At 36.3% G+C, this 72,089-nt stretch overlaps 1 protein-coding gene, 1 long non-coding RNA gene and 1 pseudogene across 2 annotated transcripts; all 3 read left to right on the top strand.

Moving 5' to 3' along the window:
- Nucleotides 1-4,146: 4,146 nt before the first annotated feature.
- LOC129892886 (uncharacterized) lies at nucleotides 4,147-4,713 on the top strand. Its single transcript, XM_055968412.1, has one exon. It carries the CDS (start codon nucleotides 4,147-4,149, stop codon nucleotides 4,711-4,713), a length of 567 nt encoding a protein of 188 aa, XP_055824387.1.
- Nucleotides 4,714-28,655: 23,942 nt separating this feature from the next.
- LOC129891239 (uncharacterized) lies at nucleotides 28,656-30,778 on the top strand. The gene is made up of 4 exons (XR_008767132.1): nucleotides 28,656-28,893; nucleotides 29,822-30,071; nucleotides 30,167-30,297; nucleotides 30,468-30,778. It is a non-coding gene; the product is annotated as an uncharacterized LOC129891239 (long non-coding RNA).
- A 1,326-nt stretch (nucleotides 30,779-32,104) lies between these two features.
- LOC129891237 (uncharacterized) lies at nucleotides 32,105-37,570 on the top strand (annotated as a pseudogene).
- Nucleotides 37,571-72,089: the final 34,519 nt, after the last annotated feature.

Raw genomic sequence — 72,089 nt, 5'->3', positions numbered from 1 at the left:
CTAAAACTCACAGGAGCGCTTTGGTGAAAGTTCTAAGTGAATCTTATATTCCGGTCGAGATCACAAGTGAGAGTTTTTCATCCATGGTAGGGAAAGTTTTGGAAGCTAACAAAGTCTCTTTTCATGAATATGAATTACCACTTGAAGTTTTGGGGCATAACAAGCATTGAACATTACTGTCAGGTATAGGGATAATATTATTTCTAGAGTTTTGATTGATAATGGTTTAGCCGTTAACATATGTCCTTTCATTACCCTGCGAGCTTTGGGAATTGATATTGGGAAAATTCGTGAAAGTCATGTAAGGGTTAGAGGTTTTGATGGGACACAAAGAGGAGTCATTGGCGAAATTGATTTGCCATTGCCAATTGGACCCAAGGAGTTCATAGTGGAATTTCAAGTATTGGACATATCTGTTAGTTACAATTTATTGCTTGGGAGGCCATGGATCTATATGAATGGTGCGGTTCCTTCTACCCTGCACCAAACTTTAAAATTTATTTAGAATCATCATGAAATTATTGGTCATGAAGAAGGTAGTAATTCAATGTATCCTGACAACTCAATCCCTATTGTTGAAAGTATGGAAGAACTGGATGGGTCTATATTCCACACTAAAGAGATTATGAGTGTCAATCAAGTTGAAAGTGTAAGATTGCCACGTGTGCTTATGATGGTGGCTTGGGAAATATTGAAGAATAGTTTTATGCCCCGTCGAGGTCTTGGAGTGAACTTCGATGGAATAGTGGAACCAATTTAGTTGCCTGGCCAGAAATACACTTTTGGTTTAGGATATGAGCCTACTCCTGAAGAAGTCTCGTTGGTGAATCTCAAAAGGAAAAGTGACATTCCCTTGCCACAGCCCATCCCACTCTTGAATCAGTCATTTTCCAAGTCATGTGTTACAAAAGAATCAGAGGAAGCCGATGAAGACAACCTCGTGGAAGGACTCAAAAACTTATTTATTGAAGAAGTGGAATGCAATATGATTTTGGAGAATTATGCCGAGATCCCGACTATATGGGATGCTAAGCCTGGAGATGCTTTAAACAATTAGACTTGTAACCCATCCCCATTTCTCCAGGAATCTTGGTAGATGATTGTATTAGAATTAATAAAATAACATGATTCAAAATTGAGGCTTGAATCATGTTTATGAACTTGATATGTTTTTCCTTCACCCTAAGCTTAAATGCCATATCTAAACTATGTTTCCAGCTTTAAATTTCAAAATTTTGTCCTTAATTATTAATTTATTTTATTTTTTCCTCTTTTTTAGCAAGCAAACTAATAAATCTGCCAATACTGAGAATGTGACATGTAATGAACAAGCGAACAAATTCCAAGTACCGAACAATTTTTTGCAGAATATGAAGAAGATGTGCAGCCTGAAGAGTTGACTAAAGATTTTGAAATTTTGAGAATAAGGGAAAGCCAAATTTGGATGAAACTGAGATGGTAAATTTAGGAGATTCAGAACTAGTGAAACAAACAAGAATTAACATCGATTTGACTCCGTCTCAAAGAAATGAACTTATTGATCTTTTGAGACAATATATGGATCTATTCTCATTATCTTGTGATGATATGCTGGGTCCAAGCATAAAGATTGTTTCACATAAGTTGCTTACTGAACCATCTTGCCCCCCTGTCAAGCAAAACACAAAAAGATCAAGCCTAATCTGAGTTTCACAGTTAAGGAAGAAGTTTCCAAGCAATTTGATGTCAACATCATCCGAGTCAGAAAGTATCCTATATGTTTGGATAACATAGTGCAGTGCCAAAGAAAGATGGAAAAATTAGAGTATGTGTAGATTATCGAGATCTCAACAAAGCCAGCCCGAAAGATGATTTCCCTCTTCCAAACATTCACATACTTATTGATAATTGTGCAAAGCATGAGTTGAAATCATTTGTTGAATGCTTTGCAGGCTACCACCAGATTCTAATAGATGAAGAAGACGCTAAAAAGACGACATTCATCATATCTTGGGGAGTATATTGTTATTGGATAATGCCTTTAGAACTCAAGAATGCAGGGGCAACATACATGAGAGCTATAACTACCATTTTTCATGACATAATCTATAAGGAGATTAAAATCTATGTGAACGATGTCATTATCAAGTCACAAAAGAGCTCAGATCACATCACAGCTTTGAAGAAGTTCTTTGATAAGTTTAGGTGATATAATCTGAAATTAAATCCTACAATATATGAATTTGGTGTCCCTGCTGGAAAATTGTTGGGTTTCATTGTGAGTAGGAAGGGCATAAAATTGGATCCTTCAAAGATAAAAGGTATCCAAGACTTGCCTCCTCCAGAAAGTTGAAAGGATATAATGAGTTTTCTTGGTCGTCTGAATTACATTAGTCGATTCATTCCATAATCGAAGGTAATTTTTGAGCCAATCTTCAAGTTGTTGAAGAAAGATGTTGTTATCAAATGGATGGAAGATTGTCAACAAGCTTTTGACAAAATCAAAGAGTATTTGTCTAGTTCATCTGTCTTGGTACCTCTAGAACTGGGAAGACCATTGCTACTATATTTGTCGGTATCGAACAATGTATTTGGGACAACATGATAAAACTGGGAAGAAAGAACAGGCTATATACTACTTGAGTAAGAAATTCGCACCTTATGAAGCATTGTATACTTTATTGGAACACACTTGTTGTACCTTAACTTGAGTTGCATAAAAGTTAAGGCATTACTTATGCGCGTATACTACTTTTCTCATCTCAAGGACGGATCCACTCGAGTATATATTTCAGAAGCCTATGCCTATTGGGAAGCTGTCAAAATAGCAATATTTTCTAAGTGAATTAGATATTATTTATGTCACTCAAAAGGCCAATAAAGGACAAACGCTTGTTGATCATCGTGTTGAAAACCCTGTGGATGAAGAGTACAAACCTCTTAAAACTTACTTCCCTGATTAAGAGGTATTATTTATTGGGGAGGATATTTCAGAAGAATATCCTGGGTGGAGAATGTTCTTTGATGGTGCAGCGAATTCTAAAGGAGTCGATGCTAGGGCATTGCTAGTCTCAGAATCGGATCAACATTATCCAGTCTCAACAAAATTCAAGTTCCTATGCACTAACAATATAGAGGAATATGAGGTGTATTTTTGGACTCAGAATGGTTGTTGATATGAATATACAAGAATTGCTAGTTATAGGTGACTCGGACTTATTGATTCATCAGGTACAAGGTGAATGGAGCACCAAGAATATGAAGATACTCCCATATTTGCAATGTGTAAAGGAAATATGCAAGAAATTTTTCAAGATAGAATTCAGGCATATTCCTAAAGGTCAAAATGAGTTTGCAGATGCTTTGGCAAGCATGTCTTCTATGATTCAACATCCAGACTAGAATTACATAGATCCAATCAAGATCAATATGCAAGATCAACCGGCCTATTATTTCTATGTAGATGAAGAATTGGATGGAGAACCTTGGTACCATAAAAATTGTGAGGTATCTCAAAGAAGGAGATTATCCAGACGGTATAAGCAATATTCAAAAGAGAACACCACGGAGGCTTGCAAATCACTTTTTCCTAAGTGGAGAAATCCTTTATAGGAGGACTCTAGATTTAGGATTATTAAGATGTGTTGACTCCTAAGAGGAGAGCAAGTTGATTGAAGAATTGCATGGGGTACATGTGGGCCACACATGAATGGTTTTACTTTGGCAAAGAAGATTCTGCAGGCTGGATATTTCTGGATGACCATGGAAACAGACTGCATCTGTTTTGTGAGAAAATGTCATCAATGTCAGATTCATGGGGATTTGATCTGGGTTCCACCAAATAAACTCAATGTGACGAGTTCTCCTTGGTCGTTCACAGACTGGGGCATGGATATCATCAGTCCTATTGAGCCAGCCACATCAAATAGACATAGGTTCATTTTGTTAGCTATTGATTACTTCACAAAATAGGTAGAAGCACCTTCATACAAGTGTGTGACACAGAAGGTGGTGATAGATTTTGTTCGCAATAACATCATTGGTAGATTTGGCATCCCTAATTCAATTATAATAGATATTGGAGCTAATCTCAATAGCGGTTTGATGCATGAGATATGTGAGAAGTTTAAAATTATTCACCGCAATTCCACTCCTTATCGACCTTAGATGAATGAAGCAGTTGATGCTGCTAACAAGAATATCAAAAGAATATTGCGGAAGATGATTGATCATTACAAGCATTGGCATGAGAATTTGTCGTTTGCCCTCCTCGACTATCGCACCACCATTAGTACATCGACTGGGGCAACACCTTATCTTTTGGTTTATGGAACAGAAGCAGTATTACCAATGGAAGTTGAGATACCATCCCTGAGGATTATCCAAGAAGCTGAATTGAGTGATGTCAAATGGACACAAAGTCGATATGAACAGTTGATGCTCATTGATGAAAACAGAATGAATGCAGTTTGTCACAAACAACTTTATCAACATAGGAAAGCCAAAGCTTTCAACAAGAAGGTAAGACTTAGACAGTTCGACCCGGGACAATTGGTTTTGAAGTGGATATTCCCACACCAAGATGAAGCTAAAGGGAAGTTTGCGCCTAACTGGCATGGGCCTTATGTGGTTCACCGAGTATTTCCCGGAGGAGCATTGATTCTAGCAGAAATGGACGAAAAGATATGGCTGAAAGTCATCAATTCGGATGCGGTTAAGAAATACTATGTCTAGGAGCTTTTATATTATTTTTGTGTAATATTTTGGTATGTATTTATGAACTACGCTTGGTCGGATTCCCTTGGTGAGATACGTAGGTGGCCTATATCGACTTCGGTCACATTATGGGAAAATTTTCAATTCACCCCTTTTATTTTGGATGTAACAAACTATGTATGGTCTGATTTATGTTGGATACATAGGCAACCTATGGAGGGTTCGACTCCTTTGTTTCAAATTCTCAAGAAATGTATGCATGAATTACGTGTGATGGGGTGAAAGGCAACCTATATATGTTTTGATCTCATCGTAAGGGAATGTCAGTATCTTTGTTTCATCAAAATTGGGATAGATTTGAGGGACATCATTACAAGAAGACATCAAGAGAATTGAAGAGTATATGGCCAATCGAATAATCGGGCAAAAGAAAGACTTCATAAAAAGGGACGTTTGTTTTGTTTCACGACATGTCACAATCTAAAGTTTTGCAGAAATTATTTACTACTATATATATATGTATAATTTATCTTATTATTTTTAAATATGATTCTTTCAATCAAATAATTTTTTGTTATTTATTAGCCAAGAATTAGAATGGACGGTAGTCGCAAGTCCAAACAAAGTTGAAAAAAAAGAAGTATGAAGAGCTAGAGCTTCAAAGTAAACGCAAATAAACCTCCCCTAAAACTCATAATTTTTCTTTCAATGTAGGTTTGTCAGAATTATCAGCCAGCAAAGAAGCCAATAATATTTACGGACTCGAAAGGACGATGCGCCGAATGGTTTGAATTACTTATAAATTTATGTTTTTGGAAACCTATAAGTAAAGCTTCACAAAAGTTTCAAATATATTGATGCACAAATATTTTCAATTTCACTACCTATGATATTAAATTGCTCCGCAAAAATATTCTTAAATGCACTGCACAAATGCTTTCACATATTTTCAAATGCGCTGCACAAATGCTCTAAAATATTTGCAAATGCATTGCACAAATGCTTCCAAATGTTTTTAAATGCAATGCACATATATTTTCCAATATATTCAAATGCACTGTACAAATGCTTCCAAACATTATCAAATGCACTGCACAAATGCTTTCAGATATTTAAAATGTGTTCCACATGGCTTTCAATTTCTTTCTAACGCGTTGCACAAATGATTTAAATACATTACACAATTGTCTTTAGATAATTGCATGAAACACTTGCAAAAATGCAATATTTTCAAAGAAGTTATTTTCATGAATCATTGACTTGAGAAGCCTCATTTTCATAAATCGCAGACTTAAAAGCCACATTTTTTATTAATCATTTGGCTAAAAGCCTCATCTTCACAAATCATTTGAGTTTAGGCCTCATTTCATTAACCATCGCTACAAGGCACCATTCTCATGAATCATCGGCCTTAAAACTCCATTTTCATAAGCTTTGTTAAAGATTTTATTAAATCATTACGGCTTGCAAGGCCGCATTTTCATATATTCACACCCTATAGGTGTCATCTCCATGAGTTTATTGTACATCGCTTTATATTTAATTCTTATTTATTAATTATCTTATCAAATTTAAGTTTTGCAGAAGCCTTTAGCACAACGTAGAACTATTTCTAAGCAGTGAACTGGATATTTGTTAGAGAGTCAAACTCACCAACAATGGTCATTAATCTACTCTCGAACTCTACTCAACCTATGTCCCACAATTCGGGGTATATAGAAATTTCCACATCAAGTTTTCGGCCAAATCACAAACCTTTTAACACTTCATAATTATTTTCAAATATTTTTTTTTGATCTATTTGCAAGTCTTAAAATACAGTCTCGTCATAACTCGATACTGGATATTTTTTTGGGCTAGGCTTTACTTTGTTCCTCCCAATATTCTTGCCCTTTATCGAGTCCGGATTTCAATTTCACTTTTATCCCTTTTCACTCTCTACCATCTTAAAGATCCAATTTATTTTACTTCATTTTTTATAACTCTTCACTTGTTCAATCTTTTTTCCTTGGCCGCCTCTGTCATCATTTTTCTCATTCACTAATACCGACATAATTTTATGAATGATGGTATTTTCAACTCACTCCACCTTATTTTGGCATAACTTCAGAGATGCACTTGGCTTGATTCTCGAGCAACTCGAGACATGTTGGCAACTCAGAAACAAAGTTCAGCAATAATCTTTTCACAATTTTCTTATCCCCAAATTTTCATAAACTTTATTTCAACGTTGATTGTTGGGACAAAATTGGCTATTGCATCAACTTCTTTGCTCAAAAATACTTCCATCGTCTCCATTCAAAGAGAGACAACTGTTGACACCCAATTTTGGCCCTCCACGACATAATTTTAAAAATCGAGTTTCTTTAATTTTAAATAATTAGCTTGTGAAAAAACCAAAATGAAATTTTTATTATTATTTTTAGGTAATTTTGGTATATATATATTTAATAATTCTTGAACAATAATATATATTTTACTTATATAATTATTACTTTTTATCATTATTCGAAATCGTCTCAAAAAGAATTTATTTTAAACTAAATATTTTGTTAATTAGTTTGACTTAATTAATAGATTCATATTTCAAGTTAATTAGTTTAAACTTAAGTTAATTATTGTACTTTGTCAAAATTAAGATGTTTGTTAATTAATTAATGTTTATTCATCTTATTTTAATTTTAGTCTTCTTCTATTTTAAATAAATTGAAATAATTAGCTTTTATAAAACTAGAAATATTTTCAAGTTATTTTCAAATAATTATTTTTTTCTTTATTGTTTTAAGATAATGTATATAGTTTTGTATAATTATTACCTTTTAGGAATATTCAAAATTAATCTCAAAAAATAGATTTTTATTTTATTAATCATTTCGTAAATCAATAACTTTTATTTTTCAAATAATTAGTTTATAATTAGGTTAATTATTTTATTTTTGTTAAGAATTAAGAATCTCGTTAATTAATTGATATTAATTCGTCTTATTTGATATTTTAACCGAATTTACTAATTAATTATTTTTTTGGCTAATTTTTAACTCATTTTGGCTATAATTGAAATCACTTGGCCATTTCTTGATTGCAAATTCTAACCATCTTTATTTATTTTTTTTCCCAATTCCCACATCCCATTCTTACATCTATATACTACACATAAACTAATCTACACCTTACTATCCTACAACTCACGTGCCAATGCTACACAACCCAACAATTTCCCAATAATATATATACACTACACTAGCCTACCTAATTCCCCTACCCATTTGTAAAATAACTAAATAATTCACTGCATTTTCAATTCTTGCCCTAAACAACACCTACAACAATATTTAAGCCCTCAATTCCCACACTCCCACTTGACCACATATCCACAATCCCACTATAATATGTTTAAACCCAATTTCGTATATGTAATTCCTAGCAACATTTCAGCAACACATCTCCCTTTTTCCTTTACAACAACATCACATAATACTATATTAATATACACATCCCCATCAACAACCCCCTAAACAACACCTATACATTATTATATTCCCTACCCCATATTACTAACTTTTAGCCCATACAATCTTCCCACCACCCACGTGGCAATTAACCCATCACAATTGCAATACTGCTACTAAATATAATATACTCCCTAACCAAAACCTATGCATTTAAACTCCCTTACAATAGCATCTCCACTTAATTCCCATAATCCATTTGTTCCCTTCACGTGTGCAACACACCAACAAACCCCAAAATTTTTCCTGAACCAGCCCATAAAGCCAATAAAAAATAATAATAACAATAATATTAATAATAATTTTAAAAGCCCATTTTGTATTATTTTATTCATCCGCTCATTCCGTATTATTTTATTCATCCGTTCATTCCATATTATTTTATTCATCCGCCCATTCCGTATTATTTTATTCATCCGCTCATTCCATATTATTTAATTCATCCGCCCATTCCGTATTATTTTATTCATCCGTCCATTCCGTATTATTTTATGCTTCTGCCCATTCCGCATTATTTTATTCATCCGCTCATTTCGTATTATTTTATTTATCCACTCATTTCCTATTATTTTATTCATCCGCATATTTCTATTTTTTTATAATTACTACAATATATATGGCTTCCATGACTAAAAAAGGAGGAGAGGAGGAGAGCCAAGACAAAATTTTGCACAGAACAAAAAAATCTTACACTCGGATTCGGATATTTCTTGCAAAGAATTTTCAATTTTTTCTCTCTATTGCACTTAACTTTACTGGAACAGAGAGGGTAGATTCATGATCGAATCTCTCCCGTTCGATGCCCTACAATAGTTAATATTCACCCCATTTTCCTCTATTTTCATTGTCATTATGATAAAGTGTTATCTCTGTTCACTTTAGCTATAATAAAGTGGTGTTTTAAAAATTTGTATGATTTTCGTTTGAGATCCGTATAGATCTAAAGCCATGTTCCTTTCATGTTTTAGCCATCATGAACTTAATAATTGATGATTTAGTCTTAGGATTAGATATTGATTTTCGAAAGTTTCCTAGGCGAATCGAGGTATATTTGGCCTGAGATGGAATGACATATTAATGACACTTTGTTTGGAGGCACTCCCTATGACACATGGTTGGTCGCTGATTCTAATTCAGTCTTATTCCTTGGATACAGATATCAGAGATGTTTGGTTCCTTAGCTACAGTTAATTGGTTAAAGTCCGTGGTTTAGCTTACTTCTGATCGGTTCCTTAACTACAGATACCCGATTCCAGTCTGTGGTCCAGCTTACTTGTGTTTAGGCTTTCTAGCTACAGTTACCCAATTACAGTCTGTGGTCTAGCTTACTCATGCTCGGCCTTTGGCTATAGGTACTCGGTTAAATTCCGAGGTCTAGCCCACTCATATCGACTCATTAGCTACAGTTACCCGATTCCAGTCCATGGTCCAGCTTGCATGTGGTTAAATTCCTGATTTCCTGAGGAATCTTCGGTTAAGTCTTTGTCTACTCTCAGTTGGAGGTTGAGGTGTTAGTGTTGGAAATGGTTTGGTTCAAGTCCGGGAAATGGTGGTATCTTTGTAATCCTTTTAGGTTCAGTTTATTATCCTTCCACTATTCTTGCATCTGTCGGGCTTATGGGAGCCCGTGCAGGTGGTTGCTCTCTTTTGTACATAAGCGTACCCATCGGATTTATAGGGGCCCAGCGGAGTTAGTTAGATTCTTTCTCTTTATTTGCTTGTACACTCGTGTACATCCCTACATTTACTTCTTAGATTATCTTTGATTGTGCTTTTTTACTCGCATTTCAGTTTACTTTTTCTTATCTTGCTCATTCGGCCTATGATGCCTACTAGGTACCTGTTGTTTTGGTACTCATACTTCACTTTGCATTTATTCTCATGATGCAGGTCTGAATACTAGCTACCGATGTTGATTCAAGCCTGCTGTAGTCATGATTGGAGGCGAGGGTGAGCACATAGCGACCTGGATTTACCCATTTACTTCCGTATATACATTTTTCCTATTTTTTGCTTTTTGAGACAACTTTATTTTAGTGATCCACTTTTTGGACTTGTAATCTTTTACTAGTAGCTCTGTATAGGTGACTTCCAGGTTCTGGGAGGGATTCATTTTGATTTGTATATATTTAGATGCTTCCTCTGTTCATGTATGCTTCTGTTATTTCATTTACTGTCTTTAGATAGAGTTGTCGGTCTTCTACCTTGACATCCCATTACTTATAGTTCTGGGATATGGGTTAGCTTACCTACTGATGGGTTATAGTAGGCGCCATCATGACCTGAGAAATCGGATCGTGACAAATAACATTGTTTAAATCAGTGTTGGATTCTATGCCAACTTATGTGATGTCATTGTTCCTGATTCCTGGGAAGGTGATAAAGGTATTGAATGTCTTGATGAGGAACTTTTTCTGGCAAGAAAACAAAATTGAGAAGGGGTTCAGTCTAGTGAAATTGGTGGTAGTCCAACAGAGTAAGAAGAATAGGGGATCGGGAGTCAGAAACCTTAAATTATAAAACAAGTGTGTTATTCAAATAGCCATGGCGATATGTTCATGAATATCAAGCCTTTTGGAAAGAGGTAGTTCATAATAAATATGGATAAGAAGACCACTGGTGTACAAATGAAGTGATCTCTACCTATAGAGTTGGGGTGTGAAGAACTATCAAAAATTATTGGATAGAGCTAAAATGCAACACTAAGATTCTTGTGGGGAGGGCAGATAAAACAAAGTTTTGGACAGACAAATGGTGTGATCTAGGTATTCTAAAGAACCTATTCCCTGGACTCTTTCCATAACCTGTAACCTTGATTATAGAATAGAGGAGATGTGGACTACACATTGGTAGAACCTAGTCTCCAAAAGACTTCTTAATGACAAGGAAACTAGCGAGGTGGTGTAGCTCTTGAAATTGATAGGTGAGTTCCCTATAACTAATTTGGATCCTGTTAGAATATATGATAATGTATTCTGATTTTGTATAGTTGTTATATTTGGTAGGTGTATATTTAGCAATATAATTAGCCCTTAATTAGAGCTAGTCAGTTTGGATCCTTAGTCTAACTTTAGGCTTGTAATCTTGTATATAAGCTAATTATGCTTAAGAAATAAGACAGGCAGAATACTTCTTTCATGGTATCAGAGTTCTAAGTTTTAAACCTCACTCTTCCTCAACCTCTCTTCGTCTTCTTCCTGTTGCATTTTTTTTCTCTTTTCTCTTTTCCACGACTGAGTCCAAATTATCCTTTCACCCTGCTCTTGTTGTTTCTAACATCAAGAATCTTGTTCCCATCACCCTTGAAATGGAGAATGTTCAATATGCAACGTGGGTGGAACTCTTCAAAATTCACGCACGATCTCATAAAGTCATAGACCATATTATTCCTCTGGAAAAAGGCAAGAAGAAGCCTCCTAAGACAGAGGAAGATATAGAACTGTGGGTTACCCTCGATGCCATGGTACTCCAATGGATCTATGCCACTATATCTCAAGATTTGCTACATACAATTCTTGAACCCGACACCACGGCGACGGAGGCTTGGAATAGGCTGCGTGATATATTTCAAGATAACAAACACTCCTGTGTCGTCACACTTGAGTACGATTTCACTCACACTGAAATGGAGTAATTTCCCAATGAGTCTGCATACTATCAACATCTCAAGTCCTTTTCAGATCAAATCAAGAATGTCGGCTCTCTGCTGGTAAATGACCGACTGGTTCTCCAATTGGTGTCCGGCCTCATCGAGCCATATAATGGTGTGGACACACTCATCCGTCAAAGTGATCCTTTGCCCCAATTTTATCAAGCTCACTCGATGCTTGTTCTTGAAGAGGCTAGGCTCAAAAAGACGACTTAAAACACATCTTTTTCTATGGTTGCTCATGATTCGGACAATTCTCATGACTCTGTTGATCAATCGCCCTCACGATGCCATAATGCAGGTGGTAAACGGCCTCAAAGTTGTGGACATTCTGGTAAGAATAGAAATTCCAGTGGGGGCAGAGGGAAAGGTAATTTCAGCGGTGGCTCAGGTGGTGGGGGAAAGGGCGGTGGCAACAACAACTGCAATGGTGACCAGCAGCAACCCCTCCTAATCAATGGACCTCTGGGCAGCAGTGGATACAGTGGCCATGGATGTAGTGGGCTATACCCCCATGTCCACTTCATATGGGATAATGGGCCAGGCCCAACATGAATTTCCAACAGCAGCGCCAACAGCCACAACTCGGTATTCTTGGGCCCTGTCCTCAGTAAGCTTACTCGGCTATAGCTCCTCCTCCAACAAATATCGAGGCTGCAATGCACACCCTTGGTATTACTCCTCTGGATACAAACTGGTACATGGACACCGGCGCCACTTCTCATATGATATCCAGACAAGGTAATCTCACATTTTATTTTAATTTGAGCAATAATCGTGGTATAACTGTTGGTAATGATCAATCTATTCCAATTCGTGGGTATGGTCATACTAAATTAGAGTCTCCCTATCCTCCCTTGTCTCTTAAAAATGTCCTTCATGCCCCCCATCTTATCAAAAACCTCATGTCAGTTAGGAAATTCACAACTGATAATTTTGTTTCAATTGACTTTGATCCATTTGGGTTTTCTGTGAAGGATTTACAGATGGGGATGCATCTAATGAGATGTGAGATTCGGGGCAAGCTCTATCCCATCACCAAGCCACATGTCTCTTCCTATTCTACCTTTACTTCAAATTCTACTACTATTATGCCATTTGATATTGTTCATACTGATCTTTAGACATCACCTGTTTTGAGTTCTACTGGTCATCGATATTATATATTATTGTTGAATGATTTTTCTAAATTTTTATGGACCTTTCCATTATCTAAAAAATCCAATACTTATTCCACCATATTAAATTTTAGAACATTCATCCAAACTCAATTTGAACGGGAAATTAAGACCATACAATGTGATAATGGTCGGGAATTTGATAATGGGATTTTTTGGGATTTTTGTAAAAAGCATGGTATTTCTTTTTGGTTGTCTTATCCTCATACTTCTCCTCAAAATGGAAAGGCTGAAAGGAAAATTCGTATGATTAACAATGTTGTTCGTACTTTACTTGCCCATGCTTATTTACCTCCCTCTTTTTGGCACCATGCATTACAAATGGCAACTTACCTTCTCAATATTCTTCCTCATAAGCAATTGAATTATTAATCTCCCCTTCAGCTTCTATATCAAAAGAACCCATCTTATTCTCATCTTTGGCTTTTTGGGTGTTTATGTTTTCCTCTATTCCCTTCTACTACCATATACAAACTTCAACCCTATTCTACACCATGTGTTTTTTGGGGTTACCCTTCTAATCATCGTGGGTACAAGTGTTTTGATCTTTCCTCTCGAAAAGTCATCATTAGTCGTCATGTTATCTTTGATGAGACACAGTTTCCATTTACAAAATTACACACTCCACAAAGAGACTCCTACGGCTTCTTAGATGATGGCCTTACACCTTACTTGGTCCATCATTTCCTTTCCTCTTCTAGCCCAAACAATACTCTTCTTGCCCATGATACTACACCCACTACTACTGGCCCCACACATCCCAACCTTGCTAGCCCAGATAGCCACATAGACGGAACCAACTCGCCACAAGCCACTGGTCCTTGTGCTTTAGGCGCAACGCCTTCTCCGCCATCATTTCCTAATCATCATACCCTTCTTCCAAGCCTACATAGTAGACCTGTTACTCATAGCATGCATGGTATTTTTAAACCAAAGAAACATCACAATCTCCATACTTCAGTATCAAAATCCCCATTGCCCCATAACCCCGTGTCTGCTCTTCGTGACCCCAATTGGAAAATGGCTATGACTGATGAATTTGATACTTTTATTAAAAATAAGACGTGGGAATTGGTACCCCTTCCACCCAATGTTAATGTTATTCGGTCTATGTGGATTTTTGCTTATAAAGAAAATTTTATGGTTCTTTTGAGAGACATAAAGCCCGTCTTATAGGTAATGGCAAAACTCAACAGGTGGGCATTGATTGTGGTGTGACATTTAGCCCGGTAGTCAAACCGGCTACTATTCATACCGTCTTCAGCTTGGCTCTCTCCAAATCATGGCATATTCACCAACTTAATGTCAAAAATGCATTCCTACATGGTGCATTTAAAGAGACCATTTACATGCATCAACCTATGGGATTTCGGGATCCTGATCATCTTACTCATGTGTGCTTACTGAAGAAATCTCTATATGGCCTCAAATAAGCTCCGCGAGCGTGGTATAAGAGGTTTGCTGACTATGTCTCCACTCTTGGGTTTTGTCATAGTATTTCTGATCACTCTCTCTTCATTTATCAATAATGTACTCACATGGCTTATATATTATTATATGTGGATGACATTATTTTAGCTGCTTCTTCTGATGATCTTCGACAGTCCATAATTTCCCTTCTTAGCTCGGAATTTGCTATGAAGGACTAGGGCCTTTTGAGTTATTTCTTGGGTATTGCAGTCACTCCTCATACAGGTGGCCTATTCTTATCATAAAAGAAGTATGCATCAGAAATCATTAACAAAGCTAGCATAGCTTCTTGTAGGCCATCTCCTACTCTGGTTGATACTAAACCGAAGCTGAGTGCTTCTCGCATATCTTATGCAGATCCTACTCTCATTGGAGCCTTGCAGGAGCTCTTCAATATTTCACCTTCACACGGCCCGCCATCACAAATATGGTGCAATAAGTATGTTTATTCATGCATGACCCGACAGAAGAACACATGCTTTCTCTCAAGCGCATTATGTGTTATATTCAGGGTACCCTGGATTATGGTCTTTATTTATATTCATCCTCTACATCCACTCTCATTTCCTATACAGATGTGGATTGGGGTGGATGTCTGAATACCCGCGGATCGACATTAGGATATTGTATGTTTCTAGGTGATAACTTGATCTCGTGGTCCACTAAATGGCAACCTACTTTATCCCAATCTAGTGTCGAGCCGGAATATCGAGGGGTTTCTAATGTGGTTTCTGAGTCGTGTTGGTTACGTAATCTTCTTTTGGAACTTCATTGTCCTATTAAGAAGGCTACATTGGTGTATTGTGATAATATTAGTGCTATATATCTTGCTGGTAATCCTGTTCAACATCAACGCACTAAACATATCAGGATGGATATTCACTTTGTTCATGAAAAGGTTGCTCGAGGCCATGTTCGTATTTTACATGTACCATCTCGTTATTAGATTGCTGATATCTTTACCAAATGTCTTCCTTTGATTCTATTTGAAGATTTTCGGGACAGTCTTAGTATTCGGGAGCCTCCCGCTACGACTGCGGGGGGGTGTTAGAATATATGATAATATATTCTGATTTTGTATAGTTATTATATTTGGTAGGTGTATATTTAGCGATATAATTAGCCCTTAATTAGAGCTAATCAGTTTGGATCCTTAGTCTAACTTTAGGCTTGTAATCTTGTATATAAGCTAATTATGCTTAAGGAATAAGACAGGCAGAATACTTCTTTCAAATCCAGATAGATTGACATGGGCTCATCAAAAGTATGGGAAGTTCTATGTTAATAGGCTATACAAATGGGGAATGGTGGGAAGAGTAAGCACGCCTCTACGCTCTTGGAAAACAATCTAGAAGAATGTGGCTCCAACCAAGGTGAAATGTTTTGCACTGTTAGTAGCTAGAAGAGCTTGTTTGACTCATGAGGCAATGCAAAAGAGGTGCATCAATTTTGCATCAAGGTGTCTCTTGTGTAAAGAAATCCTTGAGACCAACAAATATTTATCTCTATACTGTAAAGTGACAGTACAGATTTTGGGTCCTTTTCACCAGTATACCCAATATTAGCTAGACCATGGAAGAATATACAACAGATCTACTAAGTTGGTCGATTAGAAGTGGAGGTAGCAAAATTCAAAAAAGATAATGGAGATGAGTTCTAACATGTATTTGGTGCACCATATGAAAAGAAAAATTATCAAAGAATATTTTAAGGGAAAGAATGTACTGTAGAAAATATTAAATAGAAAGTAATTACTTCGGTAGGCTTTTGGTGTAAAGAACAAGATATAGATAAAGAGATCCAACTAGTGGATTTCATAGGAGCATTGTAAGTATCTCAATTTTTTCTTCTTCTTTTTTCTTTCCTAGTAACAACTTTTTGGAGGTAACCAGCAAAACCCTTAATGTCGAGTAATACAAAATGTTACCACTATCAAAATAATAATCTTGTTTAGCTAAGATTTGTCTGAGAGAAAGGTAAAATAAGAAATATTCTTCATTTAGGATACTACTTTGTACTCCCCCTCTAAAAGCGTTTTGTGGCTCGTATGTCGGTCGATAGTGAATCAACATTCACAAGAAAATGCTTCTAACATATCAAATATTTGTTGGAATGGTGTGATAGGGAATAAGACAAAAGTTATTTAATATACCTCGAAATCTTAAATGATAGAATATATGTGAACTCTTTGTGGAATTAATCGAGATGCACACAAGTTGACCCAAAAACCACGATTATAAAAAATAAGAATGTATGAATTCTTCTGGCAGAATGTTATCATGAGAAATATGTCTGCATATTAGAAGGATACTTCACTATTCATTTTCTCATTCTTATGTGTAGCCTCTACGCCTATCGATATAAGTTGACATCACTATTGTACACTATTTGGGGTCATTTGGTGTAAGGGATAAATATAAATAGTATTGGGATAAAAAGATAGTCCTGGAATAAAATTTTGGTATCTTGCTTGGTTGGCAAATTTGGGATAACTTATCCCACTATTTATACCATCGTGATGGGATAAGTTATCGTATATGCATGGTGGGATAAGTTATCCCAATCCCAAGATAACTTATCTTAGAATAATTAATCCTGAGATAACTTGTTCCCAACCAAATCGACCCCTATGTTGCATCCTAGTTGTCTATCACCTCTTGGGATGTAAACAATACTTGTAAGGTCAATTTGGTTAAGTTTGACATATCTACAAGTTGGACATATCTATCGGTGGGCTCTAAATATCTAGATTGAAAATCTTGTGACAAGTTTTGTATATCATGATCTATGTTATAATGTACTTGATCCTTATTAAATAATAGTTTTACTGTCTAGTAACTAAATGTGTTATCCAGCTGCTTGAACTTCTTATTAGAATTCTTACCTACAATGCGCTCAAATTTATACTCATCACTAATAGAAGCATATATGCTATTGTGACAGTTTAATCCTATCTCAAGGGCCCCTCTGGATGGAAGAACAGGTTTTCTTGGTGAACTAGTGCTTTTTGTACCTTCTGATGCAGACTATATGTTGAGGTTTCAAGGTTATGTTGCTTTAGTCTAAGCATAGGATTTATGAGCATAATATAGTTGCTCAAAAAGCTTATTTCATATGTCTAAGTTTAGCTGAAAATATTGTCCAAAGATAGAAAGAATACTCTTTGGTTGAAATATAGTACTGTATCTTTTTTTATGATTTTGCTAGAAATTAGATCCTAATTATAACGAGACAACCTCTATTAGTTTTTCTTCTATTCCGTTGAGTTCAGAACATCATTTTGGAGTGATTTGCATTTTTGGTTTGCGTCATTTGGACTTCGAATGAATTCTGAGGGCTTGTTCGAATTTTTGGGATACTTAGCTCTTTTTTTGGTTTTTGGCTTCTGGCGCCACGGCTTTAGCGATCCTTGGTCGCTTTAGTGATGGTCACTAAAGCGATGGCCGCTTTAGCTACCAAGGGTTGGCTTTTGCGATGAACATTGGGGGGAGGCTTCGCGAAAGCAATTGGCTCATCGCTTTAGCGATAGGCACCTCCTAGGCAGGGGTCTCTTTTGCGACTAAATGATGGCTAAAGCGATGTCCACGTTAGCGACCATTTGACAACTTTAGCAAAAAATGTTGGGATTAAAATCCTTTTTCTTCCTCATTATTTAAAGAAAGAAACCAAGGTGAAATTGCTCATTTCGTGACCAATTCAAGTGATTCAAAGGTAAATTTCTTCCTTTCCATTTTCTAAACACGTTTTTAGCTTCATATATGTATTTTACTTCTGTTTTAGCCCTCAAAATCCTTGATTTCTAACCTTTAAACTGAGCTAAATTGACCATTTGAGGTCAAAATTGAACTCCATCTTCGCCCATCTTCTAGGCATGTGATCCTCAATCTGGAGAAAAACATAATGACGGTGTCCTTTTCATAATTTTGTAACATTGATTTGATGGTCGATTTTTTTGACCCAATTGATGTTCAAATTTTATTTTAGTAATATAGGTATCATTGGACCCGTTTTGAGTTGCTCATTGTGTTCTTGATAGCGTAGCAACAGTCCGAGGCTCTCCAAAAAGGAAAAGCAACAAAGTAGGGTTCTTGTGCGGTTTTCAGTCTTGAGGTAGGTTATGTTCTCTTCTTTTAGACTTGACTCGCATAGTTTTTATATGTATGAGTAGTATGATCCTTATGAAGGTTTTAGGTGATATCTTTAGGCTTGCAAGCCATATCTGTGTGTTTTAGCTTAGACTTTAACCGTTAAGCCTTGCTTAGATTGATCCTTGGACTGTTTGACGAGTTTAGCTCCTTAGTATGCTTCTAGGTGACATGAAACTTAGTTCTACACGTCTTTAGTGCTTTGGGGTTTCTTGGTGCCTTCGTGTTATTTTTGGCTTTTATTGTTTCATTGAGTGTGTTGTTGGGCCCAAGGCCTTAGACTTAGACATGCTGGAGTTTCAGGATAGTACTACTGCTCTGTGATGGGTGTCTACCCGATGTTTATGTGGTGTGACTTTTTGTGTGACCTATTGATATTGATTGGATGGCGTTCATATGAATTAATTATACATTGGGTTGGATATTTTTTTCTTTACATTTAAGGAACTTGTTTTTGAAGAAAAATATGCGATTTTAGAGTTATATCTTAAAAAATGGAATTTATTCAGATAATTAGGAAAATTCTTGAAATTTGCATGACATGAATGGCAAGGGCGCACTGGGCTGCATGGTTTTCCTTGTTTTTAGTTTACTATTGATAAGTTTGAGGTACCATTCTGTGCGGCCCGTTGACTTAGTTATGTACTACATTTTTATTATTTTATTTATTGATAAGTCTGAGGCATCTTTATGGGTGGCCCATCGACACATTTCTCGGTTATTAGAGGTTGAAAGCCACAGTGCTGATACCTAAAGCGGTAAACCAGATACCTATTTATTGTTGATGAGTTTGAGGTTCCATTTCGGGTGGCTCGAGGATTCTTCTGGGCTTCTACTTTATACATTTGACCATTACATTGCATCATCTTTCCTTGTTATGTGATTATGTTTTCTGTTTACTTGGATGTTATTTGATTGTGTTTTCTATTTACTTGGATGCTCTTTTCTTGGTAATGTGTGAATTTCTCTATGCTCGATATTTGTGTTTGTTGTATTGTTAGATTGTATTTGTAGTGCTATCCTACTCTTTTATATATATGTATGGTCTTACTGAGCTCGATTGGTCTATGATGCCTACTGAGTACCATATATTTTGGTATTCATACTACACTTATACATCTTTTTCTAATGTAGCTTCCAGTATGAGCCACCCTCCGTGAGCGTTGGATCTCCCTTGGCCATCACAAACCTTGATCATGGTGGGCTCATGCGTCTAGAGACTTCTTGTTTTCCCTTTTTTGTGCTGACTTGTATTTTGTATTTTGATTAGTCAGTTCTCTCTTGTATTTGTAACCTTTCTATACTTAGTAGCCTGTATAGGTGACACCAGGTTTGGGGATTTGGTCCTGTGTCAGTTTGTTTTCTTGGTGACTTTCGAGCCACTTTTGTATATTTTGTATTGAACTATAGATTTATGATATGGCCCATTTCTTATATGATATTTATATCTTTCGCTTACTGTTGTTATTATTATTATATTTGAATTATTGTCTTTCGCCAATTGTCTTTTGGGTTTTTGGCTTGCCTACTTCAGGGGTGTAGTAGGTGTCATCATGGCTTGATTTTAGATCGTGATAGAGTGGTATCAAAGCTTTAGGTTTATCGGTCTCACCAGTATAGAAGCAAGTGCCTAGTAGAGTCTCGCGGATCGGTACAATGACATTTGTATCCCATCTTTGAGAGGCTATAGGGCATTTTTAGGAATACTTCACTTGTTTTGTTCTTTATCATGCGTCCTTGACTTTAGCAGTTTCTAAGTGTTTCTTTGATTCATTCTTTCTCAAATTCCTAGTATGAGATTTTCTGCGAATGGATGAGAGCCTCCTGCACCAGGGGATAAGCCACAGCTAGGGGCCGAGGCCGAGGTCAACCTAGAGGTTGAGGTAGAGCCTGAGCTATAGCACCAGCTCGTGATCAAGAGTAGGCACTATCACCAACGCTGGAAATAGAAGTTGAGCACGTTTAGCATCAGTCGGATGGTGTGGAGTCAGCCCAGTCTCTACTAGGATTTGGCTATGCTAGTGCTTCAGGATACACTGGCCAAGATCCTTAGTTTAATGGAGGGTATGTCTCAGGCAGGGACTTTACTTAGTACTTTAGCTAGACTCTAGGTCCGAGACGAGGCTCAGACTCCAGCCTAGGCAAGTGCACAAAGTGTTCAGACTCTAGAAGCATAGCCTGCTGTTGTGGCTCCTCATTTAGTGGTTCAGCCAGTTCCGACAATTGCCCAGCCTATGGGAGCTAGGCTGATTATGACTTTTGAGGAGCAGAAAATATTAGGATGGTTCATCAGATTGGGTCCTCTCAAGTTCATAGATACAGCAAGCGAGGATGCCCACAATCTTTTGATTAGTTACTAGGAGAGGTTGCATAACCTCAGGTTAATAGAGTCTCACGGGGTTGATTATACTACTTTTCAGCTAGAAGGGTCAATAAAGCAATGGTGGAGATGTTATCTCCAGCATAGGCCAGTCAGGTCCCCTCATATGATAGCTTAGTTCTTCGAGGCTTTCTTGGAGAAATATGTACCTCTCAACTTAAGTGAGCGGCTGCAGGATGAGTTCACAAACTTGACTTAGGGATCACTGTTAGTTGCAGAGTATGAGGCACAATTCCATAAGTTGGCTAGATGTGCGGCTATGCTTATACCGACGGAGCATGAGAGGGTACGTGGATTTGTCAAAGGGCTCTCATTCACACTTCAGATGGCTACATAGTAGATGGTGGCATCGGGCTTTTCTTTACTGCAGATAGTTGATCATGCATTCACCATTGAGGGGATCTGTCGTGAGGTCTATAAAGGTAGTGATAAGAGGCGTCATCGTCAAGGTGGTTTTAATAGGTCACAGTCCCATGGTAGGGTAGTCCTGGGCAGAGGTTACCTACAATAGTTTTATTTTGCTAAGCCAGTTCAGTCAGTTTTTCAACTTAAAGATGGTGGCAGTTTTGTGGGTACTAGTTGTTAGATGATTCAAGCTCTGATTCAGTCTTCGCGGGGTGCACATTCTGGGTCTTCAGGCTGTGGTGGCTAGTTAGGTTTAGTTGAACCATCTCAGAGGGGTACTTTCAGTGGGTTATTTTATAAATATGGCGTAATAGGCCACTTTGCGAGGGAGTCCCTAAGATCGGTCACCGTTGGTGACAGGGCCAGCAAGTTCAGGCCCCTAGGGCTACGGTTCAGTCTATTAGAAGTGGTGCTCAGAGTGGCAGGTATGATCCCAAGGATGCTCAAGGTGGTCCTCAATGGGGCAAGCTGGGAGGTCGAGGTGGACACCATATGTATGCTTTTCTAGGGAGGTCAGTGTCGGAGGCTTCAGATATCGTTATCACAGATATGATCTCCTTCTCTCATCAGCCTACATATGCTTTATTTGATTTAGGATCTACCTACTCATATGTTTCTTCCTATTATACTACTTGTCTAGATGTGTGTGCGAGCCTTTGCCTAAGCCTATATGTGTAGCTACCTCCGTAGGTGATTCTTTAGTAGTGGATCGAGTGTATCGATCATGTATGGTGACTATCTTGGGGTATGATACTAGGGAAGACTTGATTTTACTGGATATGGTAGACTTCAATTTGATTCTAGGGATGAATTGGTTATCTCCTCATCATGTGGTCTTTGATTGTTTTTCAAAGACTGTTACTTTATGCATGCTTGACATTCCTCCAATTATGTGGACGGGTACTGTTAGCCATATGCCTAAGGGTGTGATCTCTCTTTTGAGGGCGCATCGGTTGGTAGGAAAAGGGTGTCTAGCATATCTTGCTTATGTCCGTGATACTAGTCCAACACTCCTACTCTTGATTCAGTTCCGGTGGTTAGAGAGTATCCTATTGTGTTTCCAACTAATCTACTTGGTCTTCCTTCTGATCGTGATATTGATTTCGTCTTCATGTTGAGTCGGGTATGCAACCAGTTTCTATTCCACCCTATCAGACGGCTCCAGTCGAGTTAAGAGAGCATAAGGAGCAGCTCCAGGACCTTTAGAATAAGGGATTCATTAGACCTAGTATGTCTTCTTGGGGTGCTCCTATCCTGTTCGTGAAGAAGGATGGAGCAGCAGTGTTCTCTAAAATAGACTTGAGATCGGGCTACCACTAATTGAGGATTAGAGTGGAGGACATCCCTAAGACTGTCTTTAGGACACGATACAGCTAGGGGTGGGCATAAATATTGAAAAATAGAATATCAGACCAAATAGAATTTTATTGGTTTTTCTGTTTTGGTATTTCAATTTTCGATTCAGTTTTCGGTACATATTTTTTGTAACTTCAGTTTTTGATAACACAATTTTTGTATTTCAATTTAACAAAAAATTACGCACTATTGTACATTGTACAATATACATACTAATATACTATATTACGCACTACTATACATTGTACAATATACATACTATATTAAGTCGAGACTATTAGTCATTAGATATTTTAAGTATTAAATATCAACATGGAGGATCACTTAATTAACTTATGGGGACCAACTAATTAATAATGCATAATAAAATATAGTCAATGTTAAATAATTATAATTTTTAAGAGTGTTTTTTCATGATACGAGCTACCTATATATAATGCAGAGCCATAGTACATGTAAAAAATGATATAATATAAAATGTAAAAAAGCCCATTAAGGAGGGCCATAACACCAAAACTGAATTTAATAAATCGAACTAAATCGAATTGGTTCAATTCGGTGTTTAGTACAACAAATACATAAATCAAAAATCAAAATCAAAAAGTTGAACCGAACCGAATTACCGAATGCCAGCCCTAGATACAACCACTATGATTTCTTAGTCATGTCTTTTCGGTCGACTAATGCCCTAGCAGCGTTCATGGACTTGATGAACCATCTGTTCAAGCCCTACTAGAATCCTTCGTAATAGTGCTATTTATCTGAGGCACTTAACGTCAAATTAGCCTGGATACTAATCACAATATTATCAAGATGAATTGTATAATATAAAAATTGCGCTCATAACTCAATTATTTTGCACAAATAATTTTGCGAACATCAAACTTTAGGTTTGCAAACGACCTATATTCAACTTTCATACTTTTCAGAGTTTAAAGTATTCAATCCAACATTTGTTAATCATATCAACTTATTATGAGAATAAGTAAGATAACTAATTCTTACGGAATCTTCCAGTTCTTCATACGCACATTTTCGAAATGGATAAATCATTCATGCCAACTAATAAAAATATTTGTACTAGTAAATTTTAAGCTTATCATGATATGTGCTTCTTGCTTAGTAAATTTTTGATTTACCATGAATAAATTTTTGATTACTACTTCAAAAGTAAATTTTAGATTTATCTCTTCTCAGTTACTCTTCCTTTTCTAGAGGTGAGTCGTGATCCCATCACAATAAAGTGTACATTCATATTGATAAGCTTTAGGGAATACTATTTATAACACTTTGGAAGTGGGAAGGTTTGTTAGGAAGGAAAAATTTCAGAAAAACTTCTGGTGTTTGCTCCCATGAAGCCACCTACGGACCGTACAAGGTCCTACGGTCCATAAAAGACCATCATAGGTAGGGATCCATAAGTTGAAATAAAATGATAAGTTTTAGAATATTTTTTTACGGACCAATAGAACGGTCCGTAGATGGGACCTACAGTCCGTAGGAAGGGTCGTAGGATGAGATTTAGAGAAGAGGTATTTGAGGATTTGCAGGATGGAATGGCCTACGAGATGGTTTGTAGAGTGAAGTTTAGATGGTTGGTATTGAGGGTATACAGAATGAGCAGGTAGACCGTAGAAGTATCTAGGGCCTATAGGGTGGGGTCGTAGAAGGAACTTCAGAGACCTTGATTTTTGACTCCGTTTTCCATGAGCCTTTTTGATGACCTGCAGAGTGACCTCCGACCCTTAGGTAGGGCCTATAGATCACCACCGACAATTTAATTTCAGAGTTATCTTGGTCATTTTTTATTCTTTTAATACCTAAGTTATGTTGTTTTGGACTATTTTCTAAGACCTATAACTACTCAAACCCCAAAATTTTCTCATTTCTTCTCATTCACTCTTAAACCCTAAAAGCTTTTAAGGAAATTCTACCTAAAAGTCATCTTCTTAAAGTCAAGCTAGAGTTCAAGGATTTCTCTTTTATTTCAAGTTAGAATTCTATTGAGGTATGTGGGAGTTTCATTCGTGGAGTCCCAAAGTATTTTCAATTCCTCTATATGATTTCTTCCTAACCCTAGATTTTCACGACTACGTATTGGGTTCAATCAATTATGATTTATTTCACTTTTATTGATTTTATTTTGCATGATTCAATCTTAATTACATATTTTTGATGAATTTTTCATGAACCCATGCATTTTGCCTATTTTGTGATTATGAACTACGTTTGAGAATTATGCATGCATCATGAATTTAAAGAACTATGATTTTAAGGATGCTTTTAGATAAATAATCAATGATGTTTTTATGAAAATAAGGTTTCTTCAAAAGGTGAAGCATTCTTATCATGAAGGATTTTCATGATTTTCTATGAATAAGTCTATCATGATTTAGATGCTTAGATAAGTATCTTCTATGAATATATTATGAAAAAATTGTGATTTGTTAAATGAGCTTTTCTTATGATTTTCAAGTATGTTATGACGAATTTGATTTTACAAGATTATTACCATTTTCAAAGATTATGTTGTGGTTATCACTATTGTTGTTGAGAGTATTACCCAACACCGAGTTGGACTAGTATCGATTATCCAGATCCCAGAACTACGTGCCCCGTAGAATTTGCCTTAATTGTTCCTAGCTAGGATCCACAAATAACTCATGTTCATGGTCCTTACCTTGGTAAGTATGACACAATCTCTTCTCGGTATGGGAGGGATGACACCGGATTTCATGTTATAGCTCACATCGTTTATATCGATTACACTATCTCTCACTTATTTTGTGTTAAGCATATGATTTTCTTACAAATATTGCATTGATCAGGTATTATCTTTCTAACGATGGTTTTAAAAGATTATGGCATGTTTTAGTTTGGTCATTGCATTATCATGTCTTATGTCATACATTGCACATTCTCCATACTAAGTACATTCCATAGTATTGACCGCATATTTCTTTTACCTATATTATCTTATAATATAGGTCACGATGCTTCCCATTCGGCTCACGGTTAGTATTGGATTCTACCTACGTTGTACTGCTTGGTGAGTCCTCATGGTTTGAGGGCATGACCACTTTATGAGTTTCATATGTTTTTTTTTTCATTTTTCAGACTTCATTTAGTTTCAGTTTATTTCGCGAGCTAAGACTTGTCCTATGCCACACATATGATAGTAGAGGCTATGTCAGACTAGTATGATTTCCGTATTTTCAGATGTTATACTCAGATTTCTTCCTTATGTTGAGTTTGTTAAATTGAGGTTTATCTTCCGCTTTCAGTTTACTTTGATTTATCTTGTTATCTCAAGTCATGTTTATGCTAAGAGGCTAGTTTATGGTCTTTCGGGATCCTAGGGTGTAGCTTGGTTCGTGATACTATCACATTCACTCCAGGGAATAGATATGAGTTTGTAGTATTTATCAAAAGTTTTTATTCTCCATAAATGGAACACAATTATTTGAGCATATCAAATTATGACAGCTTAATACCCCATTCCATGTTCTTATGCATTATTCAACCACTTATCTTCTTCCAGACGTATTATGCGTTGCTACCACAATAACATTAGAGAATGAATGTGTATCTGTGGAATTTATCAAAAGTTCTCATTTTTTATGAATGAAACATAATCATCTGAGCATATCAAATTATGATAGCTTAGTACCTTATTCCACATTAATATGTCAGGAGCACATCGAGTCATACATATAACTGTAGAATTTTTTTCTCTAACATATGTTTAATTGTAATCACAAATCTATAAAAATATTATCACTTTCGATAGTTAACAAATTTGATCACAATAAAGCAAATAAAATATAATCAATTTTGATGTCATTATATCCTTTCAAACTTGGACATAAATTTTAAGCAAATTAAATACACTTTCTTATATTAAAATTATGCTATAAATCCAAAAAAGATAAATAAAGTAAAAATCTTGTCTGATGATAAACATGTACATATGTGATGCTCATAAAAAATCAAATTTCATATTTAGACAAGTGTAAATCATGAATTAAAGAGCATGACTAAGATGTAACACTTTTAAGCATTTTTGTGCAAAGCTTCTATACTAACAACATCAAAGTGGCATTAATAATAATATCTTAGTATCTTACCATCTCAATTAGTTTAGATCATCGTGCTAATAATGTGTTATGAAACTATAAAATAGAGAGAAGACTTCTTAATACTCTTTTTTTTTATCAAACGGACATTACCCAAGGATCTTATCCCTCGTGGCGGTCAGGGGTTGAGCCACACCCCTCTAGCCTTAACATAAAATAAAAAGGAAAATTCAAGGAGGGGGGACATAAATCGTACCTGCGATCCTATGGTAGTTTATAAGTCATCCAACCTACTAAGGTCGGCCAGCTCATTCCCTATACTAGCAAATGAAACCTAGAAATTATGCACCTAAAAGAGAGGACTCATCTTGATACAAAGACACTAGGAAAGCATAAATGAGGGAGACTCTCTCTTTACAAGTTAAAAACAAGAAAGGAAAAGCCTATACCTAAACTAGTGGACTATCAAGTCAACACCCAAAAATGCTCGAGTGCACGAGCGGTAGAACGTAGATTAAGGGTTTGTTTGGAAAAGCCCTTGATAATTGAATTTAGCGTAATTGAATGTAATTACATTGTCTGATATGTTTGGTTGGTTATGTAATTACTTGATTAGCAAATAATTGAGTATAATTGACAAGGGGTGATTACACTCTCCAATTCTCATAGGGAGACTGTGAATTGCTAGTAATTATATAGTGTAATTATAAGTTGATTACTTTTTTTTGTTTAAATTTATTTTTTATTTTTACTATTCTAATTTTTTATTATTCTAATATTTTCTAAAAACATATATATTTTTAATTTTATTATATATATATATATATATCATTTCCTTCTGATTCTCGACCTTTATTTCATGTGATTCCATGCAATTTTTGTATTATCTATTTTTTTTAATTTAATGTTTATTTTTTAATTAGCATAATTTTGTTAGTATTCTAGTTTTTAAACTAAAGTATTCATTATTGAATAAGGTTATAGACTTATCTATATTTTTTTAAAATCATATTTATGCACGTTATGTTGAAATTTGATATAAGAGTATTATGTTAAATTTCTTATTTTGAATTTAGAACTTATGTTATATTTTCAGTTTCATTTATTTAAGGAGTATTGACTCGATACTTCATATTGCTAGCTATTTTTTAGTTAGACTTGATAGATCATCTTTTTGTCAAATGTTTTAATAATTTTATGATATTACATTTATAATATTAATTTTTTTTAGAAATTTTTATAATTTTAGTACTTATGATTACTTTAATTAAAATATACTAATTTAAAAAATATACATTCATTATTTTTATAATATTAGTTAAGAACGTATGTTTATTAATTAATATATTTTCAAAAGACAATAGATATCTTAAATATTTAATTTAATATCATTTATAAAGACCCATATGTGTCTAATATAAATTTTTAATTTTAGATAATTAACTTTTATTTTTATAATTTAATATAACCTTATGATTACACTTGTGTAACCAAACAGTACACTTGTAATACACTTTAATTATATTATGGTAAATAAACATGTCATCGTAGTTAGTAAGTTGATTACACCAATTTCAATTACCAGATGACTTTTCAAACAAATTCTAAGGGATTCTTTACCATGAAAAAAGTCTCTAACTCCAAAGAATATGCTTAAACATTCACTATAATACAAATATCTTTATAACAATTTTGAGTTTGATTTACTTTTATTAATTTTGATATTCTATATTTTTAATATATATAACTTTTTAATTATTTTTTATTTTGACTCCACGGACTCACTAAGCACAACCTCGCTCAAGCCTCATAGCCAATTTATTGGGGCCGGACTTAAAATACCACACCATTGAGCTCTAAAATTTCTAGCCCAATGAGCCAAACGACGGCTTTACCCTAGAGAACGCTTACCATAGCTGGTAACACTGTGAGGGAAGCTGCTGGTCCAAATGGGTTTGCTTGAAATCATGGCTGCTGGCGCTGTTGCTGTTGCTCTTCTTTCATGGAAGATTGAAACTTCAAAATGGACGGTTGGTGGATCTCATTAATTTTTTTTTAAAAAATTCTCTAATTGTTTAGGCATTTTCCATCAAGATTTCTTGTTTTGTTTGGGAAGGAGAAGGTGTCTTGAAGGGGGTGTGTGTTTCTTTTGTAGGAAAAAATACTTCTTTTTCTTTTTTTCTTCATCTAGTAAAGAGTTATTTCCTTGGCACTTTCGTGAATCTAATTTGGGCATCAAAGTAACAAAAACAAGTAACGAGATGGATTTTGAGATGTTTGTGGCATGGCCATTATGCTTGTTCTCTTGTGATAAGAAGAGGTAAGTGTGACAAAGAAAGGCAGGTGGATCTCATGAAAGAGTAATGAGAAAAAAAAAACCAAAAAGTAAGGAGAAAGATCAATTTTTCCTCTGAACTATGTGAAAGATTTAGATTTGCCCTTCGTTTGAAGAAATATGACTTAATTGGGGTAGACGTGGCATCATTGTGGGTTAAGCTTCCACCATTTTGAAAAATAAGGGTTTATCTAGCTCATTTGGGTAACGACGAGGGCACATTTGACTCCCACTATAATTGGAGGGTAAATTTATATCATTTCACGTAGTTCAATGGTAGATTTGACCTTTTGTCTTTTGAGAAATCAACTTTGGAATTAAACCAAGATTATTAATCCTAGTTTGTTTAAGATTTGATAGTTGTTAATTTCATCAATTCATGTCTAATTAGTTTTTATTGTCAAATTGGTTTTTATTCAAAGTAGAATTATATTATTAAAAATCCAAGTGCTACTACATCTTTTATTAACAAAGTTAAGTGAAGTTTAAGTTAAGATCGAGAGATTATGAGCAAAAGCCTATACCTTGTTCCTTGTCTAGTTTGCTAATTTTTTTTTACATAGTAATTGTTGTATCTTTTACTGGTTGGGAAGTTACTTTTTGTGCCATTTGAATGCTTTTAGGTTTCCATCGTTGGTATGTGGTATGGGAAGAGTTGGAAAGACTATTTTGGTGAAGAATTTAAATAATGAGCTCCTAAAGATTGCTGCTTCAGGCTCTAAACTGTCTTTTGGTCTTATGGTATGGGTTACAGTTCCCAAACCGCCAATAGACATAAAAAAGGTTCAAACAAAAAATGCCAACAGAATAGACGTAAATTCATCAAAGGCTCAAGCAAGAAATGAGTTTCCTTCTTATCCTGGATGATGCTTGGTAAGCTATAAGTTGGATTATGTAGGTGTGCCCTAACTTGAAAATCCCTCAAGAAGCAAGGTAATTATTAACTTCTTGTTTTTGGATCTTTGTAGGCAAATGAAAACATACACCGAAACAAAGGTGTACACAATGAATGAAGATGAATCTTGGCAACTGTTTGTCAAAAAAACAGAAGATAATACCGATCTGGAGCATATTCAACCATTCGCAAAGGCAATTGCTAGTGAGTGCAGTGGTTTACCTTTAGCAATTGTTGTCATTGGAGCATCTACAAGAGGGAAGAAGAGGGTCGAGCTCCGGAATGATTCTTTACAATCATTTGAAATGTCCGAACCTCATAACAAATATGTTTACATGGTCATCAAGTTGAGCTTTGATTCTTTAGAATCCCAGGATATTGAGTTGGCCTCGGAGCAAAGAAGTAAGCACGTGAACAGAAGTATCAAAAGGAGAGATGACATTCAAAGTTGTTCCTTGTATTGCTCCTTATATCTCGATGGCTATTCCAACAGATGATCTCATACACGTTGCCAATGGGCAGAGGGGTTCCTTGGTGAATGTAACACATGAAGAAGCCTACAACAGGGGAATCACAATGATTGTGAGTCTAAAAGATGCTTGCTTGCTTGAAATGAACAAGTTTGATTATGTGAAGATGCATGGCATAGTTCAAGATGTTGGTACATGGATAGCTAATTCCTTTGGGAATGAACACAATTCTCTTATTCAGGTAGGATTTGAGTTGGCTGAGATATCATATATTAAAATGTCTGGTTCTCTCGAGAATATCTTTTGTAAGTTATAGAATTAATAGTCTACTTGATTGCTTCATGGAATGCCCAGAGACAACTTTACTTTTGCAAGACAATTATCCTCTTGTGACAATTCCGCATGAACTTTTTTTGCGTTTCCATCCCTAATAGTTCTGAATCTGAGTGAACCTGGTACCACAACACTACATTCTTCCATCAATAGTATACATACGGAAAGAGTTGAAATTGACAACAAAAAATGAATAGATAAACTTAGAGGCAGTGACTAATTAAAAAGGACTTAATCAGTGACAAGAGAGAGTGGACTAATGTGGACAACTTTATGCTACCTTGCATTAATTCAAGTCGGGGATGGATTCAAGATTTAAATTTGATGGGTTCAACCTTTAAGGTTCTTAGCACCCAAAATAAGACCAATCTTATAGGATAGTGCAATTTCTGTTGTACGGAAGAAAAACATAATGACATAATTCATCCATAAAGTTTAGAGTGGGTCAGGTAAGATTTTGAATAATCAAACAGGAGTAAAAAATATACAAGCATTTTCGCAGCACAAAATGAGAAAATTCCCTGCTTCACTCTGTTCTCAGATTATATCATTTATATAATCTGAAACTCTCTTGCTGGCAACATACTTTTCCTTCTTTTCTTTCCTATATGTTTGATTTGTCACTAACTAGTAGGAAAAAGAGATGTTGTCCAAAGTGTACTTATTAATATAAAAGGAATCATTCTTCTCCTATCTGTGCTAGAATGAAGAGGCTCCACAACAACTGTTTAAAATTTATTAAAGATTTTCCTGGAATTTTGCTTTATAAAGAAGGAAAATGCAGTAGTAAAATATAGAGATACTATGCTAAGTGTTTATCTTGCAACTTCATCACTGGTTAGATAATTCTTCTTTTTTAGCATAACTTTTCTGATATTCAATGTGTTTTCTACCAGAAGTTTCTCCATTCAAGGACTCGAATCTGATATCCTAGGTAGAAATGGATGGATCAATGAATATTTTAAGTTTATAGTAGAAAAGAATGGTTGTCTAAAGTAGCTCTTTTAATGAAAGAAATCATTCTTGTCTCATCTGAGCAAGATTGAAGAGGCTCCACAACAACAGTTTAAGATTGATTAATGATTTTCCTTAAGTAGTGCCTTAAACAAAGAAAACACAATCAGTTTAGCTTCACTTGATCATCTTTGAGAGCATTATTGGCATTCTCATAAACATTATTCTTATTTACCTCAAGCATAATATATTCAATGTACATACTCTTTTCTGTGGTATCTGACTTTATTGTTGAGGTGGGGAAGTTTGTTTTTAAATGCTTCTATCCTAAGATTGAAAATACCATCCAATTCTCATCAAATGTTGAAATTATAGGAAGGATATGGGGAAGCTAACAAAGTTTAGAGATGCTATCAAGGAGGAGGAAGGAGCTGAAAGAGAAGGCTATAAACCAAAACCAGATGTTCTTAAGTGGCTCAAGGATGTTCAAAAGCTAGAGAATGAATGGGAGTCTATGCAAGAAAGCATTGCAGCGGCGAAGAAGCTTGCATATAAATGTTGTCCAAATTGCAGCCTTCTCTTTGAAGTCTCCGCTCAAGCACAAAACATGCGAGATCAACTTTGCAAACTTATAGATATTGGAGAAAGCTTTGAATCCAATTTGGTGGTAGAAAATTACCAGATGAAAAAAGTTGAGTTCATTCCAGGACCATCAATAGAAGGCCAGTCAGCAGCAACAAGGAATGTCAACAAAATTCGACAACTATTAGAAGATGATAAGGTATTGTTGGAATTATACCAAGACTAGTAATCCTAAAATGATTAGGATGTAGTACTTGCTAAGCTGAAAAACTTGAGATTATGAGTGAATGATTAAAGCTTCCAATTCCTTCTCTCTCTAGTTTTGCTAAATTTCTTTTATATAGCCATTGTTACATTTTTCACTTGTGGATAAATTATTTTTTGGGCTATTTTAATCCTTTCAGGTAGGATCATTATGGGAGGAGTGGGAAAAATTACTTTGGTGAAGAATCTAAACAATGAGCTTCTAAAGACTACCGTGTCAAGCTCCAAATTGCTTTTTGGCATTGTGTTATGGGTTACAATGCCCAAACAGACAACAAACATAAGAAAGGTTCAAGCACAAATTGCCAATAGATTGAAACTAAAAGTAGATAACGTGGGAAGTTTAGAAAGCAGTCCCAAAAAAATCTATCAAAGCTCAATCGAGAAAAGCGCTTCCTTCTTATACTGGATGATGTTTTGGAAGCTAAAAATTTGGATCATATAGGTGTGCCCCAACCTGAAGATTTTCCATGAAGCAAGGTAATTGTAACTTCTTGGTTTTTTGGATGTTTGTAGGCAAATGAAAACATACACCGAAATGAAGATTTACACATTGGATGAGGATGAATCTTGGAACTGTTTGCATGTGGGAGATATTGCCAATTTGGAGCACATTCAACCATTTGCAAAAGAAATTGCAAGAGAGTGCAATGGCTTACCTTGAGCAGTCAGTGTTGTTGGAGCATCTATGAGAGGGAAGATGCTTTGGAATCACTTAGAATGTCTGAACCTCAAAGATAAGGTTTACAAGGTCATCAAGTGGAGCTTTGATTCTTTAGAATCTCAGGATATTGAGTTATCCTCGGAGCAAAGAAGCAAACATGTGAACAAAAGGAGGGGTAACATTCAAAGTTCTTTCTTGTATTTCTCCTTGTATCCAGTGACTATTTCAACAAATGATCTCATAAATTGCTGGTGGGCAGAGGGGTTCCTTGGTGAACATGACATTTATGAAGAAGCCTGCAACAGGGGAATGACAATGATTGAGAGTCTAGAAGATGTCTGCTTGCTAGAAACCCATAGGTTGTTCTGTGAAGATGCATGACATGGTTCATGATGTTGCCATATGCATAGCTGTGGGATTAACACAATTCTGTTATTCAAGCTGGAATTAGGTTAACTGAGATAGCACATATTTAGGTATTAGCTTCTGTCAAGATTATCTTTCGTAAATAACAAAATTAAACTTGTACTTGGTTGCTTCAAGGAATGTCTAGAGACAAAAAAATTACTTTTGCAAGATACTAATTACCTTGAGAAAATTCCCATGAATTCTTTTTGTGATTTTCCAGCCGTTCTGAATCTGAGTCAAACTGAAATTAGAGCACTGCCTTCTTCTATCAATAGCTTATATACAACTACATGCTCTAGTACTACAAAAATTCCACTGGTCAACATATGTACCACCTATTTATAATCTTCGCAATTTTCAAGTGCTCAATTGTGATGATACAAGATTAAATTGTCTGTCGCAAGGATGGACAAGTTGACAATCTGAGGTTATTAAATCTGCCTGCAGCTGATTTGGAGGAGAACCATCCAAGGACTTTTCCTCAAAAAGTCTAGCATTGAAATGTTAAATATGCTGGATGGTAAAATGATAAGAGCATAATTCGATGGTTCCTGAGGTTTGAGAAAGAAGAGGGCGACTCTTCTTGGACCAACGTCTTTTGATGAGCTATCATCTCTCTACATAATCTGACTTTCTTTATATTAAATTGGATAGCTCATCAATTTTCAAGACCACATCTTGATGGCTAGATTGAAAAGAATTTCGCATTGAAGTTAGGGAAGCTCCAATACCAGTAAAATTACAAGTCAGCAAGGATGATATGCGTCTCCAATGGTGAAATTTTCAGTAAAGGAGAGCTCTCAAGCATGTTGCAGTTTGCTTCAGATCTGTACTTGGGAAATTACAGGGTTCTTAGGAGGTTACTTCCACTGCATTTCAGGTGATGTGCCAAATAACTTTTAGATTCCTCACTTGTAAAACTGCCAATGGTATATACAAAGTTATTAGTTTTAAAAAAAAAAAACTGCCAATGGTACTATACTGGTTATTTGTTCTCTAGCATCCTTTTCTGTAGAACTAATTTGAGCCTTGATTTTCTTTTAGTTGTTTTGTTTATAATGGTCAACTTCAACTATTGCCTTAAGGCTTTAAATAGATGTTCAAATTATGTTACTAGAAAGATGAACACATAGTCTACTGTTGTAGCTTTTACATATGATTGAATATCTAACACATTATAGCTAAAAGAAAGGATAGTCATGAAATGGAATTTTTCTAAATTTAAGATGTCTGAAAGTGATGATACAAATTCTATATATACTTTTAATCCAATTATTCCATTTTTTTCTCCTCACCTCCCCCTTTTCACATGAAAACCGATTTTTCCTATGAATAGGCGTGTTAGAGAAATTGGAGAATTCAAGCAAGATTCGTTAGTTGGCTTCACATCACGGCTCACCGGTAGTCTTAGCTTATTGTCCAATTAATATACAAGTATACTGACTACTTGCTACTCAAGTCGTGGTTCTTCTGTCATTAATTTTTTGATTAGTTCTCCCATTAACTTTGTTCTATATACTATGCCATGTCATCTCCTTATTGCAACTTAAACATGGTTTATTAATACAGGTTACTAGCATTCTACTTAGCTTTACCACAAAAAACATATGCTTTAAGAGAAGAGATCGAGGGTGTGTGTGGTATGACTAAAATAATTTCCAGAATATATTTTTTTTAAAATGAATTTCTGAAAAGTTTTCCTTGGAAATGTTTTTCATTGTTTGATTAGACATTGGAAAGTATTTTAGCCAAGTGATATTTTAAAGTTGATTTTAACTTTCATAGAAAAATAGGACATTGAAAAAAATGGGGCAGTTTTAAGTTTAATTTACGGCAGTTTTTGGTTTGAATGCGTATCAAATTTGTAATATAGAAGAAGATTGGGAACGACTACTCCCACTTCCCCCATTCCCTCTCCTCACGGGCAGTTTTTAAACCTTGTGAAGTTTTTTTCTGGTCGTTTTGCATTCCTAATTCTTGGTGTACTTGCATTTTCTTTCTTCAAGTGACAATGATATGTGTCCTGGTCAGCCGCTAAAGAATTTCGGTAGTCAATGATGTGAAATGGAAGTTTGTCACGTGCAAACAATTTACTTTTACAGACTAGAAATCACAAGTACAGTGTTGTAGCATTTTTTCCATAGTTAATTTTCTTACTGAAAAAGCCTTCATCATGCCAGACAGTATGACCCATCCACTTTTTTCGGCCATCTGGCGCAACTTTACTGGCAAGTAACAAAGCTGATGGTTTATACTCTGTCAAAGCAGGCTACTCAACCCTTTGTGCCCTGAATGAAATGGTGGAAAGCTGGCCATGGAAACTAATTTGGTAAACAAAATTACTCCCAAAGGTGATTTGCTTCACTTGGACAGCACTCTACGAAGCATATTTGACTGAAGATAATCTCAACAGAAGGAAACATTATCAACAGATGCTATATGTACAAACAATGTATAGAAACCAACAGTCACCTACTACTACTCTACTCAGATGCTAGAGAAATCTGGAATATGTTCTTTTCAGTTTTTGGGCTCAGTTGGGTCATGCCAAGAGGATTAAGGATGATTACATATGCTGGAGTACGTGGAAAGCTGATAGAGCCATCAGGACAACCTGGAAAATGGTCCCTGCTTGTATTTTTTGGTGTATTTGGATAGAAAGGAACATAGATGTTTTGATGGAATAGCAACTCCTAATCAGAGTCTCAAGGGTAAGTGTCTTATTTTGTTTTATAGCTGGAGTAATTTGTCGCCTGTAAACTCCTCAGATAACTTTTTGGATTTTGTTAGCTCCTTATTGTGTAGGGTTCAATGTAATGGATCTAACAAAGTCACTTTTGATCTCACTCTTTTGTGTACTAATTGCATTTGCTTGATGCCTTAAATGAAATCTATTACTTCATCTAAAAACATCTGTTAAAGAGGAGACAGTTTCTACTCATCCTGTCTTTCAATGTATTGAAAAAACAAGGTGACTTCTGAATCATAGGTCGGTCTGTTAGTTTCCTATACAATTTTCTTTTCCTCTTGTATAGGAACACTGTATGTCAATATTTTGAGATAACAGGGTGACTTCTGAAACATTTGTCTATCTATTAATACCCTTATATCCATTTTCTTTTATTTTATATAAGATTGCTATTACTTTCCAGCGAATTGAAGCAATAGAAGGAAAGGTGATGCAACACAAAAGAAGCCCAATTTCCCTAGAGCACAGCACTAGCCTCACATCTCTTACACCAAAACGACTAAAGGTCGATGTGCCCATTTCCTCCAAGGTTTCTCCTCCTCCCTTTTTGCTGCAATGCTGTTATTGTTGGTGAAGATGTTTACGGACATGGATATATTTTTCATGAACTTATCTTATGTCGTTTGTCGCTGGTGGGTAATAATATTTTTTTCTTGGATACTTTGAACATAGGCTAGCAGTGTTGTACTTGATGATGAACATAAGATTCTTCGCTGGATATAGACACTGTTCTGGTGTGTTACACATTTCATTGAGTTAAAGATTTGACATTTTGTTTAACTTTCAGTCTTAAAGCGAAGACGAAGACTGTCCAGAGAAAACTCTAAAGATGCTAAAATAGTTCCTTTCATTTTCCTACTTGAAGGGTCTGAATTATACAAGGGAATTGGACACATTTGTCTGGTTGCTCTGAGTCACAAATTTGTTTATTTAGAAATTATTTATATGTTGATTAGGGTATATGTTAGGATTATTAGTGAAGGATCGAGTCACATGACGATGAACAAGAAATCAAAATCAATGACCTTCGATTTTCCTTTGCCCTTGTTTGAATTCCTAGATCTACCTATTTTTATATATGAATTCAGCTCGTCAATGGGAAGTTGGAACCTTAGAGTTCAATGGAAGAGAGAACTCTTATCTCTTGTTTTGGTTGAAATCTGCTTACTTCATATTCCTCAAATCGTCCTTTAAATAAGAAACCTTATGAAACTAGGAAACAGAAATCCTATTCTAGACTAATAAGAAAACTACTAACAATATAGTTAAATTTTTTGTATTCTAGAATAATAAGAAAACTACTAATAATATAATTATATTATTAATTCATTTGGCTATCTGTCGCACATGTCTTGCCCACAAATGCGTCCACAACTTTACCCCCCTCATGCTGAAAGAGCTTTTCCTCAAGTTCGAATGATGGATAAGCCTGTTGAAAAGAGTCTACAGCCTCGAAAGTAGCTTCATCCTCCGGCATATCCGACCATTGAAAAAGAATCTCCTTTATACCACAGTTAAACGAGCTCGAATGGCTGCAGCAGGCAGAGGAGCTACTCGGCCATCCTCTGGCAGTGGTAGCTCTGTAATAGGTGGGAGTTGGTCACCTTTGAATGCCTTTAAAAGGGAAACATGAAAAACGTTATGAAGTTGACTGTCACTTGACAAATCCAGCTCATATGCCACCTGTCCAATTCACCATAAGATCGAAAATGGACCAAAAATCTGGGTGACAATTTATTGTGAATACTCAGCCGAATGGAACACTGCTTTTAAGGATGTAAACGAAGCCATACAAGGGTCCTGGAGCAAATTTGACGTCACGATGACCCTTATCATAATATTCCTTCATTCGTTGTTGTGCTTCTTGTCACTGAATCCGAATATCACCCAAGATGTGATCACAATCTAGAAATGCCCTCTTAAGAGCTTCTACCCGAGTGGTCCTAGGTACATATGAAAGCAGACGAGGTGGTTCACGACCATAAACAACCTTGAAGGGCGTGGTTTGCAACGCCGAATGAAAAGATGTGTTGTAACAATATTCTGCCCATGGGATCCAAGCAACCCACTTCCTAGGATAATTATCAACAAAGCGAAGATACATTTCCCCAGTACGATTAATGACCTCTGTCTGCCCATCTGTCTGTGGGTGGTAAGCAGATGAAAATTGTAATTTAGCGCCATTCAAGCGAAAAAGTTCCTTTGTAATCTAGTGTCATTCAAGCGAAAAAGTTCCTTCCAAAAAGTACAAGTAAAAACCACATGTCTATCACAAGTAATAGTTTCAGATATCCCATGGAAGCGAATAATTTGCTCAAAAAATAACTGAGCCACACAAGCAGCTGTGTATGGGTGAGCCAATGGTATGAAATGAGCATATTGTTGGGGGAAGGAAGCACCACAACTAAAGTTTGATATGATGATAAATAATGAAAATAAATTAGACACGAGAATTTTATGTGGAAACCCTCAAGCAAATAGAGGGAAAAAACCACGGGTAGAAGGATTGTTACTATTATGATATGGAGTACACCGCTCTCAAATACAAGGAGAAAATAATAATTAACACTTCTCTCTTGTAAAAGGAACAACTCACTAAAGAGGACACTCAAGACTACAATATTTATCTTGGTGTATAACTTTCTTTGTATTCTTACTCTCTCTCTCTTTCTGAATTGTGGATGCTCTACACAAAACTCTTCAAGCCCTTAGGACTATATTGTGAATGCTCCTAGGACTACATTGTGAGTTCTACCCATGTTCTGTTAGAAGGAATGAACTTATATTTATACAGTCATAAACCTTTTCCTATAAGAAAAGGACTAGCCAAATATATGGAAACCTTGTGTTTTCCTTTTAGGAAAATGAAAACTCAATTATACTAGGAAATTCTTTTCCTTTTCTGCTTACTTTTTCTGTCTACTTTTTCCTTCTTTGAATTGAACTTTACTTAGCAGCCTTTGTTGACTTTTCTTTCACATATTTCGAGAACCAATCCACTACTACAAACAAGACCGACTTCCCCCAAGACTTGGGTAAGCCATCAATAAAATCCATTGAGATGTCTGACCAGATCTGAGTTGGTAGTTGGATAGGTTGTAACAATCCTACGGGACTTAAATGTTCAGATTTATTGCGTTAACATACCGGACAGGCGGCGACGTATGCGGCAATGTTCGTCTTCATACCTTTCCGGTAGGGGTGTACATGAACCGGGTTGATTCGGATTTTTTACAAACCAAACCAAACCATTTGTGTCGGGTTATTAAATCTATAAACCAAACCAAATCAATAAAAGTCGGGTTTTTTTATATCAATTTTTCTCGGGTTTTTCGGGTTTTTTCGGGTTTCTCAGGTTTTTTATAGTATCTAATAAAAAACATAGAGCAGTGCTTCTTAAAAAGAGTTCTAGTACAAAATATCAACATATAAGATGGAGGCAGAACACGGTTTGAAGTTTTAACTTTAGAAGATGGTTTTTTTTTGTATATTATTTAGATAGGCTTCTCAAGTCCAAATCTAAATGTAAGAAAGAAAATAAAAATTATGAAAAATTTTAAAAGAATATTTATAAATTACATTTTAATAAATATTTTCATGTATAACATAATTTAAAAGTAGTATATCTATAATCGGGTCGGTTTGAGTTCGGTTTGACTTTTTTTTAGTTAAAACCAAACCAATCCTATAATGGTCGGGTTTTTTTTCCAAACACCAAACCAAGTCAAACCAAACCACTAGTCGGGTTTTTTTTCCGGTTTGGTTCGATTTGTCGGTTTGGTGCGGTTTATCGGTTTGCCATGTACAACCCTACTTTTCAGTAGAAATCCCCACGAATTTGGTGCAAGGTTTTTTGTACCCCTTCATGTGCACTATCATGATAGGTAGAAAGTACAGTAGGCAGCGAAGAAGAATTCTGTAAAAGGTAGATGCGAACTTTAAACAAAGGCAACCCATCCTGAACTTGCTAGTCCGAATCCAAATAGCCTAGCTTGACTTTATTACACAAACTTAACAGTTCTGTTGATCCCGTAAGCTCCTCCCGGATGGTGTCCAGTAATGTGCTACGAGGGGAGCTAATACCATTCAAAGAAGGGTCCTCATGTGTCATTCGAGATAAAGCATCTGCAGCTTTATTGAGATAACCAGCCGATACTCCACCGTAAAATCATAACCCACGAGTTTGCTCAACCAGTGTTGTTGAGATGGTGTAGTGAGCCGTTGTTCTAGCAAGTATTTCAGGCTGTAATGATCTGTTCGGATGAGAAAAGGGTGCCCCCCCCCCCCCCCCAAGTATGGCCACCAATGCTGTACTGCCTTTGCAAGGCCAATCAACTCCCTCTCATATGCAGCTAATTTTGGGTGTCGAGCTGCTAACTGCCTAATAAAAAATGCTCCGGCCTGACCTTCCTGTTGCAAAACGGCCCTTATACCACCTCCTGAGGCATCACATTCTACAATGAAAATCATAGTAAAATCAGGCAGCCCGAGTACTGGAGCAGATGATAAGGCTTGCTGAAGCGAGTTTTTCTTGTCTAGACTAGTCAGAGGTGCTGCCAATTGTCCATAGTCACGAATAAATTTGCGGTAGTAACCTGTAAATCCCAAGAATCCTCGAAGAGGTAATTGACTAAGGTTGAGGCCAATCTAAAATTGCTTGTATTTTGCTCCTATCTACCTCCACACCCGTAACTGAAATAATATGCCCCAAATATGCGACGTGAGTTGTACCAAAGCAACATTTGGATTGTTTCAAATATAATCGGTGTGCACACAATAACAAAAATACATTTCTCACGTGAACCGAATTGTCCTCCCTACAATTGCTATAAATTAAGATATCATCAAAGAAAATCAACACAAAGTGGCGTAAGAACTCATGAAAGACCTCATTCATCAAAGCTTGGAAAGTGGATGGGGCATTAGTGAGTCCAAATGGCATGACAAGGAACTCAAAGTGCCCGTGATGAGTTCGAAAGGCTGTCTTTTCCACATCGTCCAGAGACATGCGGACTTGATGGTATCCAGACCTCAAATCTAGTTTAGCAAAGTACTTGGCCCCATGTAACTCATCTAGTAACTCGTCCACTACTGGAATTGGGAACTTGTCCTTTAGCAAAGTACTTGGCCCCATGTAACTCATCTAGTAACTCGTCCACTACTGGAATTGGGAACTTGTCCTTTACTGTTTTGGCATTCAGTTCACGATAATCAATACAAAGGCACCAAGATCCATCTTTCTTAGATACCAATAACACAGGTGAAGAAAAAGGGGAGTTGCTTGGTTGTATCAATCCTTGTTGCAACATCTGATTACATTGCTTCACAATCTCATCCTTTTGCCGGTGAGGGTATCGATAAGGGCGAACAACTACAGGGGCTGTTCCGCACAGCAAACTGATCCGGTGGTCACATTGTCTCAGTGGTGGTAAACTCAGAGGTTCCTGGAACAGGTCGTCGAATTCTGTCACAAGGTATTTCAGTCGCTGCTCATTAGTAGTTGCCTTTCCTAACAGATGTAAAGCCTTCTCATTATACCGTTGTTGTCCCTGAGACAAATTAATTTCCCTTCCACCAAAAAACTCATAGTAAGTGCCGCAAAATCCCACAGTATAGGACCCAAGGACTGTAACCACTTAACTCCCAAACCAATAGCAAATCCACCCAAGGGAATAACGTAAAGGTCTACAATAAAGCTAATTTCACCAATAGAAAGTGTTTCCCTTGTGCAGGCCCCCAAACATGGAACCTTCTCTCCATTGGAAATGGAGATTCTGATGTTGTGCAAGGAGAAAATATTGAGGAGCAATCGACTAGCAGCCATAGAACTTACAAAATTGTGGGTACTTCCAGAATCAATAAGACTAAGCATGTGTTGTCCATTAATGAGAGCAGACAATTACATAGTTCGTGCATGCCTTTGACCTGTAATTGCATGTAAAGAAATTTCAGGGCAGTCATCAAGAACTTCTGAAATTGTGTCGTCAACTGAATCATCCAATTCCAGCTAGAAAAGTCGCTTGCACTGGTGAGTGGCTGAATAATGTTTATCACAGTTATAGCGTAATCCCTTAGCTCTTCTCTTCGCCATTTCTGCACGAGTTAATCGCTTGACAAAAGGGGTTTGGTTGCTGGTCTGGATATTCGTCGCGGTAGATGAGCCAACTGGACTAGTAGTAGACTTTGCTGTGTTTACTGTACTACCATGACTTGTCCGGGACTGCTGCCATGCCATTTTGCGAATGTTACTGACTTTTTGCTGCTGTTGTTTTTGCTCTAAAGCCCTGTTCACAATCATAGCTGTCGATAAGTCATATGGTTTGAGCAACTGCACGTCCAATTTGATTGAATCATCCAACCCCGCCATAAATATTCTCATGCGCAAGTGTTCTGGAATAAGCTCATCAGCCCTAGCCAACTTTTCCTGAAACCGATGTTGATAAATTTCAACTGAACCCGTTTGTCGAAGCGTGACCAATTCACCCACCGAGTTGCTATTTTCAGGAGGTTCAATCGCTGGAAGCATCGTTTCTGAAGGTCTTCCCAACTCATTGGGCTCTTTGCTTGTTTAAGCTGATAATATCATAGTTATGCTTCTCCCAACCGGTGAAGCCCAGTCACTCCAACCTTTTCCGCATCTGCTGTATGTTGATTTTTTAAAAATTGCTCACAATGATGTGCCCAAATCAATGGGTCGTTAGTGCCATCATAAATAGGAAAATCCATCCTTGCATTGCCATCATAAATAGGAAAATCCATCCTTGCATATCTTGGTATTGTCGAATTGGAATTACTGCTAGTTTGATGATTCTGATCAGCCAGTTGAATAGGCAGTGTATTGCCTCTAGTAGTCGGATTTGTTGATCTACCTGTCGTCGGGGCACTACTGGACTCTGCCCCGTGCACTGCTGGTTTAGTAGAGCCAATTCCCATGCATGCTAGAAAATTGTTCTTGAATGATTTGGACAATTCTTTCGCCTAGACGTTGTTCCATCACTGCAAATTTAGAGTCCATTAGTGTTTCTGTAATCACACGTTCTTCCTGGAATTGATCTCATCATCCATTGTGTTAGGCTTTGATACCAAATTGTTAGGATTATTAGCGAAAGATCGAGTCACGGGACGATGAAGAGAAAAATCAAAATCAATGGCCTTCTATTTTTCTTTGCCCTTGTTCGAATTCCTAGATCGACCTATTTTTGTATATGAATTCAGCTTGTCAAAGGGAAGCTGAAACCTTAGAGTTCAATGGAAGAGAGAACTCTTTATCTCTTGTTTTGGTTGAAATCTGCATACTTCTTATTCCTCAAATCCTCCTTTAAATAGGAGACTGTTACAGCAATAAGAAACCTTATGAAACTAGGAAACAGAAATCCTATTCTAGACTAATAAGAAAACTACTAACAATATAGTTAAATTTTTCCTATTCTAGAATAATAAGAAGACCACTAATAATATAATTATATTATTAATTTATTTGGCTATCTGTCGCACATATATCTTGCCCACAAATGCATCCACAACAGTATACTACTGAAAATCTTAAACCAGTGCATCTTTTCTATCCCTTGAAACCCCTATCTTTGAGTTCTTGATATGAAATTTTTTCTCCTTTGCCTTTTTTCTGAAATAGGAGAAGTTTGGTGAATGAATAGCTCTCCAGCAGCTGGTGTCACCATATTGCAAGGTACATTCTGCAGGAATTATTCAAAGAATTACAACTATTATTTCAAAGAGAAGGTGTAGCAAAGTTTTTTTTTTTTTTTTTTTTTAGGACATGGTCTTTTGAGGTACCAAATGGTGGAATATCTTTGAGATTTTTTTCTTGCACTTGTGAAATATGTCTGCCTAGAGAAGCTAAAATTAAATAAGCTCACTAATTATTCTTATTTGTCTTAGATTTTTTCACCATATGGATAAGATCCTGATATATGTCGTATTTGCAGACAAATACGACTTCTATTCTCCTCGAAGTAATGGGATGCATAAAATTCCTCCATGAACAAGTGAACGTGTGTTTTTGCCAACTTTTTTTTCTTTTTCTTCATCTATAGGAACTATATTTACTGTACTACTGATTAAAGACAAGAAAATTTGTGGCTCTAATATGAATATCTTCTAAACAAAGTGTCTCCAAATTTGATTTTTATATACAACAACAAGAACAACATACTCAATGTAATCCCAAAAGTGGGGTATGGAGAGAGTAGAGTGTCAGATCTTATCTCTACCTCAGAGGTGAGGCAGAGAGAATGTTTTCAATAAATCCTCGGCTCAAGACAAAAATAGTTTAGAAAAAGACATAATGAAAGTACAAGAGACAATAGATAATAACAAAAACAACAGATAGCAGCAGAATAATACTACATTAATAATCCTAGAATCAAACTACACGAAACAACATATAGTAAAACCTTGTTCTTTATATCATACCGCTAAATCCCCTTGAGTGTAATTGCCCTATTGACTCATTTTTTGTTGTGTATTACTGTTCCTCAATTTTAACTTTTGTTTCTAATGGTCTTTTTACCACAAACTAAATCCTTGATCAGAAGAAAAGCAAAGAAACACGGGAAAGACTCACTTCTTCCCTAATTACACCAAGAAAGTAATGATAAGATGTCTTTGACCATTGTGGAGTATGTTGAGGATATATATTTGCAAGTTGACAGAGGTATGGTCATTTTTACTTTCTCCATTTCTATTAAAGTTTCCAATTTTAGAATAACTTAGTATAAAGTTTCTGACTTCTAATATATGTTGTCAAATAAGAGCAATATGGAATGTAACACCCAGAATTTTTTTCCGCCAAAACTCAAGCCATTCTTCATGTGCGTGTAGGACCGAACTCGGTGACTCCTAGTTGTATTTATGAGTTAGGATCAATTCCTAAGTATTTGAAGTGTATTAGATGTGATTTAGGTTCATAAGGTATCCCTAGAACAAAGCCGAGTCCAAAGAATTCGTTTCGCCTAAGTTTCCGAATGAGTTCGTATAAGGGTAAACTTCAAACGACCATAACTCCTAGAATACAATGAATTGGGTGGCCCATGACCTATCTAATTAAAGGTCTTTGAGTCTTCTTTCCAACGCCACTAAGATTGCATTTTTCCGAGTTCGGAGTCAAAAGTTATGATTGGTCGAACAGAGAGGTCCGCGATAGGTCCGCGTCGCGGACCTGTCGCGGACTTGTCCCAATTTCCAGATTTTGGAGGGGCATTTTGAGAAAATTACCTAATACCTATATATACAACTTGGACGCGTTTTGGATGATAATTTTCAGTCTTTTGCCTCTCCAAAGAACCCTAATTCTCATCCCCTTCTCTTTCAAATCATCTCCAACAAGATTTTTCCTCAAGATTCAAGGATTCAAGCTTTCCATTGAAGACCTAACAACATGGTTTCTTCAAAATCTACTCTAAGATATGTAAGGCTAACCTAAAATATGGATTGAGTTCTTCCATATGCCCATTGATGTGTTGGATAGAAGTTGTGAAGAATTTGAACCTTCTAGGAAGATTTTCCTTGAAATTTACCTAAACCCTAGAATATTTTCATATGCTAGAAATTGATGGATGATTTTAATGACTTGAGTTACTAAATAGTTATCTTTCATATTATTGACTACAAATGGATCTTTGCATATAAATTAATATGTATTGATGGCATTCTTAAGTTGAGTTTTGTTGAGAGTATGGATTCATGTTTCCTTCACATGAACCCAAGATGAGATTTCTTTTTGGTCATAATTTGTCTTGAGTTTGAGATGGATGGTTTGGGTATATGTGTTGATTGGAATGAGAAGAATGAATTGGAATAGTTATGAATGTGAATGGCATAAAAAGAATTAAAACGTTGGTAGAGCTAGAATGTCACTTTTGTTTTTATAAATGGATGTAGAATTAAATAAGGATTTTGGAGTTGATGTTTGATGATGATGTTTGATGATTATGTGAATGATGATACTTGACGATGATGTGAATGAAGATGCTATGTTGATGAGGATGTTGTGTGATGAAGTAGATTGGAGTCTAATGTAATTATGTGATATGTGATTTGCATAATTTGATTGATTGGAGTCTTATGAGCATTTTGAAAATAAATGATCTCTTGAGAAGGAGTTTTAAATAAATGATTGTGAACATTTTTGCATAAACTATTTATACGCTATTTTGAGTTTTAAAAAAATATTATTTCCATCTATGATTTTAAAGAAGAGTTTAAGCATGAGTTGAGTTTGAGAAGTCTTTTAATTATTTTTGAACATGAGTATTTTGAGTATAAATGAGTTGAGCATTTTTACTTTAAAAATGCTGATTTTTGAGATTGAGTTGAGATTGTATAAATTTTAAAGAGAAGAGTTTGATGATTTGAGATGAGTCGATTTGAAAGAAGGTCCATGAGGCCAGATTTGAATTGAGTTTTGAAAAGAGTCCAATGAGACTAAATGAGTATTTTGAGTATCTTACTCACTTGATAGATATGAGCATATTGAGTCTTGAGAGGAGTATCGAGCACCGAATTGGGTAAGAGTATAGTCCATACTCGAACCAATAAACTACGTCGCCAAACGTAGGAGGGATGGAACCGTTAAAGTCGGATGCTTCCCATAGGATCGAACCGTTAAAGTCGGATGTTTCCCATTTTATTGTCCTGACATTATAAGACTTGGTTGGATTGGATCCATGATTTGGTTGAGCGTTCATACCCTGGAAAGGTATGGACGGACGTGGCAACAACGTCGAATTATTGTACTATCACTCGTTCATATGGTGATAGTTGTCGGTTAGAGAAACTCCCAATTGAATGAATTGTGCTTGATATGATTGGTTTGATGGTGATTGTAGATGATTGAGTTGAATTGTAAAACATTGCATAATTTAATTTGCATATTTATGGAGTTGAGTCTTTTGAGTTGCCCGCCGAATATTCTCTTTATTTTAAGTCTTCCGCTGATTGAATGGATGAACGGATGTCTGATCAGGCTATGTGGTTCGCTTGGGAGCCAAAAATAATTTCTGAGTGCCGGTTACGTCTAGGGTACCCTCCCGGGGCGTGACAGAAAATCAAAGGGAATTAAGTAGTTGACTGTTAAACATGCATAAAATAGTAGAAACACCACATGTGTCTTGACTAATAATGTTTGGATAGGGAAAGAAGGGAATAAATATCCTCTCTATGTGAACTTAATAAAGGAAAAATCACCCTACATATGTAATTAAGAGTTAATATTACGGCCTTTAAATCTACTTCTATATAATAACTACTAACAAAATTTTAATTATAAGTGCTATCCAAAAGAAAGGTAGTTTCAAGTATCTGGGGTCTATCATGCAAGGCAGCGGGGAGATTGACGACGATGTCACACATCGTATTGGGGCAGGGTGGATGAAATGGAGGCTCGCTTCCGGGGTGCTCTGTGACAAGAAGGTGCCACCACAACTTAAGGGCAAGTTCTACAAAGTGGTTGTTAGACCGGCTATGTTATATGGGGCGGAGTGTTGGCCAATTAAGGTCTCTCACGTCCAAAAGATGAAAGTAGCCGAGATGAGAATGTTGAGATGGATGTGTGGGCATACCAGGAGCGACAGGATTAGAAACGAGGCTATTCGGGATAAGGTAGGAGTGGCCTCAGTGGAAGACAAGATGCGGGAAATGCGACTTAGGTGGTTTGAGCATGTGAAGAGGAGAGACACGGATGCCCCAGTGAGGAGGTGTGAGAGGTTGGCCATGGATGGCTTCAGAAGAGGTAGGGGTAGGCCGAAGAAATATTGGGGAGAGGTGATTAGACAAGACATGGCGCAGTTACAGCTTACCGAGGACATGACCTTAGATAGGAGTGTGTGGAGGACCCGCATTCGGGTAGAAGGCTAGTACATAGTCGCGTTATCATACCCTACTAGTAGGCGCATTAGCGCACTATAATTTCCTTTGTGGAGGACCCAGATTAGGATTAAAGGCTAAGTGATTCATCTTTTGCACCATAGTAGTTGTAGTTCTGCCCATTGTTTATTGCCTTTTGATTTCTGCATTGTATTGCTGTTTATAGTTGTGGCGCCGTTGTACTTTGACTGTCTTATCTATCTTATCTTATCTTATTTATTTATTTATTATAGTTATGCCTCTTTCTTCCCGTACCACTCTACCACGATTTTCCCTTTTGCTATTCCTGTTTTCATCTTGTTTTCTATATATTTGCCCCTATCTGACCTTTTATCTTGTCCTCTCTTAAAGTCGAGGGTCTTTCGGAAACAGCCGCCCTACCTTTCAAGGTGGGGGTTAGGTCTGCGTACACTCTACCCTCCACAGACCCACATTATGGAATTATACTGGGTTTGTTGTTGTTGTTTGTTGTTGTTATAAATTAATTATTTTTAAGATATTAAATATGATCATAATTAAAAGGAAAGATAAAAATAACTGTGCATTAATTGTGATTATCAATCATTACAATTAAGGATTTTTTTTTTACTTACACATGCCATCCCACACCCCATGTTTCTTTATCAACCGTTGTCATCAGTTTCTCTTTCTTTTTCTCCATTGCTCTTCAACATCATTCAAACAAACTACTTTCTTCTCCACAATTTCAAGAGTCCATATTTATCGATGTATACATTTTTTTTTGATGATGCAGAAAAATAAAAAAGGTGATCATACACCTAGAAAGAGTTCTAGATTTATCGAAGATGAAACTAGTGTAGAGATTGAGCTACCAAACTTTTATATTTTAACTCAAACACCTGTCAAAAAGAATGTCGCCCCAGTCAAGAAGAGTGTTACTCCTTTGAAGAGGAATCAAAACTCATTCAATAAGAATCAAACCCCCGTCAAGAAGAAAGAAATCATAGTAAAGAAAGTCGCAATTTCTTCAAATCAAAAGGGGCAAAAAAAAGAAGGGCAAGATGGTGAAATCTCCTTCGTCTGATTATTCGAATTCTAATTCTGATTTTGTAAGTCAAAATAAACAAAAAAAGACGAAGAGTGTACTTAGGGGTGAGCCTTCAAAACCCTAAAAAGAGATCTAGTTCAACATTGAAAGAGGATTCAAAAATCTCCAAGTCAAAAAAGGTCAAAATTGTTGTAAAGGTATTTTTTTAATAAATTATTTTTTATATATTTCTTTTGACTTTTTTATGCATACCCTATTATGAAACTGGTATGAAATTACTACGAATTGATATAATTTATGTAATGTTTTGACATGAAAACTGGAATGATTTTGATATACTTTATGTATATTTTTAAAATGTTTATTGTTATCATAGACTAAATTTTTGTGTTATATAATGCCCCTAACATTCTGTTTGGATGGTGGTTTTTCATGATCTCATAATGTTCGATATTGTATAGTATAATATGGTATTTTACTGTATAATACAATATTATGTTTGGATAGATGGTATGATTTGCTATTATTTAATAATAATTTTGTTGTTTCGTTTGACTTTATGGTACTGTATCGTAACTGATAAATTTATGAAAATGCCCTTAATTATTATAAATATTAAATTTTTTCTGCTAAAATTCTCTCCCAATTTTTCAATTCTTGATTGTCAATGGATATTCAACCGTCATGAATGATTTCTTTCCATCAAAATGCCCTGATATACAATTGGAATAACCCATGAAACATCAAGAAAAAAATTACCCATGAAGATCTTGATTAAGGAAATCTGATGATTTTATTTTTTGAGACGTTTGTGTACATTGAAAAAGAGAAAAAATAAAGAATGCAAGAAACTAATGCACAAACAACATAGGAAAAAAATTCATCGAAGAAAATCGAGAAGAATGATGTTAGAAGAAAGGATGAACGGAAAACATAGAGCAGGAAGAAAAAATTCATGAGGATTTTTAAAATTAAGGGTATAATTAAAAAAAAAAAGTAAACAATGGGATAGCATTAAATTGGTGGTTTCAAAAAGTGAGGGTTTTCATGGTTACAAAACCATGAAACCAAACCATATCATACCATGTAATTAAAGAAACAAACATGGTTCTTTTACTAATCATACAATATCATACCACGAGAAATCACCATCCAAACAGTTGTAAATTGATATAAATTTGACCTTGATGAAAGGTGTATTTTTGTGTTTACAATTTGCATTAAGTTAATATGAAATTGGTATACTGTGTTATATATGTAAGCTACTCCCTTTATTTTAAAAAGAATGATCTAGTTTGACTTGACACGAAGTTTAAAAAAACAAAAAAGACTTTTTCATCTTGTTGTCCTAAATTAATGTGATACATGTCTGTCCTAACACTATAATGATGTGTGATATGTTGTGAATGGTCGAGTGAATTTGTTGATTCGTTATTGATGATGTATCGTGAATGTATTGATATGAATTGTATCATGAAATGACATTCTCATCTTCTCATTATACATATGATCATGCTTATTTGCATCGATTCCGTGAAACAATAGTGATGAGATACTTTGTGGAAATAATGAGAAAGAGGGGATGGGCTACACACTCTGTGGCGGATTCTATGAGAAATAGGGATCGGGCCACACGTTTCGTGGTGGATTCTATATGAGGGGTTCGGGCTACACGCTCCGTGGTAGGTTATATGGACAGATATATTCCCCACGAATTTCAGATTGAGATTCAGCGGGGTGTAGCGTTAGGACAGACATGTATCACCTTATTTGACATCTCATCCATTGCATTGAATATCATCTATCGGAGTAAAAGTTTCATCATAATCAATACCTTTTTATTGGGAATATTCTTGAGCTATTAGTCGTGCTTTATTTCTGATCATTTTACCTTTTTCATTTTGTTTGTTCCGAAATGCCTATTTGATTCTGGTTACTAAGTAATATTTTAGCCTTTTTGTAAAACCCATACATGATTTCTTTCGAGCTGATCAAGTTCTTCTTTCAGAGCTTGTATCCAGGATTCATCTTTCATCGCTTCATTTATTCATTCTCAATTTGAGAGATGAGAACGACTGATGCTTGCTTTCTTAATGAGGCTCTGATTTGCATCTTTTTATTTGGATCACTAATTATAAACTCGTTTAAAAAGCTTGCACTGTGCCTCCATTCTCTAGGAATATTTGTTGGGCCCAACATCGACATTTGACTTATTGTTGATGAGAGTTGACTCTGGTGATCAATTGAGACTGTAACTTTTAAAGGGCCATTAGACACATGAAAAGGAGATGGTTCATTATCAACCACTATATTTTTCAAAATCCTTCAACCTTGAATTACTATTATCAAATACAACATGCACAAATTCTTCAACACTCAAATTTCTTTTATTAAACACTCTGAATTCATGACTAGAAGGAGAGTATCCTAGAAATATACCTTTATCACTTCTGGAATCAAACTTATACTAGTTGTTTTTATGATTGTTGTGAACGAAGCACTTACCTTCAAAGAAATAAAAATAGATGATATTTGATTTCTTTCCTTTTCATAATTCATAAGGCATCTTCTTTAAAACGGGAGTAATAAGGCACCTGTTTAAGATACGACAAACAGTACTTACAACTTCTGCCTAAAAATGATTGGAAAGACATCGATCGAGCAGTAATGTTCTAGAAGTGTCCTACAGTGAGCAATTCTTCTTTCTACTACTCCATTTTACTGAGAGGAACGAAGTGATGAAAAATTTTCAGTGAAACTATTTTGAGCATAGAATTCCTCAAATCATTATTTTCAAATTCTCCTTTATGATCACTATGTGTAGTAGAGATAAAATATCATGCTCCCCTTTGTACTTTTCTACAAAATACTTTAAATTTAGTAAAAGCTTCATAGATGTGAGCTAAAAAAAATAATCCATATAAAACGAGAGTAATTATTAACAATAAGGAAAGTATATCTTTTACAACCAATACTAGAAGTTCTAGTACGACCAAGAAGGTCCATATGAAGAAGTTGGAGAGGCTTAGAGGTGCTCATGATGTCTTTGATTTTTAAGAAAGTACGAGTCTATTTACCGAGTTGATAAGTATTACAAATATGATTCTTCTCTAACTTTAGTTTAGGCAGGCCAATAACTAACTCGAGTCTAAAATTTTTCTCTAGAGTATACATTCTAGCATGATCATACTTTCTATGTCGTATCCAGGGATCAGAGGAAATAACAATAAGACAAGTAAAATTAGGTAAATTAATATTATTTAGCACATAAATATTTTTCACACAATCTCCGATGATAGTGATATTTTTGGTCAAATTGCTAATAGTGCATTTTATAGTGAACAGTATTTCAAAGCCGCATCGCATAGTTGATTGATGATGAGCAGATTATGCTTGAGTCCATCAACTAGATACACTTTGATTAGAACATAAGATGGGCTGATAGTGATAGATCCAACTCCTACTATTCCTCCTTAGCATTGTCTCCGAATCTTACATATCCTTCATCATTATTCTTCATTTGATAATTTCTTTCTTTCCGGTCATATGTGTGGAGCATCCATTGTCAATTACTCACATGCCTTCTCTATATATTTTTTTAGTATATATGTTCTTGCAAAATAGATAATTTAATTTCTTTTAGGTACCCAAGTATTCTTGGGTCCCTGATGGTTAGAGCGCATCCTTTAGTCTCCAAGTTCAGTTACTGAAATATTTCCGTACCAGCTCCTTCTACCTATACCGCAGTTGAAGCACCTAAAGGAGAATTTGGTGTCTTTCTGGTCAGTAATGGAAGCAATCGTCCGAAAAAAGGGCCTTCTGTCTACATGCTTTCGAGAATAGAATAGACGAGACGGCTGTGATTGACAAAGTAGGGGGAGGTGAGTCTCCTCTTCCTTCATTTCGTAAGCTTGCTCGCTTACCGGCTGAACCGGCGCCCCCCCCCCGAATCCGATTTATTTGGATCAATAGGGACTCCGTAGGTCCCTAAGCAACTTCTCTCGTCACTAGTCACAGCTATTCCTAGTTTTTTTTATTATTCCTAGCCAGAGAAATTAAACTAATCTTATATGCATAGTAATTGACTAAACTACTGGAATTGGAATCTTAGTCGAATAAAAGAACAAAGACTTGACTGGATGGTATTCACGAGCAGATGACAAGCACTTCTTGCAATTAAACACTACTAAAAAAATATAAAAAATGACGCAAAAAAGCGACGAACTTCGTCGCTTTTTTGGTCAAACTCGACGGAGAAGTGACGCAGTCACTTCCGTTGCTTTTTTGTTTGATGCTTTTAAAAGAGCGATGGATAGTGCCGTAAAAAGCGGCAGACTGAGTCGCCCCTAATTTTTTTAATTAAAAAAAAATATAAAAAACGACGGACTCCATTTTTTAATTTTTTTAAAAAGTAATTATTTAATAAAAAGCAATGGACTATTAGTCTCCATCCGTCGCCTTGTTTATATTGGCTTCTTAAAAATTTGCAGAAAAGCGACGGACTTTGAGTCTCTGTCCGTTGCTTTTCTGGAAAATATACAAAAGAATCTAGAAAAGCGACGGACTAAAGGACCCTGTCTGTCGCTTTTCAGCAACATTTTTGACAGTAGAAACCTGCAGTTTCTGCTGCCCACCTGCAATCAAAATTCAATTCAATTGTATGCAATTCAGCCCATTCAAACACAAATAACAACAAACAAAATACGCAAAATACTTAATAACAAACACAATTAAACATTTAAAACGAATAAAATCATAATTTAGAACAATTTAAAGTGTTTCAAAGTTAACAAAAAAATTTAAAATGTTCATTAACTAACATATGGAACCCTAAGGACTATTTTCTATATATTCATCACTATCGTCGGAATCATCTGGAGTGGACCCTCTTGAATAACGGGGCGGAGGCTGACGGGCGAGGTTGAGCACTTGTTCTTTAATTTGCTCAACTTGTTCATTCATATTTTTTTGATCTGCGACACTTCTTTTCTCTGATTCTGCCAATGCGCGTATAAGTTCTGCAATTTGCTGAGACATTGTAGCTATCTGAACTCCGTCAATGATCTCGGCTTGACGCGACGATCCAATACCTTCTAAACCTGATTGGAGTCATCGTACATTATTCCTAGAGCCCATTCCATATATTCGGCCCTTGTGGCTGCCTCCAACCACTTTTTCTATCCAAATTTGAGTGGACTATTCAGGCGTTAGCTAAACTGAATCTCTCACTCACGTATGTGCCGCTTATTATCTTGCTGCATATTAGAAAATAAAAGTTATAATATATATATATATATAGATAATAAAAATAAAACTTAGAATCAAAATATATTATACATTATATCTTAAACAATTTACATAGGCTCGTTCGTCCCTTTCCTCTACCCACTCATCTGGATCCGACGCATTAGTCTTTTTCTTCACATGAGTCTTTTTAAAGACTTCATGACGATAGGGAGTGCGTCCCAATTTTTTTTCCTATAAATAAAAATACAATTAATAAAATAATATTTTGTCAAATAATTTATTTCAGAAAATGAATTTAAACTTAAAATTTAGAAAATTTACCATCTCCCTCCGAATTGTACCAACACTCTTTGCACCTCCGGTGTGCAACGAACCACCCTTTAGGCTGGCTCTTGCTTTTTTCCTTGATCGGACAAAGCCTTGAATTCTTCGGTATCCCAATACCGACATAATTCTTCAAATATATGAGGCAACATCCAATTCGAAGGTGCCTGATCATCCCTAGCTTTCTTTAGCCAGTTAGACAGTCTGGCGCTCGTTTTTCTTTCAAAAGTGGTTGCAATGACCATATTGTACCTTGAATCCCAGGTACATAAAGTCTGAAAAAAATGAATAACGTTAAATAATTAGTTAAGTAAATTATAGTAAAAATATTAAACGTAACTTAAAAAAATAGATTTAAACATATATATACCTTGAATTCATTAAACATCGTCTGGCGGATACTGTTTGGAATCTCCCGCCAAGAGTGATAAGGCTCAGTATATAGCCTCCTAACACTTTCCTGAAGAGTCCTAGCAACCTCGTTCAAAGGATGCCACCTGCAAGATACATAATAAATATGTAATTATATCATCAATAATTTATTAATGTAGCAAAAATAAATAAATAAAATATTAAACTTACGAGGATTCATCAGGCTCAATCATGACTCTCCCAAGTATGTCCCTCTGCCTAAGAGCTAACCTAGGCTTATCATGTACTGTCTCTGGTCTAGCAGAAAAAGAAGGAGAAGCTGATGCTGTAGGAGTGTCAATCTCAACACTAGAATCTCTAAGTCTCAGAGTAGATATGTGAGGAGACTGAGATCCGGGAGATGGAATTATGGGAGATGGAGTAGAAGAAGATGATACTCTTGGGGGTCGAGCAATAACCTTTGTGGGTAGCTAGTAGATTTGATCATATGAAGTATATCTGACCTGTGAAGAAGAAGAAGTGTTGCGTGGTCGGCGAAACTCACTATGGTAAACTAAAGGGAAACTCACTATGGTAAACTAAAGGATTCATTGTCCCAAAAGGCACAACATGAATATGTGTAGAACTAGCTCGGCGGTGTTGCATCTCTGGCACTGAAGAAATATGTCCTGGGATATCCTCAGGATCAATAGGTCTCCTAGACTTCTTTTTACTTCTACCAGAATGGCTAACACTAAGATGATCCTAGGATCTATCACCGTCACCATATGACATCTGCATGTAAAGTAATAATACAATATATAAAAAATATAAATTAAATAAATTTAGGGTTAGCGAAAGAAATAACTTACATACTAGTTATAATCTACCACTCTATTCCTCCTTACTTGTTTCATTTTCGTCATCTTTCCATTCCTCCTCCTCAGTTGTTTCATATTCATTGTCAATTCATTCCACCTTCTCAAACGATTCATATTCCTCGTTTACTTCTTTCTCAACATTTGACATTATAAGTTCATCATCAGAAACCTCTTCTAGTATGTGTTGAGGATGTTCTAGTGTGGTTTCCAACTCAACATCAACTTGTTGTTGAACAAATGCATCATCATTTTGGTACGCCACATCTAATACATTCTCAATTTCAATTCTTTCCACAGTCTTTGTCTTAATAACAACCCACCAATCAGCCTTATCTCTACGCAATGGATATGGAGCATAATAGATTTGCTTAGCATTTTGGGCAATGATAAAAGGATCATAACTTATGTATTGTCTGGTATGCTTAACTTTAATTATATTATGTTGTCAGTACACTCTTGTGCCTCTGTGTGATGGATCAAACAACTTACATCGAAATAATACTATTTTTTTAGGCAAACCTGAATATCTTACTTCAATAATCTCTTGAATGACACCATAATATTCTACAATTTGGCCATTACTGTCGACATCACCTTGAACGCACACACCACTATTATTGGTTTTCTTGTGCATAGAAACTTCTTCAGTTTGAAACTTAAAACCATTCACACAATATTTATTCATTGTATGAATATGAGATTCAGGCTCGAGTGCGATCTCTCTCACAAATGGCGAATGTTCGACACTTGAGTATTCATCATAAACCTACAAATTGATTTCAAAATATTACAATTTACTATAAAGTGAAAATATTATACCTATTGATTCAATATAAGCTTTCACACTTACATAATTCTTTAGCCATTTGGAAAATCTCGTATATATGACTTTATTGTTGTATGTGCTTAGAACGAGCTGATATTGGTATGTACACTTTTGATAGATAGTAATCACTTATTACTATGTAATTTGATAATTTAATTTCACACTTACTTAAGATATGGCTGAATTTCTAGATAATTAAGCAGAATATGGGTCACAGCTGATTGTCTTTCCATATTAGTGAAGTTTCGTCTTCCACGCTGTTTAGATCCTTGACCACTTTAATTAAAAATCGAAATCGATGGATACATCAGATCACTATCACCTTCATCATTGCGATTAGACCTATTTCCCCTGCATGGAACTTCATCCCCAAAGTAATGGAAATACAAGTCACCAGTTTCTCTCCAATATGAGCTTGAACAATTGAACCTTCGATTTTTCCTCTCTGTTTAATTGTTTGTTTGTAGCTTTCAATTTTTCTAAATATATGTTAACTAATAATTATAGTATATATAAGAAGAATAAATTAATTACTTATATAAGAAAAACATTACCTCTCAAATGGATACACCCACCTTGTTTGAACTAGACCTACAATGAGGGCTTCTTTTACAAGATGAATCAGAAGATGCTCCATCACATCAAAAAAACCACATGAAAAAATCTTCTCTAGCTTTGTAGTAATAACAGAAGTATTTTCCTCCATCCTGTCTAAAGTACTTTTCAACAATTTTCCAGAACACAAATCTCTAAAGAAAAGACTTACCTCTGTGATTGGCTTCCATATCATGTTTGGTAGATGGCTAAAAGCGATAGGAATTAATGTTTTCATTAATACATGACAATCATGATTTTTCATACCTATCAACTTTCCTTCATTCAGATTTGCCCACTTACCCAAATTCAAAGCATATCCCTCTAGCATTCTCTAATTTTTAACCCACTCACATATGTCACGTTTCTCATCCAATGTGAATGAATAACTGACTTTAGGCTTGATAATTTTACCATTTTGTAGTTCTTGCAACCACAATTCTTTTCTTTTACAGTATTTCTGTAAGTCCATTCTAGCTCTTGTGTTGTCTTTTGTCTTGCCCTTAACATCCATCACTGTCTTAAACAAATTGTCAAAATAATTTTTCTCAATGTGCATCACATCAAGATTATGTCGTAGGAGATTATCCTTTCAATACGGCAACTCCCAAAATATGCTCTGTTTGTTTTAATTATGTTCAACACCATATCCAGGAAGTCTAGATGATGGAGTTTCTGTAACTTTAGACAATTGAGAAACTCTCTCCCAAATTTGATGTCCTGTCAGTGATGGAGGTGGAGAGTCATTTTCAACCCTATTTTTTTAATGCATGTTTCATCTTTCTAAACTCATGGTTCATTGGCAAGAACTGACGATGACAATCAAACCATGAATTTTTTCTTCCATGCTTTAAGGTGAATGCCTTACTATGTTTCATATAATGAGGACAAGTAAGCTTTCCAGCAGTCATCCAACCAGACAACATCCCGTATGCAGGAAAATCATTTATAGTCCACATTAAAACAGCATGCATAACAAAATTCTGCTTAGTTGATATATCATAAGTCACTACTCCTTCAAACCACAATTGTTTAAGCTCATCTATCAATGACTGTAGATAGACATCATTCAAACTTTTAGGATTACGAGGACCTAGAATAACACAACTTAGAAAGATGTACGGACTTGTCATGCATATTTCAGGAGGAAGGTTGTACGGGGTAAGAAATACAGGGCAACAAGAATAAGGTGAGATAGCATTAGAGAAAGGTGTGAAGCCATCTGCACACAACCCCAATCGTACATTTTTTGGTTCACTAGCAAAATCAAGATACATGTTATCAAAATATTTCCATGCTTCTCCGTCAGATGGATGAGACAAGACACCCGGCGACCTTCTATATTCACGATGCCATCTTATATGTGGGTCAGACCTCATCGATGCATACAACCTCTTTAATTTAAGAATACGAGGTAAATAATGCATCGCCTTAATTGAGACCATCTTTCCAGTAGGAGTCCTCTTATAACGAACTTGTCCACAAAATTTACAATTTTCTAATTCACTATCAGTCTTGTAGAACAACATGCAACCATTAACACAACAATGAATTCTATCATACGACAATCCTAACTTCGAAACCAATCTCTTTGTCCGATAAAAGTTCTTAGGTATGTTAAACTCAGGATTAACCAGTTCGCCCAAAAGATCAACCATTGAGTCCATAGCCGCATGAGAAACACTCCAATCTGATTTAATATTCATTAACCTAACTGCAACTAACAAAGCAGAATGCAGACTTCCTTCACATAGTGGATGACTAGCCCCTTCTAAATATTGATAGAAGCATCTTGCTTCTTCATTAGGAGTTTCATCAAAATACTGTTTGGGTTCCATCCCACCTTGAACCCCGAAAGCATCACTAACCATTTCATGAACTCTATCATGTTGAAATATATAGTATTGAACTCTATCATGTTCAACCCTAATTTGACCATATGGTGCAAGCATATTATATTCATCCACAAGCAGCAGATTATAAAATATATTATTCAATCCATCTATTTCTCCATGATCAACCCATACAAAATATATAGGCTTAAATCCATTACCATATAAATGAACCATAACTATATCTGGATTAAAAAAATTCAAGCACCTACATTCACGACAAGGACACCTAACCAATTTATTTTGTATAAAAATATCAAGTGTCATCGCATGTGTCACGATCCAACCCCATAGGCCGTGACGGGTGTCAAAGCTGGACACTCACGTATACCCCTGTTAATTGTAAGTAAACATGTCGCATGATTACACATTAGCACAACCTGTCTCCTGAGAGGTCACAACTTATTATTTAGGCAACATAACACATAAGCCGACGAGGCTATCATAGCATGTGGGGTCATCCCCCTATATACATACACGCGAGCTGACAAGGCTGCCATGACGAAGAGAACGTCCCAAAATATGAGTCATATGGACATAATCGAACACACATATATACACAACCCACACACATATCTACAAACCTCTAAGAGTATTAACGATAACATATGGCGGGATAGGGCCTACGCCGTACCCTTGAAAGAACAATATACACATCAGAAGTCCAGTACCAAAAGCTAGGCTTTGATACAATGGAGCTTTTCCCAAACCACTGTGTGGAATCCTAAGCTGGCGGATCCCTAAAGCGCGCGTCTGTACCTGTGGGCATAAAATGCAGCCCCCTAGAGAACGGGGGGTTAGTACGATATATGTACTGAGTATATAAAACATAACACGTCATAACTGAGACAAAAGCTGAAATAGGGATGCAGGCAACAAGTGGGATGCGGTGAATAATTATTTCGTCATTTATCATGCCCGACCCTTCATGGGACGCGGTGAATAATCATTTCATCATTTATCATGCCCGGCCTTTCATGGGACATAGTAAATAATTATTTCATCGTTTATCATGCCCGACCGTTCATGAGAAGCGGTGAATAATCATTTAATAGCATGTACGAGCAGAGTAGCGAGTAACCATATGCAAGTAAAATCACCATCTAAGATTCAAGGAAATAGTCAAGTGAACCGTCACTTGAAGATCAGGGTAGTACTTGTATTAAGTACCCTCTAAAGGTCATTAGGGATCATATTGAGTGGAGCCTCAGGCAAACATAGACGTGCATCAAGATAATGCTACACAACTTATGCAATCAGAGACATTTATAATCATAGAGTCTTTAGAAATAGGAGCTTACGTACTCAGTCACTACTCAACATATAGAAGGCTCGAGGGTAGTAGTTCAACTACTTTAGGACTTCTAGCATTCAGGAGTGAACACGAGTCATGGGTTATGTCCGAAACTTATGAATGGAACTCCCTCCAAACTCATATCATATATTAATTCACTTACATTTAAGACATTCCAAAAGAAAGGAGAGATAGGTTTTACGTATACTACTCTTCATCATATAGAAGCCTTAAAAGGCAATAACTCAACTATTATAGGAGTTCTAATACCAAGAAGTGTGTAAGAATTATGAGTCATGCCTGGAGTTTTATGAATAGAATTATCCTCACATTTCATATACAAACCACTTATGGCTAAGACATCCAAGAGAAAAGAAGGATACCTTCACATACTCATCACTTCCTAACGTATGGAAGGCTTGAGAAGCCCTAGTTCAATTACTGTAAGAGTGTTTTCATCAAGAAGTAAACAAGGACCGTGAATTACGCTTGACATGTATGAGTAGATTTTCCCTCAAGCTCATATGTTTCATTACTTAACTTGAAGACATGCCAAAATAAAGGAAGAGATAAGCTTTACATACCTGTTATGGATTACACGCATCCAAACTCGCTTTTTTACTCCTTTAACCTATTTAACACGAAAATAATACTAATGTTAATAACTCTTGAGTTTCCAGCTTGTAATTCTACCACCAATTACCCATAGGAACCAATTCCTTATTCGCCTTTCTCGACTAGTCTCGACTAGTCTATTAGTTAGTTAAGAAGTTAACGGAATTCGGGCAGCATCTCCCCTATAACTTGCCCTATCCAAACTTCCACTTACATCTTCAATTAGTACAGCCATATCACAACAACAACCAGCAGCCAGTACAAAATTACACCACTTCAACATTACACAAAATAAGTCCCAAACAACCCGCTTAAAACTACGACTCCAAAATACGGTTTTCAATCTTTATTTCGTAAAATCTTAACCACATGAAATAGGTTGTCATGTGGATGGAACCAGAAGCACTTATACCCATATTTAGACATGTTTTCATTCCTTCAACACTACAAAAAAAACTCCCAATACAACACCACAATAACAACGACACTAGCCAAACTTTAACCCGTTAAAATATCATCAAAACAACCCCTATATGACCTGCAACGTTCTTCAGCCGTAACGTGCATATTTTTACATTTCCAATCCATATTTATACATTCATAACATGTCCAAACCCTTACTAAAACGTGGGAAAAGAGAATCACACCATACCTTAACAAACGGGCCTCCGAAACTTACCAAAAGTTGATAAACTTCCCGTTAACTCTCCGTGCTGCCCCAAAACCTTAATTTATGTTATTAAACACCATTAGATAACCGTAGGATACCTTAAATAATTAATTCATAGATCAAAATCGGAGGGCTTACCTTGTTTTCTCTTGGTCGTGGCTCTCTTCTCTCTCACACACATTTTCTCTCTTTTTTTTGGCTAAGTAAAGCTGAAAATGAGATATACTTCAGCATAGAATACATATATACACCTCCTTAGGAGGTTACATGTGGCATCCCCCTAGGGTGATACGTGGCAGCCCCCTTGGGTGCCACTTCATCCATGTGCCCAATCCAAAGCTGCTATGTGGCAGCGTGGGGTCCACCCCAAGTAGGTGAGTCACCTACTTGGTCCAAGTAGATGCATCACCTACTTGCTTATTTTTCATGGGTTCGTAATCTCGTCTCACTTCAAGAGCCTATGTATTCCTTGATACTTAAGTTTGACGTGTACTCAAGTAGCTTAATTATGTAGGACATCCAAGTTGGTAGCTTACGCAAGTAAGTTGAGTTCCATGACTTGTTACTTGGCATCCAACTCCTTTCAAATCCTTATAACTCTATTTCCAATCTTCACTATTATAGGGCATCACATCCTCTCTTTCTTAGAGTTATTTGATAACGTTGTAGATAATATGGATCGCACGGTAGCTCTAGAGAAGCTAGATAGATGTTCTCATGTACCAAAAGTGAGGGGCATAACATCCTTTCCCCCTTTAGAACATTCGTCCTCGAATGTTAACTAAGCTCATAAGGTCTTGCATGGGTTTCAGGAATTCTCTGTAATAGTTGTCATCGATAGTTCTCTTAGTAACCCATACCACCAATTTAGGAGTTTTGATTGCCTGTGGGCATAAGGAACAAGCATAGTCATTCATTTTTCATCTCTTCTTCGGCTTTCCAGGTCATCCCTTTTTTATTCTTATTTTGCCATAATACTTCAACGAAAGCCACGTTCTTAGCTCGCAACCTTCTAATCTGCCGATCCTTGATGGCGATGGGTTGCTCCTCATAGGATAACTCCTTGTTACGTGGATCTCATCCACAAGAAATATTCTGGAAGGGTCACTTATACCTCTGCGAAACCTTGACACAAGAGGGACTGGGTGTACCGCTCCCAAATCGGATGGTAGGTCCAACTCATAGGCAACTCTGCCTATCCTACGAATGATTGGATAAGGGCCAATATACCTCGGGCCAAGTTTCTCTTTCTTGTCGAGTCTCATTACATCTTTCACTGTGATGCTTTCAAGAATACCCAATCCTCAACTTCAAACCTTAAATATCGACGTCGATTATCTGCGTATGACTTCTGTTGACTCCAAAGTCTGCTGAGGGATGTCTGGGCCTGTCAATCGTGTTTCACTAAGCAAATTCACTAAGTGGCAAATATTCATCCCAACTACCCCTGTAGTCAGTAATGCAGGCCTGTAACATACCTTCTAGCGTTGGGATAGTACGCTCGGCCTGTCCATTAGTCTGCGAGTAAAATATTGTACCACGATTCACCTATGTTCCCAATCCCTTCTAGAATGATCTCCAAAAGTTAGCTGTAAATTGAACTTCCCTATCTGAGATAATAGATGTGGGGACTTCGTGAAATCCTACTACTTCTCTGATATACAGTCTCGTATAGTCCCTAGTTGAATATAGTCTTAACTAGAAGGAAATGGGTTGATTTTGTCAGCCTATCCATCATAACCCCTATAACTCATACTTTCGTATAATGCGAGGTAAGCTTGTACTACAATCCACATTAATTGCTTTCCATATCCAAGTCGGGATTTTCATCTCCTCTAATAGGCTACCAGGTTTCTGATGCTCAATTTTATTTAAGTTATCATACAATTTCTCTTACCCCAACTTGTAATACTCCAGGCATATTCTACTATGCCTTTACTCAGATTTTCTTTCTAATTCTCTTACCCCACATCATATTGCAATTACTGACTTCTTATTATTTTTATCAATAGTCTCTTGATCTCATCCTTAGCATACTAATATTCGTAGGTTGCATAACTCTTCTTGTACACTTTTGTACAAAGTGCGTTCAATTCTGTTCATAGCTTTTTCTTCTCTTGACTTATTTCGCTCCACATATTTCATTGTACTAACACGCACTTGCAGTCTCTTTTTGTCACACTTTTTTTGCTTCCTTTATATACTCTTAAAGTCCCCTCACATTCTACCATAGGAGCGATTTCTCATATTTTCTTCTTAGCTACATGTATGTCACAATATTAGTAGCCAATAACTTCGTTGCCGACATCTTGACCTTTAGTCAGGTATAGCCTTGCTATCCTTTAAAATACCTTCAAGTTACTCAATGTTATTCTCTTTTTCTTTTCATCTCTTTTGTATGCACCCATTCTATGATGTCATACCATTCGAGGTCTTTACTAATAATTTCCCAGCACTGTCTCAGATATCATCTTGGCTTCTATCCCTTTATTGCTGGCTTTTAGATCTCGTTAGCTCGTGCCAGTATGGGGTCTCACTTGAAGTTTAAGTATTCATATTAACATGTTGTAATGTCAGTTGATTTCATCTCAGGCTTGTATTTCTCATATTCACTTCCCCCTTTAGGGTGTATCCTTGACATTGTCTGTTTATTTTCAACTTTTCAGATACATATGAGTCTTTTCCAACATATTTGGTATATCGCACCATATCCATATCTTCCTTTATATCACCTATACTTTAGGTTATCCATGTACGAAACCTTAATACAATGATGAGGTGCTTTAAATTCTCGATAAATCGTATAAAATCTTATTTGATGGTTGGTACTCGAGTAGTGTAATTGATGTAGAAATTTATCCAAAGCCACATTCTATGTATTCTGGTCAATGGTTAGTTAAAACTTGTAGTCGCTTCAATCCTACTTAGGCAGCACTTATACTCCGATGATCGTGTCCAAAATTCTCTTGAAGTAATATTTTTGTCCCAACCTATATCATTTTTTAGGGAAGCATGTTGCACCATTTGTTCCTCAAGTCTACTGTCTTTGTCCCTTATGGATTTCCCTATTTTTGAGGTGAGATTATGTGCACGCAATACCCTTTTATGCCTCATGCCTTTCTACCCTTATTGTGTATCCACCACAGACTCCTAACTTGCTCAACAACATGCCAAGTTTGCCTCAATAATGGTTTTACCTTGTCACCACGTCGTCGTACTACGCCTTTAAGTTCATAACTATATATTCCCCTTCCGTTCCATACTCGTATTTCATTAATTACATCTATCTTGGGTGCTCCCGTTAAAAATTCCCTTTTCATTTCCTAGCACCCATTTTACTTCTTTGCTTATCTTTCTACAGCTTGGTCTTTCGTAGTTCCGTCACTTTTAGCATTCGTATCTTTGGCTACGCATGTCATGTCTTATTGCTACACTGTCATTTCGCTTTCTTCCTTATTTGTTTCATAGTTCGCTTTTCCATTTCAGACTTACCTTTATATTCTTATCACACGGACCACGTCCTATCTTTAACCACTTTCTCACTAGGCTTTACTTATTTTCATAATGATCCTCGTTATATTCACATCATACTCTATTCATATTCAGTCCGGTAGTATAACACTTCTTAACCTTCTTCGCAATTCTTACTATGTTTTATTTACCCTTTGTGGAGTAGGAGTGCTCAACCCTTCACCCCTTCTGATCAATCTTATCCTTAATAGCTCACAAATTTATGTTTTCCTTCAACATGAGCTTTTTCTAAGGCAATATGTGGTTGGGGCGTATTCTGATCCATTTAAATGAATTCTAAACTTTACTGCTCATATAGGCTTCTTTTTTTTCTATTTATGGGAAAATTTGGGCAGAGTTTCCTTTGTATTTCTTACTATCTCAACACCTGCACGCAGAAAATGTCAACAATGCCTCACAGGGCCAACATATATATATTTATATCATGTTATATCGCAGCCACATAGGGCGCCCAATATCAATAACAGTATAAAATGATGAACTTACCTCGTATGTCCAACTCAAACTGCACCTGTTAAACTGCCCTGTCTACTTTTTCTTTCCATTTTTAACTTTACATGCCAATCGTACTTCAGTACCTCACCTAACATATACCTTTTGTGCTTTTGCTTACCTGCGTGCTTTGTAACTTCCAATATCGTCAGTCACATTCTTCTATCGATGTTGTCCTTTTGCTGAAACTATAGGTTGGTATGAGGAATTTCATTCCCTATAACTCGGCTCTTTCACACATCTTAGATATGAAAGAAAGGTAATATCCTAAATGTCCTGTAGCCTCTTGTTTATAGATATGGTGCACAACACACCGATAAATAAGACTCTACTAGACACGGTGTGTAGACACATCAAGGAGAAACTGCTCTGATACCACTTTTGTCACAACCCAACCCCGTAGGCCGTGACGGGTGTCCAAGCTGGACCCTCGTGTATACCCATGTTAATTGTAAGTAAACTTGTCACATGATTACGCATTGGCACAACCTGTCTCCTGAGGGGTCATAACTTATCATTTAGACAATATAACACATAAGCCGACGAGGCTATCATAGCATGTGGGGTCATCCCTCTATATACATACACGCGAGCTGACAAAGCTGCTATGACGAAGAGAACGTCCCAAAATATGAGTCATATGAACATAATCGAACACACATATATACACAACCCACACACATGTCTACAAACCTCTAAGAGTATTAACGATAACATATGGCGGGATAGGGCCTCCGCCGTACCTTTCAAAGAACAATATACACATCAGAAGTCCAGTACCAAAAGCTAGGCTTCGATACAATGGAGCTTTTCCCAAACCACTGTGTGGAATCCTAAGCTGGCGGATCTCCAAAACGCGCGTCTGTACCTGTGGGCATGAAATGCAGCCCCTCAGAGATCGGGGGGTTAGTACGATATATGTACTGAGTATATAAAGCATAACATGTCATAACTGAGACAAAAGCTGAAATAGGGATGCAGGCAACAAGTGTAACAGTTAACAAATTGCTATACCTGCACCTTATGAAATGAGGGCATGTATATCTTCCTCACATACCATACCTGGCTTGCTGTGGAACTTGGTGCTACAAGTGTATCACTATATTTCATATGCATGTCTATATATTGTATCCGCCCCTTTGGTAAAGGATTGGGTAAGTAATCATCTCATCATTTATCAGGCCCGACCCTTCATGGGATGCGGTGAATAATCATTTCGTCATTTATCATGCCCAGCCTTTCATGGGATGCGGTGAATAATCATTTTATCGTTTATCATGTTCGGCCCTTCATGGGATGCGGTGAATAATTATTTTGTCATTTATTATGCCCGGCCCTTCATGGGATGCGGTGAATAATCATTTCATCATTTATCATGCCCGGCCCTTCATGGGACACAGTGATAATTATTTCATCTTTTATCATGCCCGACCGTTCATGAGACGTGGTGAATAATCATTTAATATCATGCACGAGCAGAGTAGCGAGTAACCATATGCAAGTAAAATCACCGTCTAAGATTCAAGGAAATAGTCAAGTGAACCGTCACTTGAAGATCAGGGTAGTACTTGTATTAAGTACCCTCTAAAGGTCATTAGGGATCATATTGAGTGGAGCCTCAGGCAAACATAGACGTGCATCAAGATAATGCTACACAACTTATGCAATCAGAGACATTTATCATCACAAAGTCTTTAGAAATAGGAGCTTACGTACTCAGTCATTACTCAATATATAGAAGGCTCGAGGGTAGTAGTTCAACTACTTTAGGACTTCTGACATTCAGGAGTGAACACGAGTTATTGGTTATGTCCAAAACTTATGAATGGAACTCCCTCCAAACTCATATCATATATTAATTCACTTACATTTAAGACATTTCAAAAGAAAGGAGAGATAGGTTTTACGTATACTACCCTTCTTCATATAGAAGCCTTAAAAGGCAATAACTTAACTATTATAGGAGTTCTAATACCAAGACATGGGTAAGAATTATGAGTCATGCCTGGAGTTTTATGAATAGAATTATCCTCACATTTCATATACAAACCACTTATGGCTAAGACATCCAAGAGAAAAGAAGGATAGCTTCACATACTCATCACTTCCTAACGTATGGAAGGCTTGAAAAGCCCTAGTTTTTTTTCAAACAAAAAGTTCAAATACGAAACAAAATCAGAATGAAAAGCCATAACATAGAGTTCATGTCTCAAGCTTACCTCAGAAACAGAAGCTCTGAAATTGATATAGAGGTAGAAGATAGAGTCAAATTCCAAAAAAAAAGTACCAGTGACGGCGACTTTCTAGGTTTATGGATTCAGTCAGCTAAACTCCATCAAACTCCTCAATCAATATCAACAAGATGTCGTGACCGCTTAGGCTTGGTTTACTTTGGTTTGAATGTAAACTAAAATAAGCGGCGTTTATTCAAACAATTCCCAATTCATCTGAAATAGTATTTTAGTAAAGAAGAGAGGCATTCTGGGCCCGGTTCTAGACAAAGCTGCGGGGGTTACCACCACATCCTTTCCCGATGCCGCGCCCCACAAGCACCCAACCTTCCTTTTGCTCTTCCTTCGGTTTGCCTCCACGAAAGCGCGTTTATCTCTATAAGTCTATAAGAAGGGTGCGTTCCGAGGTGTGAAGTGGGAGAAAAGGGATGTCACAATTGGGGTTTAAAGAAAAACCCAAGAGTGAGAGATCAATTCTCTCCTCAATGCCTATCTTCAGCCTATTCAATCGGCTGGAGGCAATTACTGTAAGAGTGTTTTCATCAAGAAGTAAACAAGGACCGTGAATTACGCTTGGCATTTATGAGTAGATTTTCCCTCAAGCTCATATGTTTCATTACTTAACTTGAAGACATGCCAAAATAAAGGAAGAGATAAGCTTTACATACCTGTTATGGATTACACGCATCCAAACTCGCTTTTTACTCCTTTAACCTATTTAACACGAAAATAATACTAATGTTAATGACTCTTGAGTTTCCAGCTTGTAATTCTACCACCAATTACCCATAGGAACCAATTCCTTATTCGCCTTTCTCGACTAGTCTCGACTAGTCTATTAGTTAGTTAAGAAGTTAACGGAATTCGGGCAGCATCTCCCCTATAACTTGCCCTATCCAAACTTCCACTTACATCTTCAATTAGTACAGCCATATCACAACAACAACCAGCAGCCAATACAAAATTACACCACTTCAACATTACACAAAATAAGTCCCAAACAACCCGCTTAAAACTACGACTCCAAAATACGGTTTTCAATCTTTATTTCGTAAAATCTTAACCACACGAAATAGGTTGTCATGTGGATGGAACCAGAAGCACTTATACCCATATTTAGACATGTTTTCATCCCTTCAACACTACAAAAAAACTCCCAATACAACACCACAATAACAACGACACTAGCCAAACTTTAACCCGTTAGAATATCGTCAAAACAACCCCTACATGACCTACAACGTTCTTCAACCGTAACATGCATATTTTTAAATTTCCAATCCATATTTATACATTCATAACATGTCCAAACCCTTACTAAAACGTGGGAAAAGAGAATCACACCATACCTTAACAAACGGGCCTCCGAAACTTACCAAAAGTTGATAAACTTCCCGTTAACTCTCCGTGCTGCCCCAAAACCTTAATTTATGTTATTAAACACCGTTAGATAACCGTAGGATACCTTAAATAATTAATTCACAGATCAAAATCAGAGGGCTTACCTTGTTTTCTCTTGGTCGTGGCTCTCTTCTCTCTCACACACATTTTCTCTCTTTTTTTGGCTAAGTAAAGCTGAAAATGAGATATACTTCAGCATAGAATACATATATACACCTCCTTAGGAGGTGACATGTGGCATCCCCCTAGGGTGATACGTGGCATCCCCCTAGGGCGCGACCTCATCCATGCGCCCAATCCAAAGCTGCCATGTGGCAGTGTGGGGTCCACCCCAAGTAGGTGGGTCACCTACTTGTTCCAAGTAGGTACATCACCTACTTGCTTTTTTTTCGTGGGTTCGTAATCTCTTCTCACTTCAAGAGCCTATGTATTCCCCGCTAATTAAGCTCGACGTGTACTCAAGTAGCTTAGTTACGTAGGACATCCAAGTTGGTAGCTTACGCAAGTAAGTCGGGTTCCACGACTTGTTACTTGGCATCCAACTCCTTTCAAATCCTTATAACTCTATTTCCAACCTTCACTATTATGGGGCATCACATCCTCTCTTCCTTAGAGTTATTTGATAACGTTGTAGATAATATGGATCCCACGGTAGCTCTAGAGAAGCTAGATAGATGTTCTCATGTATCAAAAGTGAGGGGCATAACAACATGATCGATAAAACTTCTTACACTGTCAATAAATTCAGGTTTCAAACCACCACCAACTTCATAATGCATGTTATACATCCACAAATGATGATCCATCTACAAAATTACATATATTCAAGCTTAATTAATTAGTTCATAATGACTACAATTCATCGAGACTACAAATTCCAATTAATTCAATTTATAATTAATTAATTCATATAATTAAAGTTCAAGTTCAAGTTATGATTATTCAATTGATAATTAATTAATTCATATAATAAATAAGTTCAAGTTATGATTAATTCAATTTATAATTAATTAATTCATATAATTTAAGTTCATGACTTTGAATATCGTCTAACTCTAATTAGCTTAATTAGTTCATAAGTACTACAATTCAACAAGATTTCTAAAGTCAACAAAATTTCAAGTTCAAAGTTCTAAGTTCAAGTTCAAGTTCAAAATTCAAGTTCTAAGGTCAAGTTCTATATTATATTCAAGTATCCTAAAATTCAAGTATCTAAGTTCTAATTAGTTCCAAAGTCTAAAGTTCACAATTTATACAAACCAAAAAAAATATTCTAAGTTCAAAAATCTTAAAGTCCAAGTTCATAACTTGAATATCTTCCAAACATCAAAACTCATTCAACCCAATGTTTTTTCTATCTTGAATATCTTCCAAACATAAAAAATTCTAAATTCTAATTTCTAATTACTTCATGTTCTAACCGTAACTTTATCTTCAAAAATACTTCAAATCCAACTAACACAATACCCAATTCACAATCTACAACAACAACAACAACAACAACAACCCAGTGAAATCCCATAACATGGGGTCTGGGGAGGGTAGAATGTACGCAGATCTTACTCCTACCAAGGTAGGACGGCTGTTTCCTGGAGACCCTCAGCTCAGTAAAAGCATAAATGCATACAAAAAAAATGTTAGATAAGAATAGGAAATTAAAAGTTTTATGAGAAAAACAACAAACAAATAACGAATAGATAACAAATAAATACAAACAAATAAATACCAATAACAAATAACGATTAAATAAATAATGAAAGCATCACAGTTAAAATAGAGTAATCAAAACATAGAAAGTAATAAATAATAATAGAAATAACAGAAATCAGAAGTCAAAGCGCAAGAGATCGTAATACACTACTACGCCTATGAATAGAGAAGAATAACGAGACTATGAACTAGCCTTCTACCCTAATGTGGGTCCTCCACACCCTCCTATCTAATGTCATGTCCTCTGTAAGCTGTAACTGCGTCATGTCCTGTCTAATCACCTCTCCCCAATACTTCTTCGGCCTACCCCTACCTCTTTTGTAACCATCCATGGCCAGCCTCTCACACCTCCGCACTGGGGCATCTGTGTCTCTCCTTTTCACATGTCCATACCATCTCAGTCGCATTTCCCGCATCTTGTCTTCCACCGAGGCCACTCCTATCTTATCCCGAAGAGCCTCATTTCTAATCCTGTCGCTCTTGGTGTGCCCACACATCCATCTCAGCATTCTCATCTCAGCAACTTTCATCTTTTGAATGTGAGAAGTCTTAACTGGCGAACACTCCGCCCCATACAGCATAGCCGGTCTAACCACCACTTTGTAGAACTTGCCCTTAAGT

The sequence above is a fragment of the Solanum dulcamara genome, chromosome 6 (assembly GCF_947179165.1).
Source record: "Solanum dulcamara chromosome 6, daSolDulc1.2, whole genome shotgun sequence".
Lineage (NCBI taxonomy): Eukaryota > Viridiplantae > Streptophyta > Magnoliopsida > Solanales > Solanaceae > Solanum > Solanum dulcamara.
The sequence above is the reverse complement of the archived record's forward strand: the minus strand, read 5'-3'. Positions and strand labels throughout refer to the sequence as shown.

Excerpts from the sequence above, each read along its gene's own strand:
- LOC129892886 (XM_055968412.1), top strand. The coding sequence starts at position 4,147 with ATGAATGAAGCAGTTGATGCTGCTAACAAGAATATCAAAAGAATATTG.